At 42.7% G+C, this 70,769-nt stretch overlaps 2 protein-coding genes across 3 annotated transcripts; both read left to right on the top strand.

The window, feature by feature from the left end:
• The first annotated feature begins 11,440 nt into the window (after positions 1-11,440).
• UTP6 (UTP6 small subunit processome component) lies at positions 11,441-36,937 on the top strand. Its single transcript, XM_014862152.3, has 19 exons — positions 11,441-11,669; positions 12,922-13,006; positions 15,950-15,991; positions 16,226-16,318; positions 17,030-17,077; positions 17,670-17,733; positions 19,482-19,600; positions 22,474-22,551; positions 23,606-23,687; positions 24,173-24,254; positions 25,141-25,325; positions 25,894-25,973; positions 26,343-26,420; positions 29,260-29,439; positions 30,289-30,369; positions 30,569-30,678; positions 31,288-31,354; positions 34,388-34,460; positions 35,395-36,937. Exons 1-19 carry the CDS (start codon positions 11,578-11,580, stop codon positions 35,550-35,552), a joined length of 1,797 nt encoding a protein of 598 aa, XP_014717638.3. The 5' UTR covers positions 11,441-11,577; the 3' UTR covers positions 35,553-36,937.
• Positions 36,938-39,229: 2,292 nt separating this feature from the next.
• On the top strand, positions 39,230-45,027 carry COPRS (coordinator of PRMT5 and differentiation stimulator). 2 transcript variants are annotated; one of them, XM_014862149.3, is made up of 4 exons: positions 39,230-39,440; positions 41,667-41,733; positions 43,869-44,090; positions 44,616-45,027. In XM_014862149.3, exons 1-4 carry the CDS (start codon positions 39,342-39,344, stop codon positions 44,783-44,785), a joined length of 558 nt encoding a protein of 185 aa, XP_014717635.1. In that variant the 5' UTR covers positions 39,230-39,341; the 3' UTR covers positions 44,786-45,027. The 2 variants fall into 2 exon arrangements, with proteins under 2 accessions (XP_014717635.1, XP_070338851.1); XM_070482750.1 differs by having other exon boundaries at positions 39,248-39,440; positions 41,667-41,737; positions 43,873-44,090.
• The last annotated feature ends 25,742 nt before the right edge of the window (positions 45,028-70,769 follow it).

Here is a 70,769-nt window from a genome sequence, read left to right as displayed (position 1 = left end):
TAAAACAAAAAAACTCAACCCACTATAGACCTGAGAGACAAGGAAAGACATGCTGAGTTTTTCCTTGGCAGATCCCCCAGGCTGAATTAGTCATTTTCTAGGCATTTCTATAGTACTTTGTGCAAACCCTTTTATGGTACTTGTCATATTTAATAGTGTATATTTAAGTTTTTGCTTCTCTTACTACACTGTGAGTACCTCAAGAAAGGAAATGTAAATTCTTCATCCTTGTATCCTCAGCCTCAGCCAAGCCTTAAGACCTTGCCTATAGCAGATACCTGATCACTATTTGTTTGCTGAACACGTAAGAATGGTGGAATGTGAACTGAACTTTGATTGTTGAGGGCTTCAGTAGGCAGAAAAGTAATAAAGAGTTTCATTCAAGGGAGTGACGTGATCAGAACTGCACTTGGAAGATTACTCTGATTTAATTTTATTCTGTTAGAGGCTATGATTTTTTGTTTTAAAGCAGTAGTTTGCAGGAGCTAGCTCATACCAGCTTGCAAGAGCCAACTGTTGAATTTTCAGGAATTTTGCAAGCCATTTGTTAAACAGAGTCATTGTTAAAAATTAGATTTTATAAAGTTATAGTGCAACATACTATATTAAAAACTAAAGCAATACGTAAAACTCATCACTTCCAAATTGTTTTCCTACTTTTTGTTATTACCTATGCTCTGGAGATTATTTGTTTCTTGTATCAATGTGGTAGAAATATTAATATGATATACTACTGTGCATCTCTTCCCAACTCTGCGTTCAGTGATAGAATGGTGGCAGCTTGAAATCAGCCATGGTGGAAATATTTACACTACGGAAATAGGCAAACATTACCAATCAAGGCTTCTGCATCCCTCCCTTCGGAGAGTTAGTTATTAGACATTTACTAGCACATCATTGTTTAGAAGCCAAAACTGACAAAGAGGCAATGAAAAATTTGGAAATTAGAGTTGAGGAAATTTGCATACAGTAGGGGGAAAAAAAAAGACGTGAGAAGTGGAAGAGAAAAGATGAGAGGGTTAGGATTATTGGGAGATTGCAATATACAAATAACAGGAATTTGAGAAAGTAAGAACAGAGAAGATAGACGGGGATAGAGTAGGGCAGAGTACGTGTATTTGGAAGAGAGAGATCTAATGAGCAATACAGAAAAAAAAAAAAGTAATACAAGAGATTTTCCAGAACTGAAGGGCAAGAGTTCCTAAGTTGAAAGGGCCCTTGAGTGTCTAGCACAATGAATGCACATCAAGGCATATCATTGTGAATTTTTAAAACATTGAAAATAGAGGATAATCAAAGCTTCCAGATATAATAACAAAAACAGAGTAATACATGAAGGTATATGTACAAAAGTAAGAATTTCATTAGACTTCTGAGCAATAACATTGGAAGCTAGAAGACAATTCACAGTCCTATGGAAAAGTGAATTCCAACCTAGAATTATATACCCAGACAAATTATCACATCGATCAGGTGAAAGGGTCAAATAAAGATATTTTCAGCCATGCAAGATCTCAAGAAAAATTTACCTCCGTTACAAGCTTTCTCCAAAGCCACTGAAAGACGTGCTGTACTAAAATAAGGAAGAAAAACAAGACATGGAATGCAGGACACAGGAGGCTCACTGAAAGAAGTAAGGAAAATTCCCAGGATGGTGACGAAGGAAAATCCCAGAGCAACGAGCTGTGCAGTTGGCTTAGCGAGCAACAGTTAAGATTGGAATGGGGGGGGGGGGATATTTCTGAGAAAAAACAAAACAGATGTATTACCTGATGAGTTTGGAGACTTACAGTTTTGGCAGAACATTTGGGAAAAAATTAATGATAGGTAGGTACAAAGCTTAACACAGCATCAAGACAATGATTAACCCCAGAGAAAAGAAAAAAGTCTGACAAGAGAGGAAATATAATCATAGTATACTACACGGACCCACTGTGAAAAGCATTTTCAAATTCATAATAACATAAATTACAGATGGATTTAACCCACAGGTGTGATGACAGTTTGGGGAGGACGAGTGTGTGTGGAGGGAGAGGACAGAGTTGATGAAAGGGGGATAAGAGGGTACTGTATTTAGTAGGAAACGGACAGCTGCCCCCTCCATAAACAAAGCAAATTTCCCTCCGAAACCGCTCAGGTCTTGGATCTCCTCAGCCTAATAAAGGACCTTTTAGAAAGGAGGTCAGTAGGGAAAATTGGAGGGGACTGGTGCAGCGGTTTCCTTGCAGCAATGCTGCGGTCCTGTGGACCCCGGATCCCTTGGAGAAAGGGGCAGAGGGTGCTACCCTCGACCCCAAGCCTCGGGAGGGGCCTGCGGCGCGGGTCGGGCGAGCGGGGAAACTTGAAGCCCGGTGCCCGCCCCACGCCGGGGAAGGCCGGCCGCTCCCTGGCCCGCCTCCCGCCGGGATCGTGGCCGCCGAGGCCGCCCCGGGAGGGACCGGGCTGTCGAGCCGGGCTGGGGCTGCCGGCGCCGCGCGGCCGCGCGGGCGAGGGTCTTGCAGGTCGACGCCCCCTCCGCCGAGCTGCGGCCGCCCGGTCGAGGGCCCGCAGGAACCCTCCGCAAGGCCGCCGCGGCCACGGCGGCGAAGCGCCCGCGCCCGTCCCCTGCCGGCCCTGAGCCCCGGGCATCGGCTCCACCAGGACCGGCCCGGCGCGGCCCCCAGCTGCCTCCCCCGCCGCCCCGAGCCTGGCCCGCGACCCCCGACCCGGGCCCTTCACCCCAACGCTGACCCTCGCCCCTCGACTGCGACCCTGGCCTGCAACCTCGGCCCTCCCCTCAGATCCTGGCCCTCGCCCCCATCCTCGCTCTCAGCCCTGACCCGGCCGGGGCTCCGACCCGCAGCCCGCAAGGAGGCTGGGGTGGGGCCGGGAGCCGAGGGCGGGCCGGGCCAGGTGTGGTGGCCTCTCGGCCCCGCCAGCCAGTTCCCAACGCGGTCGTGCCCGAGGCTCCGAGGGCAGGGAGAGGGGATCGGCCGCCCGAGTTTCCAGCCTGGGCAGGGAGAGGGCATGAAGTATAAAGGGACAGAGAGGTGACAGCAGAGTGGCGTTTGATTAATCTGTGCAACACACCGGTCATACGTGTTAATTAGAAATATGGCGGTAAACCGGGAGACTGAGCTTAAAAATTCCACGCGGTTGCGTAGGAGAGTTATCATAGGAGAGAGGGGACTGGTGGGGCAGCAGAATCCTCTTTTACTTTGCAAGTTTTAGAGTACTATTTGGCTTTTAAAGCCACTTAATTAAAAAAAGAAAAGAAAAGAAAAAGGAGAACCCTTAGTGACCCTTAGTAACTGGGAAGCCGAGATTTCTCAGCAGGCTTCCCCACTTACTAGCTGTGTGATCTTGGGCAAGTCACTCCATCCTCTGAAACGCTGGTTTACTCATCTGTTAAAGGAAGCTTCACCCACCCACTGAGTTGCTGTAAGGTTTGGTGACAAGGTAAGCAAAAGTGCTTTGTCAGAGGCAGCGATGGGCACAAACTAGTTGTTCAATGAACCCCATGAATGAAGTTATTTTAGAATGAATAAAGCAGTTTCTAGCCAAAAGCGGCCTCTCTCCCACAATACCTGTGTGCTCAAGGGCCGGAGTGGATGTGATCCAATTTGAATGTGGGTTTTTGAGCAGTCCAAGGCTGTAAAGGAGAGAGCAATAATAGAGCTGCTTGTGTGAACAACTTGAGGTCTTTTTAAATGTTAATTTGTACCTGGACAGCTCCCAGGTTGTGGAGGCTTGGGGTGAGATGGGGAGAAAAGGGAGTGGGATTTGCGAAAGAGACAAAATATGCCCTATTTATCACGGGTATCTTAGTAGCAAGCAGATAAGTGAGGGAGTGAAAGTATTCACCTTACAATACGTGTTCCTCACGTGAAAAACGGATCCCAAGTCCCTTAAGGCAGAATTTTCTCTGGTATTTAAAAACAACAATGTATAAAATAAAAGCTGAGGTATTTCGAGCGATTGCTGTGAAGTGTGGATCACAAGGTAAGATAAAGCAGCTTTTCATTTTAATATCCCAGCTAACCCCGAAAAGATGATGGAGCTAGGATTTGAACCAGAGTTTGGTTCTGAAGCCTGTTCTTTCATTTTTCTTTTCTGTCTATTAAAGTGTTTTATCTAAATTATAAATTACAAAAATAATATACTTTGTTATATTACTCAACAATAGAGCAAGGTATAAAGTCCCCATTCTACTTCTCAAAGGTAACCAGTGTGTGAATGGTTTGATGGGCAATCCTCCAAGCATTTTTTCTTTTTGCTCATAACACACACATACACACATTTAAAATGGATTGTACAATAACTACTGTTCTGCAACTTGCCTTTTTTAGATTTAACAATGTATAATAGGCCTATTTCCATCTCATTACATACACACACTCCTCACTCTCTTTAATAGTTGCATAGTATGCCATTGTATGGATGTACTGTAATTTATTTAACTCACTTCCCTGGTAGACCATTTAGGATCTTTCCAATGTTTTGCTGTTACAAACATTGCTTCACTGACCCTCCTTATACGTGTATGTGTGTGCACTTTTGTTAGGATTTCTGTAAGATACATTTGTAGATGCCAGAATTGCTGGGCCTTAAGGCATGTATGTTTAAAATTTTGGAGGTACTGCCAAAACATACTCAGAATAAAGCTGGTGGTCTTATCTGTTATGCCCCACTTCCCCTTGAGCAAAATAGCTAGTGCATTTTGAAATAGCTGGCTCTCTGTGGCAGTGGCAGCTGTGTGGACCCATAGAGGAAGGTTACTAATAGAGAAGGGAAAGGAGAAAGATTGTGACTAAGTCTCGGAAGCAGAAAGCCCTTTTCCTTAGGTGCTTTGTGTTTACTGAGGCCACTGGCATTCACTGAAACGTAGCAGGGGAATTTTAGGTTTGCGCTCTCTTGTGGTTCATAAATCCTCACTATTTAAAAGAACATAGCATTTGAATTTCTAACAGTATATTACTTTTGTAATAAAATAAATAAATAAGATTGTTAAAAGTGACCAAGTAATAATCTATTGCTATAAATCCAGAGTTTCAAATTTGTTTAAAGCAAGGTACATTCACCCTACAAGTGGATTCTAGCTTGCCATAGGAGTGTGGCTTTAAGAGAAACCAAATGGCTCCAAAGAGGACATTCCTGCCTGTGCTTCCTAATAAATGTTCAGAGCTCCAAGGGTCAATTGCCTAAGGCTTTGAAGAACATCTCAAATGGATCATTTGGTAGAAAATATGAAAATGCAATACCCTCACTCTTTTACATGTGACAGCAAATGTATGAACCAAAAATGGTATTTTAGTTAGGGTTGCGGGTTGTGAAGAACAGGGACAATCTCTTAAGGCAGCTCAAACAATTGGGCGCTATTGTAAATTGACACAAGGAAGAAGGGGCACAGAGCTTCACGACAACTAGATTCAGAACAGTTCAAAATAGGACTTCAATTGCGGGAGTTTGTGAATGCCCACTCCAGGGTGCTCTTATAAATGTGATACAGTGACTCTCCTCTTCTCTTAGCTACTGTTCCCTGCCTCCCACCCCCACTTTACTCTGAATACCTTTTGTTTTGTTTTGTTTGTTTTTTTGTGGAACGTTAGCCCTTAGCTAACATCCACCACCAATCCTCCTCTTTTTTGCTGAGGAAGAGTGGCCCTGAGATAATATCTCTCTGTTCATCTTCCTCTACTTTATATGTGGGACGCCTGCCACAGCATGGCTTGATAAGTGGTGTGTAGGTCCGCACCCTGGATCTGGCCGGCGAACCCTGGGCTGCCAAAGCAAAGCACGGGACCGTAACCATTAGGCTCCTGGCCGGCCCCTCTGTATACCGTTTTTTAATTTCACCATTTCATAGTTTCTCCTTCCTTGCAGCTTTGCCTTGCCAAGCTCCTCAAACTCCTATCTCTAACTCATGGATTCTCTTTGGTTTTTACTCATATGTTCCCAACATGTAATTCTCTTTTTTTCTTCTTAATTCAGAGTCTAAGGAGGGCGAGTTAAGTTAGTTCATCTTTTCATACCAAGGTATATTATAGGTTTTTTGCCAGCCAATGAATTAGTTGTCCTTGAGTCAGGAGCTGACTTGTGGCCTGATCAGTAGTGGCAAGTTGCCCAGGGTCAGGTGGTAAGAAAAAAGTAGCTGTGGGTAGATCTCTTTCCTTTAGGAAGGGTTTTAGGCATATTAAACCCTGTCCATGGCTTTTATGCATAATGTAGAGTTGTTTCTTTTCAGTGAATGTTTACTGAGTGCCTTGTATCTTCCAATGCTAGGTTCTAGGGACTTCAAAGATAAATAATATACCAGTTCTCTCTCTCCTGGAAGTCACAGTGTTATGAAGGGTAGATCTATAGATTAAAGAAATAAATTACAATACAAACTAAGTAGTACAACTATACAAATATTCATACATTTATTCAACAATATGGAATGAGCACTGAACTATGTGCCCAGCTCTGGAGATTGAGCAGCAAACAAGTTCAGGTCTACGGAGCTTATGTTTCAGTGTGCATGTGAGGAGAGGAGAGACAAATAATAAACCCTACTGTAAAGTTAGATGGTGATCAGTGATACGGAGGAAAAAAGCAAAATGTAGAATAAGGATGGTTGAGGGTAAGGGCTGCAATTTTAAATATGAAAGGCCTCCCTGAGAGTGACATTTGAGAAAGATCTGAAGGAGGTGAGGGAATGAGCCATGAAACTGTCTGGGGAAGAGAATTCCAGGGAGAGAGAATAGCCAGTGCAAAGGCCCTACGTTGTCATATTGAGGGGATACCAAGGAGGCTAATGTATCTGGAGTGGAGGAGACAAGGGAGGAGTGGAAAGTAAGGTCAGACAGGTAGGGAAAGGCGGGGCACCAGATCGTATGGGGCTTTGTAGGTAAATGAAAGGATTTTAGTTTTTACTCTGAGTCAAGAAGCCATTGTAGGGTTTTGAGCAGAGAAATGATATGATCTGGCTTTTATTTTAACAAAATAGCTTTGACTGCTGTTAAGAAGAGATACCTATTAAGAAAAGACTCAAGAGGGCCAAGGTGAAAACAAGGAGACCAGTTGGAGGCTATAGCGATAATCCAGGTGAGAGCTAATGGTTTGCACTGGATGATAGCAATAGCAATGAAGGGGAGAGGTCATGCTCTGGCTCTATTTCGTAGAACAGAGAGGACTGCTGGCCAATTAGATGTGGAGTCTGGGACAACTCCCAGGCTTTTGGCTTGAGAAACTGGAAGTATGGAACTGCCATTAACCAAGATGAAGAAGATTATAGCAAGAGTAGATTTTGGGCGAGAACATCAGCAGCTTGGTTTTGAAATCCTGATTTTGAACTGCCTGGAAGAGCTCCGAGTGGATATGTTGAGTAGGCAGTTGGACATGCTGGCATGAGTCTGGGGTTCAGGGGACAGTTATGGCTTGGTGCCATACATTTGGAAGTCAGATAGATCAGTGCAGTCCAGAGTGGCAGCCACTGGCTATGTGTGGCCATTTAAATTTAAATTAATCAAATGAAATAAAAAAATTCAGTTTCTCAGTTGCTCTAACCACATTTCAAGTACTCAATAGCCACATGGGGCTTGTGGCTACCATACTGGACAGTGCAGATATAGACCGTTTCCAGCATCACAGAAAGTTCTATTGGACAGGACTGATGGGTGACTTTTGATGTTATGGGCCTGGATAAGATCATACAGAGAATTAGTGAAAGGAAAAAAAAGAGATTCAAAGACTGAGCCCTTTATATAAATGTATATAGGTATACGAATTGATGGTGATGGTGGGATGGTGGGGCATTAAGGGTGGGTTTCCTTTTTTTTTTTCCCTGAACTAAATTTGCTAAATGGATAAGGGAACAAAAGACCTTCCAAGTGCGGGGAGTAATATGGCAGTAATAGAAGTATAAAATAGCATGGTATGGTTGGGGAACTATAAGAAAGCTGGCATTTCTGGAGTAAGGCCATATTATTTTAGTATAGAAAACACACAACACAACTCCAAACCTCTTCTCTGCTTAAACAATTTGGGACTGAGCATGTGGTGCTGAGGCTAATCAGTCTAGGTCTAATTGGAGGGCAGAGCAAGAAGGGGAAAAAGAATTTTCCTCCTCACTTGTAAATTGTGAATGGGAATGGATGTAAGAATTAAATGGAGAGAAATGGATACTACCTCACAACAGACTACCTGTTTCTTGCAGTGAAAAAAATTAAACGTGATATTCATTTTAAATTTTTTGAAGCTTTTCTCAAAAAAGATCTGAAAGTTGCTTAAGCAGAGACTGGGTTTCTGTCTGAATTGGGGGCAATCTGAAAAAAAAGTTGACGTAGCTAATCAGCTATGGCTTTGATGAAATGTATTCATACACAAACAATTGCCAGGCCCCATCCTGGAAACCAATCATTTCAGAACATGTTTTTTCAAGATGTCAGTTTGTTTTAAGAGTAGGTTGTTATCCCCAAACTACCATATTCTTGGTTTTCTTTCTTTTAGTTTTGAATTTGCAAAAAGCAATAACTTAAGCCACAGGGGGAAAAAAACCACAAAAATGCTTTTCACCAATTAAAAAAAAACTCTTTCCATTTACATGTGTTTTGAACTAGAATAATCTAAGATTTTTTTTAAAGTTTCATTAGAATAAAAAAACTTTTAAAAGTAGAATCTATGAGAATCTCACGTTGTCATTCTATGCTCCTGCAGTTAAAGACCGTGTCATTATTTCCATTATACTTACCTCCTAATTTTCAGGGCTTATTAGCCCAGCTGTAAAAACTTGCTCCAGTTGAAATTTGGCAAGCTGACAAGGCTGCGTGCCAGAAGTAATTTACTATCCAATGTGGTTTGCAAAGTAAAAGAAGCTATATATAATAGAAAAAGAAATGAAAAGTTCTTGGTTCCAAATATTTTAATGCGTGTAGTGTGTGTCACCTCAAACTTTTCAGCTTTTGTTGTTAGCAATGTGAGATAACATGAAAGGTTTGAAAAGTACAGATGCTTTGCATTCGCATCAAACTGAGGGCTCCGATGTGCTTAGGCATCAAAGACCAGTCTGTGTCTATCACTTCTGCTCTGACTTTGAAGTCTACTGGAGCTCTCTGTGTGGGAGAAGCAGGCAGGGGACTTCGAACAAGGTAGGGGGATGACATTCCAGGTGTCTCACCTCTCATTATCACTGAAATTAGGTCCTTCGCTTTACCAAGTAATAATAATAATTTAAAAAGATGGATGTTTCTTTCTCTGCTGTTTTTAACCACTGAACTGTCTGTGAACTTAATCTTCAGATATGACAATGAAGACTCTAAGGAAAAGTTCAAGTTTTCTTTGAATTTTACATTTAAGTACTTTGAAGTGAAGAGTAGAAGTTTTAATGTGATTTGCAAACATCTGGCTACTGTTCAGCTCTCAGACTCCCCAAGAGAGCATCTCAGGACCCTGGAGCTTCTCTTTGCTCTTTCCCAAACTGGTTCATGAGCACCACAATGGGGCCAAGTGTTTCTCCAACATGGGTGAGCAAGGTACATCTTTCTGGGATTAATTTTACTTGACAATCTAGAAAAAAAAATCACAATAATTTATATTAAAGAAAATACTAATATATTGTGGGCTACAATGCAAAATTCGCATGAACTCTTTCGGAGAGGGAGAAGGCTTTGGTCATTGTTGTTTTTTTTGGTGAGGAAGACTGGCCCTGAGCCAACATCTGTGCCCATCTTCTTCTAATTTATAGGTGGGACGCCTGCCACAGCATGGCTTGATAAGCAGTGCATAGGTCCGCGTCTAGGATCTGAACCTGTGAACCCTGGGCCAGCGAAGCAGAGCCTGCAAACTTAACCACCACACCACTAGGCTGGCCCCTGATTTTTAAAAATACTTGTGATAGGAGTAGGTGAGTTAATATGTAAAGAACTTACAACAGCGCACATAGTAGCTGAGCACGTCCTACATAAGTGACAGCTATTATGAGATGCAGAAGAGACAAAAGAAGGCTTTGCCATTATCATTATAATAATTCTTAGAGCAAGAGAAACAGAGGAGCTAAATTTGAAAATAAGGGAGGAGAGTATTTATAGTTGGGTTGATTTAAAAATCATAGTTACCTATCAAATTTGCCTTGGAATGAAAGACTACAATCTCTCAGAGCTTGCTGACTCCCTTATACCTAAAGAAATTTAGCAAGTGTCTTTTCTTATTCTGTCATGCAGTTATTGAGTGCTTATTATATTCTAGGCGCTGTTCTAGGCTCCCAGGTATCCAGGGAACAAAACAAAACAAAAATCCCCTGCCCATATGGAGCTTACTAGTTAATGGCATCCCCACTCTTACTGCTAACACAGGCCGCAGAGGTTTTACTATTATGAAGAAATTTCATCTTTGTTTTACATCCATGATTTTCTTCCACTTCCCTCATGTCTTACAGCTGAGGGAATCAAAAAGTAACAAAGCCAACCTTTCTCAAGTCTGAGACCAGTGGGATAAAATGTGAAAGGAAAAGAAAGGCACAGAGGTGGAACGTGGTTAATTGCTAAGCCTATTCCCCTTTCGTAAATCACACAGAGGATCAGGGCGCTAATGCAGATGTTGAAATAAACAGGTCTAGCAAGAACTCCTGCTTTGGTTTTTATCATCTTCCAGAACTTAAAAGAACTGAGCGTGTAGTTATTATTTTAGATTTAGTAATTACGCCAACAATGTTGCTTCCAAGCTGGGTTGTCTGATGGTTCTCTTAGAAATGCTAAGTTGCTTGGGCAATGGTTTAAGGAGAGTCTCTATCTTACTGATTTATTTCTGTAACTCTTAAACTTTTCAATACCCAAATCCCTTTTTCTAAAAACAACATAGTTTCTTTTTTTAAAAAAATATGGTTCCTTTACCCACCCAGGGCCATGTGTTTTGAAAGATCTTGTCTACAAAGCCAGGATAATTATTTTTACATAATAAAAATGTTTCCCCATTTTAAAATTAATCAGCCAATTAGACATTCTAATTGGCACGTGAAAACCCAGTGTTATCACACTGGCTCACTCAATCCAGCCGAAAGCAAAGACATAGTGTTTTGGATAGCCTGGTCAGTTACAGCGCCCCTTAGGACTTTCATTACAGACTTTTTGAAATGTTTACTGTAATTATACAATATCCTCTATCCTTCCCCTTTGCTTTTTTTTTTTCCTGGTTCTTGGTGTTGGAAAGCGAGGACTTGCGATGGGAGCAGAACAAAAGCAGACAGTATCCTGCAGAAAAGGCATTTCACACCCCTTCCAGGTAACCCCTCTGGACCCGGAGGCGCTTTTTCCGATCCCCGCTCCTGTCTAGCCTCGCGCTCATTTACCCCCGCCCCTCCACGCCGGTCCCAGCGAGTCCTCCTGCGAGGGAGGGGTCCTCGCGGCAACCCCACAGCCAGCCACACGGAGGCGCCAGCGGCCGCGGGAGCCCCAGGGCGCTCTCCACCGGCGGGGGCGGCGGAAGCGGAAAAGGCGGGATCCCGTGCGCGCGTTACGTCAGCACGTGCGAGCCGCGGGGTAGGATCTCCGGACCAGAAGGGGTGCGCTTCTTGCGCGTGTGGGCCGGGGCTTGGCTCTCTCGGCGTTCTAGAGTTCGGACCTCATGGCGGAGATCATTCAGGAGCGCATAGAAGATCGACTCCCCGAGTTGGAACAGCTGGAGCGCATTGGGCTGTTCAGTCGTGCGGAGATTAAGTGAGAGCGCTGAGGAAGGGGACGAGCTGCGGCGGGCTGAGGGGAGGTGGGGGCGTGTGTGTGGCGGGGGCAGGGCTGTGGGCACTTGAGTTGTGTTTACTTTCCCTAACACGGCGGGAGCCCATTGCCAGATTTGGGTGATGCCCAGAACTAATTTCTCATTCATTGCAAGGTGATCCGTGCATTTACCCATCAAACAACAACTCTTCATGGAGCCGGGTCTTGGGGCTAGAAGGGGATAAAACCAGGATCCCTGCCCATCAGGAGCTGACTGCCGTGTGTGTGTGTGTGTGTGTGTGTGTGTGTGTGTGTGTGTGTGGTGGGGGAGACGGACAAGTGAACATTTTGATTACAGTGTAGTGTACTGCTAAGTCGATTGTAGTAGATTGTGCTGCTCTAGAGATGCGAGCAGAGTGCCGTGGGAGCCCAGGAGGAGTAGATAAGTGTTTCTAACAAGATCTAAAGATGGGGACCATTTAATTCAATTTCGTATTATACCCCAGGGTTTCGCCATCAACATCTGGCATATAGTTGGCGTTCACTAATTTGTTAAAATAATAGTGTTTAACGGCTTTCTGTGGCTATTTCTTCATTTTACAGTGACTGTGAATGTAGTAATGTGACTATAGGAGCTTTAAAGTAAACAATTGTTAATAGAACGCAACACAGCAGTGTGAACTCTTAATAAGCACCCAGGAAATGTTATTGTTGCCATTAACTAGAGACAATTATTAGTCTTGCACATCTTACATTAAATTCTCCTAATACACACATGTTGTGTGTTCACTCCTTAGCTCAGTTGAGACTCTCCTCCCGTAAGTCCTTTATAGTGATGATAAACCTTTCTAGGCAGAGACAATCTAGGTTTTTTTTTTTAATCTGCCTGGAAAGAAATTTGGTTATTATTAAAACCTAAGTGACCTGAGTGTGGAGGAAAGGAAGTCTTTACTAATAGTGCGTATAAATAATGTAAAGTAGTTCACATTTTTTACTTTGCTGATGGGAATGTCAGCGGTCCTGGTGATTGATGAAGGTGATTTTCAGGAAAGTTTTAAGATATATCCTGGTGCCCGTAAGATCTTGGGAGTAATCATGTAAGAGAATACTTGCTTACCAAGGATAATTATTTGGGAATTAAATGTTTTGGTAATTATGTTTTAAATATATTAAAAGTAAAGAAACTTCAAAAAACCCCAAAGTTATTTAACTTTTGCTCTTTTCAAGTGTTAGTTTTGAATAACTTTCTCCTCAGGGCTATCATTAAGAAGGCTTCGGATCTAGAGTACAGGATACAACGAAGAGCTCTTTTCAAGGAAGACTTTATCAATTATGTTCAAGTAAGTCAATAATTTCACTACTTTTTAATCTTAGAAATTTTAAATCAATTATTGAATGATCAGCTTGATGTCAATTTTCTACAAAATTCTAGAATCAGTGATTAGACAGGTAATTTTTTAACAGGAATAGAGGTGGTTTGGGAATAGCATTGCTCCATTAAGGCTTTAGTCCTTGGCAGGTGAAACTGTTTTTTTCTTCTATACGGGTTAATAGATCAGAGACTGCCAGAGACACAGTGTATCAGGATTTCAGCAAGAGATTTGAAAGACTCTCTTGTGGGGAAAAATAAAGGAGAGTCAGTTTGATGATAGTAAATATTTGGAAAGTTAATACTTAACTTGTCTATAAGTGTGTTCAACTTAGAGGTATGCTGCAAGATTCTTCAATCCTGTAAATGAATGGAAGATTTGAGTGAAGGTAAAATATATGTGCTAGACCAACTTTCAGATGGGGGAGAACGGGTAACATGTTGGATGACGGAATCAGGATTCAGAAAGAACCCAATAACAGGATGAAATATTTAAGACTAAAGGTTCTGGGCTTAGATTGAAACAAAACAAAAAAACCCACACAACTGAACAAATGATATATAAGACCTGGCTAAGAATCTTATATTTGGAAGAGGTCCTAAGGCTCATAGTAGATTGCTGACTCAAAATGAGCCAAGAGCGTATTATGTCAAGAAATATAATCTAATTAACTACATTAACAAAAGTAGAGTGTTGAGTAAGTTAGCTGAGCAGAGGACATTGCAGACAGTAGGCACTCAGAGATATTGGTTTGAGGAAAAGTGTTTTGTACTTATCAGACCACGTCTGGAGCATTGTGTTATGCTCAAGGCTACATTTTAAGAAAGACTTGGAAAGATTGGTTGGAAGGCAGCCAGGATGGAAACCTTGTTCCAGGAGGAATCATTGAAGGAAATAGAGAAGTTTAACCTTAAGGAGACTTAAGAAGTGGCAAATAATTTCGTTCTTCAGCTATTTGAGGAGCTATGTGTAGATTAGGTTGATTAGTTTTGGAGAGCATAACTGAAATAAGTAAGTAGGTTAAACACACACATACAAACACACAAACTGTTGCATATCCCTCCCCCCTTATAAACTTGGCTATGAGACATAAATGGCATTTTAAATCAGTGAGGTTCTGGTTATCTACATTGAAAAAATAAAATTAGAGCCCTGCCTTGCATAGGACGCAAAAATAAATTCCTGCTGAATAGAAAAGCTAAATGTGGGGGGAAAACTTAAATCTTCTACAAAAAATATGAAGGAATGACTTCAGCTGGGGAAAGATTTCTAAAAATAAATGAGACTGTGAAAGCAGAAACCATGAAGGGAAGATGGACTTGAGTAGATTAAAAATTTCTGTGCAAAAACACCATAAATAATGTAAAAAGACAAGTCACAAAATGGGAGAAAATATTTGCAACACATATAATTGGAATCTAGGATACATAAAGAACTACAAACCAGAAAGAAAATGACAAAAAACTGGAAAGAAAATGAAAACATCTGGAAAAATATGAACGTGCAAATCACAAAGGGGAAACGTCATTCATTGATAAACTTAGGGAAAGATGTTAGTCTCATTAGTAATCAGGTAAATATAGATTAAAACCAGGGTGCACTACTACTTTGCATTCATCATATTAGCCAACATTTTAAAGACTGACATCAGTGTATGATTGGTACAACCACTTTGAAGAACAATTTGGTATAAAGTTGAAAATTTGTGTACTCTGTGACCCAGCAATTTCATTCATTCGGTTATAGAGTAAATATTGGATACCTGCTGTGTACATGGCACTGATTTCGATCTAGTGGGGTACAATAATAAATTAAGCAGACAAAAATCATTGCCTTGAGGAGCTTATATATTAGTGGTGGAAGGGGGTACACACTCTGGAAACGTTCCTGAATATGTCTACAAGAAGATACGTACAAGAAGATTAATTACAGCTTTTTGTAATGGAAAAATTGGAAATAAATATGCATCAGCAGGAGAAAGGATAGGTAAATTGTTTATTCATACAATGAAATACTATACAGTAGTTAAAATGAATGGGCTTGAATTGCATGTGTCAACAGGGATATATCTAAAGACATAATGTTAAGTAAAAATGTGGAGCGATGGGTACAGTATGATACCATTTGTATACAGTTTAAAGGCATTCAAGACGGCATTATAATAAAATCTGGAGTCATGCTTGGGAGTGATAAGCGACAGCGTCAAGATGGTCATTTCTTCTGGGGAAGTTAGAGGGCTTCACCTTTATTTGAAATGTTTTATTGTTAAAAAAGATTTGAAGCAAGTAGAGTCAAGTGTAGGCTTTAATGTAGCTGTGTGGTAGCTGCATGGGTGTTCTGTGTGCTTGAAATAGTTCATCAGAGTTTAAAATGAAGCATGCAATTTTGTGAGGTCCTGAGTTTTCTGTCTCTAAGAGTCTTCAAGCTGGGGCTTAGAGAGGAATTGTATGGTAGTGATTTTTAGATAGTTTTAGAGGTTCTGAGTGGTCCTTTAGAGGGGAGGGTAGGGAGAGCGAGTTAGGCACCCTGTTTCAGCTTGTTCTACTCTAATTTATTTGCTTGTGCATCAGCTAAAATTTTTGAGTGGTTAATTTACTAAAAGTTCGAACACGCTTGTAGACTAGAAAGTTAGATATTGTAAATCTTATGGTCTTACGGTTTTAGTAACATGCTTCCTTTCTATCTAATATGTTTATATGCTTGCTAATGTATGTATTTGTGAGTTTTGCAGATGTGAGGTGAATTTTTAGTGAATGCTAGACATTAACTGTAAATTATGCTTCTTGATAGTGAATTATCTCCTGTTTTATATTCTTGATTTTTGTTTATGATTACAACTAAATGCATTTCCTGTATTTAAAAAGTTATAATTTTTCTCGTTTTCTCTTTTTTTGGTGTGTTTTTCTTACGTAGTATGAAATTAATCTTTTGGAGCTGATCCAGAGAAGAAGAGCTGTAAGTAGATCATTTTCTGGAAGTTGGAAAAATATAGAATGAAGTGGAGTGGTTCTATAGCTGGAACTTGGGTTTGGGAAGTAGTTGGCATTGATAAATGTGTGGCGATGTGCTCATAATGGATATTTGTGATTATTTGCGTTCTCTGTCAGTACTGTTGGGTGATCGGGTAGGAATGCTGCTTTGGATTAATGTGATTAAACTGAGGCTTAGTTTTCGTGTGTCCCTTTTTAGCGCATTGGGTATTCATTTAAGAAGGATGAGATTGAGAATTCTATTGTACACCGGGTCCAGGGTGTCTTCCGACGTGCTTCAGCAAAGTGGAAAGTAAGTGATCAGAGCGGCCTTAACTGTAAGGGATGGGAAGATGTGTATTATCATGTTGTGACTCTGATATTCACATGTATTGTTGTCTCCTCTTATCTTGTGTGTCTCAATACTTATTCTAATGTTGGTGTCATTACTTGAAACCACTTATCAAACCGTTGAGAAAACTGGTCTCATTACTTTGTGGTTATTCTGTAAGGATGGTGATGAAAACAGTGGATTTGATACATAATTAAGGGTCAGCAGATTGTCTGGGTTTTGTTTGGATCTGTCTTGAAGTATAGCATACCAAAGACTTGAAGGTGGAAGATAATGGTTAGAGTAGAGGCAGCGCCTCAGTAACTTGATTTTCTTCAAGTTTGGCTCTGGGACTGGGACATGTTGTATGGGAAGTACCTTGGATTCCTCGGAATGACACATTTTGGGTGGCTACCCCTGATGGAGACCATTTAATAAGCACTGCACTGAGCGTATTGGATAGACAACAGATTTTGTCTTGGAGTGTGGCAGGTGGGAGTAGGGGGCTGGATTGAATTATCATGGCTGAGAGACCTAACGTCTCCGTGAGGGAGAGCCTAATATGCTGAGGGGTGTGGTAACACATTGGAGTTTCGAAAATCTGCCTCTCTTTCTAACAAAATTAAGTATTGCAAAGATGTGTTATATATAGAGTTCGAATTCAGGCAGCTTACTACGTTGCTTTTCTTGCAGGATGATGTTCAACTTTGGCTATCCTATGTAGTCTTTTGTAAGAAGTGGGTGAGTATTGGGCAGCTGTGTCTTGCTCCCTCTCTCCATCTTTTGGTTAGTCTGCCTTTGAAGTCCCATACTTAATGACTGAACTCCATGTTTTCTCCAAAAATGTAGAGTTAGCAAAAGGGAAAAATGCAAGAAGACTGAACTTCAGTGTAACAGTATTGCATGTCTGAATGACTATACACATGGCGTCCAAGTTGGTTAAAAAAAAAAAAAGATCTTTGTGTGTGGGCTGGCCCCATGGCCTAATGGTTAAGTTCAGCATGCTCACATATGAAATAGAGGAAGATCGGTACGAATGTTAGCTCAGGGCTAATCTTCCTCAGCAAAAATAAAAAAGAAAGAAAGAAAAAGATCTTTATGTGTATTTGTTCAGTAAAGTTGAAATTTTTCTTTTAGATATTTAGAGTGTTTACATATAGTGGTTTAGGTAGAAGAAAACTCTGGGTCTGTCTGTGTTTGCTTATGTGTCCCAGCAGTAGCAGATCTTGCCCCGTTAGGTTTTATAAGGTGAGAGTACAGTGAGATCACTCAGAGATTAAAAACAGTGATTTTGCCGTGTAGTGAGTAGAATTTTTTGCTTTCTCTTTTACAGGCTGCCAAAGCTCAACTTAGCAAGGTATTCTCTGCCATGTTGGCTATTCATTCGAACAAGCCAGGTACGTTGAAATCCTTGTCAGTTCTTTTTCTACCTTTTCGGTAGACTCAGGCTGATTTGGAATTTATTTTGCTTGATAACCCTAAAAGAAATTATTTTGAGAACTTGAGCACAGGCCCTTGGCCTCAGCAGGTTTGGTTCCCAGGTCGCCTGCCTCTTAGTTCATCCCTGCCTGTGTGTACTGGTCAGGGTGTCAGGTATTGTGTCTGTGTGTACTGGTCAGGGTGTCAGGTATTGTGCCTGTGTGTACTGGTCAGGGTGTCAGGTATTGTGTCTGTGGGCAAGAAGGTCTATGTTTCTTTTTAGTTAACGGTAAAAGAAACTCTTTGGTTTTTTGAGGGACATTCTGTTCAGAGGCAGTCGTATTTAAGGGATTTCAAAAACTTCAAAGGGGAAAACATTAATACAGATTTTACAGGAGACTGACATAGAGTAGGTACTTCTGTTTTGTAAGGGAAGGATTTCTCTTGTGGCTACTGTGTAAGTGGTACATTATTTTATAAGGGAGGTGCTCCAGCGCCTAGTCTCAAGTATTAGGCTCAACCAGACAGACATTTTACACTACACAAGACCCAAATAGGCTACATTTGGTGCCAGTTTATTCAGAAGGGTACAGCAGAACAGCGTTCGGTGTGTTTCTTCAGTGGAGTACTCTTAGCAATTCAGTGGCTAGAGTCTAGTCCCCAAGGGGACCATTCAGGTGTGAGGGGACGAGACCACATGAGTGGGTAGAGGTGCCACTCTGGCTTAGAAGGCCCACGGAAGGGTGTAGCTTCCAGGGATCCTAGAAAGGGCTGTGCTCAATTTCAGGCATCACATGCTCCAGACAGCCCAAAGCAGTGGCTCCCTACCGCTCCCAGCCTTCCTAGTCCAGGTGTGGTTGCCACCCGTGGGTCACTGTTACCAAAGCACTCTTGACTGGTGACATAGCCGGTCTTTATTACGTTTCTAGGGAGATAGCTAGAATGTTAACTCAAGGATTATTTCTCATCTAGAAGGACAAAGTTGGTTTTTTTTAAAGCCTTTGTTCCCAAAAGGTATGATGATAAATTTGTTTTTAAAATTGTGAGCCGTTTAAAAAAGTTATGAAATATTTTATTTATTTATTTACTCATTTATTTATTTGTTTGTTTCGATGAGGAAGATTGGTCCTGAGCTAACATTTATTGCCAGTCTTCCACTTTTTGCTTGAGGAAGATTGTCCTGGAGCTAACATCTGTGCCGATCTTCCTCTGTTTTGTATGTGGGATGCCACCATGGCATGGCTTGATAAGTGGTGTGTAGGTCTGCGCCTGGGACCTGAACCTGCAAACCTGGGCTGCCGAAACGGAGCTTGTGAACTTAACTACTATGCAACCGGGTCAGCCCCTGAAATATTTTAAATATAGAGAAAAAGCAAAATAATTTTATTTCATTGATTCTCAGATGCACAATTTTTTCTATCATTTTAAGACTTATAAATTTGTATGAGACTTCCAATGATGTTGACCTTAGATCTAATGAAATAGAGTGACAGGCACATGAGTCCCCACAGATGTTAACATTTACCTATTTGCTTCAGGATACTCTAATTTTAGATAAAACAACAATACTTTACAATAGCTGTTAGAAATTCCCTCTCTCCATCCCCTTTCTCTTTTGGTAAGATTTTTTTAAAAAGTTCTTTGAGTATTAAAATTGGAGCCTTGGTCTTTTTTTGCCTGACTTGATTAATTTGTTGAAGTGAGGTCTGGTGTTTTTCATTCATAGCTTTGTGGATCATGGCCGCAAAGTGGGAAATGGAAGATCGCTTGTCCTCTGAAAGTGCAAGACAGCTATTTCTTCGAGCCCTGCGCTTTCATCCGGAGTGCCCAAAACTCTATCAGGAAGTGAGTGTGTGTGCACATAAGATGAGAGAGTGATGCCTCAGTGTGGTCCCTTGGAGACATGTATTCTTTAAGAAAGACTCCAGTTTACGGAGGTTAGGCAGAAGCAGGGGAGCTGCTGGGGAAGGGGAGCTGGGAGGGTATCTCTTGGCCAGTGGTAGGTGTTGACCGTGCGCCTCTTCCAGGTTGTTAGTGAGAGGTTGGAACTCCTACCTACCCTTTATGGTTGGGAGGGATAGAAAACTGGACCCTACCTTTTTTAGTTGTGGGAGCCATGGGTCAGCCATCTTTATACCTTTGTCCTTATGTTTTTTCTTGCATCTTTCTCACTCTCCTTTTCTTTTCTTTCTCTCTCTCTCTCTTCTTTTGGCTTCTCTCCCTCTCTTTTCCAATTTCTTTTTGTTCTCTTCGTCTCTTTAAATTACTGAGGACCCCTCTTGGTGGGGTGCACTAGAACAATGATGGCCAGACTTTTGATTAAAAAAGCAACAAAAGTGCGATATCGCGCATTATTGGAAACTGTACTCTTTTCTCCGGTGTTTGTCAGCATAAGGGAGAAACTGCTGTGTAGTCTTCAAGTGAAAATTAAGCCTTGTGTGATGAGGGGAAAACGATAATGGGTCTTTGTGCTAATAGATTTTATGGGTGTCCCAGCTGTGTTTTGATCTTCTAGTAATTTAATGATGCTTTGTATTGTAGTCTAGCATCCTTTCGCTTTTCATATTCTGTTAGACATTCCTTTGCTGCCTTTATTATTTTTATTGAGAAGCTCTTGTAAGAATCAGTCGTTCCTGCTCTTGGAGGGTTATTGTTTGGTATTATTATTTATGTTTTTGGAGGCTTTCGTAAATGCCTATACTTATATTTTCCAAAATGGAAATAGATTTATTGCTTATCCTTATCAAAAGTAATTAGAATTTGTTTGTTATAAATAGTTCAGAGAAAATAGTTTTATAAAAAAATAACAGAAAAAGAAATCATACCTTTATGCATACCATCCATACCTTTATGCATATTACAGATATTTAAAACAGATTTTATTTCTGAAAAGTGGGATTCTACTAGATATTCTTGTGTTCTGTATTTTACCTAATACATCGTGCATATAGTTCCATATGTATTGATCTATATCGGTGGTATGCAAACTTTTTGATCTTAGGACCTTTACAATCTTAAATTACTGAGGACCCCAAAGATCTTTTGTTTATATGGGTTACTTCCATCAGTTTTTGTTGTATTGAAAATTAAAACCAAGAAATCTAAAAATATTCATATAAAAATACTAAACATATTACCTGAATATAGATTACCTATTTTTAAATGCAAGTAACTCTTGTAAAACAAATTTAAAGAGAAGAATGGCATTATTTTACATTTTGCTAATCTCTTGAATATTTGACTTAATGGAAGATAGCTGGATTCTCATACCTGCTTTTGCATTCAGTCTGAGTGATAGCACCATCATATGGCATTGAAAGACTGTAAGCTCTTGACAGAGTAAGAGCAAAAGAGGCAAATAACATGTTAGTATTACTATGAAAATAATTTTGACCTTGCAGACCCCATGAAAGGATGTCAGGAACCCCCATATATCCCCAAGTCACATTTTGAGAACCTCTCATGTACATTATCTGTTTTAATAGTTGCATTTTTTAAAAAACCCTGAAGTTTATTTTTTATTTTACACTGCAGTCATGTGCCACTTAACAATGGGGATACGTTCTGAGAAATGTGTCGTTAGGCCATTTCGGCGTTGTGCAAACATCGTAGAGTATACTTAACACAAACCTAGATGGTATAGCCTACTACACACCTAGGCTATATGGCACTAATCTTATTATTAGTCTTATGTGGTCTGTCATTGACTGAGGTTGTTGTGTGGCACATGGCTGTATAAAAGTAATATGTATTGATAGGAAATCTTGGAGGACAAAATCAGAAAAGCAAAAGCCCGGAAGAGGAAAAAAGTTTGACCAGTTGAGGACAAATGCTATTAACAATATGGTGCATTTCTTTTTTTTCTGTGCACGTTTCTCACATAGTGGTTGATTGTGTTACATGTAAAATTTTGTAGCCAGCTTTAAAAACAAGGTAGAATAATGTTAGAATTGTAGTGCACCCTTACTAAATTATTGTAATGATTTTCTGGCTGCATCAGCAGGCTGATTCTTTTATAATCTATTTCAGTTCCCCTATTGTTGGGCACTTAGGTTGTTTCCAGTATTTGCTCTTACAGCTTTGTGTATGAAACTTTTAGGTGTGTATTTAGGATTATTTCCTTATGATAGGTTCCTTGAAGTGGAATTACTGGTTTAAAGGGTATAAACTTTTTTTTAACTTGTCATTTTAATATGTCTTGTAACATGGACTTGAAAGTATTAAAAATTCTGGACAAGTCCAACTTTACAGTACATGTTAATCGTGCATTAGTTTTCTTCATATAGCTTGACATTATGTATTTGCCATAGATTTTTATTTTTAAATAAGTGTAGATTGACAGGAAGTAACAAAGATAGTACAGTGAGATCCTGTGTACTATTTACTCAGTTACCCTCGATAGTTAGATTTTATAAAATTATAGTATATTAAGACCAGGAATTGGACATTGGTATAATGTGTGCATATGGTTCTGTGTCATTTTTTTCACTTGTGTACATTTGTGTAACCACCACTGCACTCAAAATACAGAACTGTTTCACGACTGCAAAGATCTCCCTGTTTGTTAATGGTGGCTAGTTTCATAACAAAATAAAATAGGATGCTCTCCTCAGATTTTTTCAGAACTGATATTTGTGGGTAAAAAATGGCATATTATGTATTTCTAATTTAAAAAATTATCTCCGAAGATTTTTTGGTTCATTGGTTCCCGTCTGTAGTACTTTAGGATGGAGCTGATGCATGCTGAGAAATTGAGGAAGGAAAAGCAAGAATTTGAAAAAGCCAAAATGGATGTGGTAAGATCCTAATATGTTGTCACTGGTTAACAATTTAGCGTGTTTTGTGCCTGCTTAGGAGTAAGAGAAAATCTTTGGAATGTGTATTTCTTTCCAATTTACTGTCATTTTGAAAGTTTAAGATGAGTCTAGAGTTCATTTAATTAAATGGGCTTAGTCATAAAAAAGGAATTTTGTGCTTTAAAAATAGACATTTGGATGAATTGAAGTGGTCCTCAAAATTATTACTGATGGAATGGCCAAATGCTATTCTTTAATACTTTATGATTTCATTAAATGACATATTAATGGGTTGAAGGAACTTGAGAAAGGTTGTGAAATGTGTGCTTCCTAGCTGCCTTTCTTTTCCTTTTTGTATAATTTTTTTATGTGACAATAATTTTAGAGAAAGAAGTTTTAGAATGTTGGAGCTGAAAAAGAAACTTTACTATTGTTGGTTATTGTGGTTTCCAACTCTGAACTTTTTGCATTTATTTAATTTTATTTACTTATTTTTCTTTTTTTGGTGAGGAAGATTCAATCTGAAGATTCACATCTGTTGCCACTCCTCTCTGTTTTTGCTTGAGGAAGATTAGCCCTGAGCTAACATCTGTGCCAGTCGTCCTCTGTTTTCTATGTGGGTCACTGCCGCAGCATGGCTGATGAGTGGTGGTCTGCACCCGGAATTCAAACCTGTGAACCCAGGCTGCTGAAGCAGAGTGCCATGGTCTTAACCACTATGCCATGGGCTGGCCCTCTGAATTTCTTTATCCAAATACAGTCTTACACAGAAGGGTAATGAAGACTTGTAAAACCTGACCTATTCTGGTCTAAATGGACAGTGAGGCCTTAAGCCGTGTGGTCTTGCTGCCACTCCAGGCGCCTGAGAGAACACAGTTGGAAGATCAATGGTCTTGTTCAAGCTGCACATTTTACAAGTGAGGGAACTGACCCAGAGAGAGACGTGATTTGCTAGAGATCATATGGCACGGGTAGTCTAGGACTGTTAATTTTCATCCTGGTGCTTTTTCTACTTACTGGCACTGCCTCTTATGTTCGATATAACACTCTTTAGGGGGCTCTTGATTATCCTGAAGAAATCCTTAAGGGCGAGTTGGCACGGATCATCTACAAAAATTCTCTTAGCATCATTAAAGGTAGGTATGTTTTGAAAATTTAATTAAAGTGGGAAGGCGAAACATTCTGTTTATAATGAGGAAGACCTTTTGCTGATTTTGAAAATTTCTGTAAGAAACTCTGCTAGAATATGTATAAAACTCTGATTGTAGGAATAATGTCCTGTTTCTTTCAGGAAAGGCATATTGCCCCTTAGGATATACTTGAACATTTCAATAAGTTTTTATTGGGTATTAATTATGTGGGGAGTTGAAAATAAATAGATGATTTAATACATTCCTTTATGCCCTTAAGTTTAGAATAAAAGTTAGAAGTAATTGTGAATACCCCAAAATATTAATAGCTTTGCTTGTGTGGTGGGATTATGAGGTTTTTTTTCTGTGTGACCTATTTCCCAATTTAAAAAAACAAAAGAGCTAACTCCAGTACATCAAGAAAGTGATACTCTTAAGAGTAAAGTGATGCTTTAGATTCTTACTCCCCTCCCTTGCTTTTTAAATTTTAGGTGCAGAATTTCATGTGTCACTGCTTTCAATTGCACAGCTATTCGACTTTGCCAAAGATCTTCAAAAAGAAATTTATGATGAGTAAGTAAAATAGTGGAAAGCTGAATATGTTTATTTCTGATCTTGTGGTAAGGATTTGAGGTTGTGGATATGTAGAAAGGGGGAAAGAAGATACCACACTAAATCCTTGGAAGGATGCTAAGTTTTAGGACCATTGTAGCATAGTAAATCATATCAAAAATATCTTTCTGGAGAAGTTGTTTGACTCACTTATTGGTTTCCCTTGGGAAATAGTTTGCCTTTATTCAGTAACAAATATATAATATGGCTTATGTAAAAATCTGTCTTTCTGCTTTCCTGGCATGTCTTTTGTCCCTAAAATGTGAGTAGTAGTCATGAATGTTTACAGTTGAGTGCTGCAGGTAATTTTATTTTTTCACGTCTGATTGTACGGTTTGAGAATTATTTGTAGCCTGCCTTGTGGGTGCTTCACTCAGACCCAGCACCCTTGCTTTCACAGGAGAGGAAGTGGAACTTGGATCAATCTGCTCTTTGGGTATCTTCAGGGTTTTGGTAGAGGGTTAGGTTGTGTGCTTTTTCTCAGCCTCTATTATAGAAAATCAAGATCCTGGATGTACCAAGGTTCTCCAGGTCTCCAGGGTATTTGTCTTGTCACACATAACCTGCTGATATGACTTTGAGAGCTAACTTGACAGTTAACATTTGTGAATGATGTCTGAACCCTTCTGAAGCCCAGTAAGTGTGTGACGCTTCTGATCCATTGACAGCATTTGTAGATGAGGGAAGGTACCTGGCGAGCCTGTTGGGAAGTGGCTCTTACGGTATGCAGTTGTTGAAGGGATGTCCTGGGTCCATCTTTAGAGCGCAGGGAACTGTCTCTCTGGTTGATGTTCTGAGTTAGTCTCGTGTCATAAGGCTGATGCCAGTAAACTGTATTTTTTTCCAGCCTTCAGGCTCTGCACACAGATGACCCCCTCACTTGGGATTATGTGGCACGGCGAGAATTAGAGATCGAGTCGCAGCCAGGAGAAGAGCAGCCTACGACAAAACAAGCCAAAGCAGTGGAGGTGTGCCGGAAGGAGGAGAGGTGCTGTGCTGTATATGAAGAGGCAGTAAAGACTCTCCCTACAGGTGATCTTCGCCAAGCCATGGTGTGGTGTAGAAGTAAGAGTGTTCATGAATGTGAAACGGAAGCTCCATTCCCACTGCCAGAATCGATTGCAGGAGTCTCTTTGTGACAGTTTACAGTGTGCCTGGCTTTCCAGTTTGTTCTTTCTTTGGTGGTGAAAGATGGAGCTTTTATGACCTTTCTTGACGGTAGTGGTATTTATGTTCACGTATTTGGGAGAAATGACACTTAGGAAATGATAATTCAGAAGATTGTTTAATTATTCCTTAATTATCTTTTGTTATAGATTTACTTTTTAACTTTGTAATATTGGAGAATAAAGGTAAAGAAAATATATAACATGCTTGATAAGGCTTTTAATTTTTATATTTATGTCATTGCTCAGTCCCCTTCCCCGCCCGCGCCAGTATTTGAGATATTTGATTGGCTGTAGTCAGGATAACTGTTTTTTTCATCAGACTACTTTTAAGTCTTCTTCAGAGGAGTTTTCCCATCAAAGGAAAGATGTGTCATGATTGTTAAACTGAGAGAATTGGTGATCTGATAGCGTAATCTTTCTGACCGTTTTAGAGGCCATGTGGAAGTGTTACATCAACTTTTGCTTGGAAAGGTTTGCTAAGAAGACCAACAGTCAGTTCCTCAGAGAGAAGGTAATGATTTATGTTCCATGGTTATAGAGCTGACCAGAAAGTGACTGTTGTCTGAAGGAAGAACTTACAGCTCTTTTGGGGTCTGGGACAGCTTCCAAGAACTTCGTTCTTACCCACTTTCTCCTGTGAGGACCTGTCGTTCTGAAGGTCCGAGTCTGCTTTGCCCTTATACTGGCCACCAGGTTGGGAGTTGCTGTCTGACTGGGCTGTGCTTGGTGCAGCTGCCCAGCTCTTTTAATCATAAGTGTAACCACCTCAGTCCCTTCTCTCAAGTCTCAGAAATGAGCAAAAGTGCCGTTGGTTCCTGTCGGAAGCAAAAGGCTCCTGCTGGGATCTTTGTAATGAATTGATAGATTTTTCTGATTTCAGAGGCTGGAAAGAACCATGATTGCATTCAGGAAGGCGCATGAACTCAAACTTCTACTGGAATTCCAGTATAAGCAGTGGGTAAGGATATGGAGAACACATTCATTCTCTGCCAACTACGTGTACTTAATTATGGTTGGTTTGTGCTGGTGTCATGTGTTTTAATATGTATATAGTTTTATGACAGCCCATTTGGAAGTTTGCTGTGGTAGTTGTAAAGAGTGTTTCTGTTTGGCTGTCAGTATTCGGTGTGTGCCAGAAATGAAATCTGTACCAGGAAAGGGTGGAAGTTTACATCGTGGAAAACACTCAGTACAAAGAGTCACAATTTTGGTTTGTTTGTCTACCCATCTGTCTTCTACTGAACATCCTGAATAGACCTGGCCCAGAATAACCATTTGTATAATCAAGACAAATTAGCTATGTTCCTGTGTTTTAGAAGCTGACATAGTAAGAGACATGTTAACCTGTCCCTGCCCTCTGGGGTGGGTAAGGATTCTTAGAGAGACCAGAATACTGTGTGTGGGAATACACACGTCTGGACTGGGTTTTGCCACTTAATAGCTAGGTGATGGGCAAACCACTTAACCTTTCTGAGTTTGTCTGCTTGATTTTAAAATAGTGAAAGTGGTCCTTATTTTGCCACCTCACAAAGTTGTTGAGAGCATTACATGAGATGATGAATGTGTTAATGTATTTACATACCTTTGTAGGGGAGAAAAGGACAGCAATTTTTATATTTATTGAGTGCCTTTATTTATCTAACTCTTAGCTTGTTTTTTTTTTTAATTTGCATGTCTGTATTTTTATTTTGTTTTATTTTCTGCTTGAGGAAGATTGCCCCTGAGCTAACATCTGTGCCAATCTTCTTCTGTGTTATATGGGATGCTGCCGCAGTGTGGCTTGATGAGCCATGTGTAGGTCCACGCCCATGATACATACCCGTGAACCCCAGGCTGCTGAAGCAGAGCATGTGAACTTAACCGCCATGCCAGCAGGTGGCCCCTACTCTTGCCTCTTTTGATTCATATCTTTATGCAGGTTTTACTAGCTGCAGTTAATGTCTTGCTGTTTTGTATTGTATTCTTTTTTTTTTTAAAGATTTTATTTTTCCTTTTTCTCCCCAAAGCCCCCGGGTATGTAGTTGTGTATTTTTAGTTGTGGGTCCTTCTAGTTGTGGCATGTGGGATGCTGCCTCAGCATGACTTGAGCGGTGCCGTGTCTGCGCCCAGGATCCGAACTGGCGAACCCCTGAGCCGCTGAAGCAGAGCTTGCGAACTTAACTGCTTGGCCACAGGGCCAGCCCCTGTATTCTACTATTTTTATATTAATTTTTTCTGTACTTTTAACATATATCTACGTAAACTATATAGTAGCCTACTGTGTTATACCATGACTGAGGTACCCCTCTCCCATTATGGCATCTGTCTGTGAAATATCTGAGGCCTGGATGAGTTCAACTTCTCCTGTTTGAGCTGTTGAATGCTGGCAAGACAGTCGCACCACATCAGTTCAGATGGGCTTTGCTTTGGGTACTGCCTTGGCAGTCCTGCTCTCTTTCCATTATTGTTTCTTTTGCCATTCACCACTCCGGCTCTTTCAAAGATCCTCTGCTCCTCACATTTCTGGTGCTGCCCTTCTAAGCCTACCACTTCATCACTCAGTTGGCGACCTTGCCTTAGTGAGAGTTCCTCAGCATACTGCCTCTAAACTTAAAAGGCTTAGCTGATTCTATACCCATCCTTTCTCCAGATTATTCTTCACAGAGTGGTCTTTTAGAGTTGATTATCAGATTATTCTATAGCTTCCCATTGTCCTTTGGATAAAGCTGCCCGTTCACCTTAATTTGGCCCCTGCCTGTGTTTCCAGGCTCTCCTGCCAGGGCTCTAGTTTACATCCCACCCTCCAGCCATTCTGAACGTGCATTTCCTTGTATATGTCCTTGGATTTCCCAGCTGTCTCTCATCTTCAGCCTCTTACATGTGCTGGTTGGGAGAGTCTTCTGTTTTCCTGGGGATCTCTGCTTTCACCTGACTAATGCTTGCTTTTCCTTCAGTTTTCATGGTAAATGGTGCTTCCTTTCTGGGAGCCCTTTCTCATCACTGCCGTAGACCCTTTTGGGTGCTCCTGCTTCGTAGTCCTGTAGCATGTGATTTTTTCACTGTTGTGGCACGTGTCCGACTGTCTCTGCTGCTAGACTGGAGGCTCTATGGGCGGTGGGGAACGTATCTGGTTTCCTCTTTATTGATAAGCATGTATGGTATGCAGTAAAAACGCTTGCTGAATGGATGGATTATATACTGCCTTTTGCTGGCTTTTTCACAATTTTATAAAACTGGATTAGTTTTAAACTTTATTTTTCCTGTTAAAATAGTGTGGATAGAAGCATTTTGAACAGATAAGATTTCTTCTGTTCATCTATTTGTGGGGTCATAGTTGTTAGGGTAAAATTCCCAAGTTTAAGATATGAACACTTTCATAACTCTTATTACATGGTGTTAAATTGCATTTGAGAAAAATTGTACTGGTTGACAGTGTGCCCAACTCTGTTTGAATAAACTTGTTTCCTTACCACTCCGCAAATATTGGTTTTATCTTTGCTGATTTTTATTTTCTATTTGGCGGGTGTGAGTTTTATTATAGTGAGCTATTTTGTTAAGCACTTTACTTTCAGTTTAAATTATTCAGGCCCTCTCCTTTTTACCTCTTCCCTGTTTTTTGATAGCCCTTGGGGATGGGAGCTGGGAATGGAGGAAGAATTCCAAATCCTTCATGTTGTGCCTGTTTGGCAGCCATGGTAAAAGGTTTAGCGAAAGGCTGTTGAATCTGTTGCCTCAAATGAGGTCTTTGCTTGTCTCCGTTCACAAAGATAATTGAGCTTTCAGTAGTTACTTTTCCAATGATCCTTTGTCTTATCTAGATTGAGTTGTTGCTGCACCATGACTTCATTAAGGAGGCTCTGGAGGTGGTAGTGGCCGGGACCGAATTGTTTCGAGACTCTGTGACAATGTGGCAGATGAAGCTGCAGGTGCTGATTGACTCCAAGAGCCCTGATGTGGCCGCGCTTTTTGAAGAAGCCTTTGTGCACCTGAAACCCCAGGTCTGTGAGTCGGGTCTTTTGTATTTCATTCTATTTGGGAAGACTGCACCCAAAGCTCATTTGGAGCGTACTTGTCTGATGAGAGCTGGCTCTGGAGTGCATTTTTTATTAAGTAGTGATGGTTCAAGGGTTAAGAGTAGAAGAATTTTCTTCCATTTATAGCCTATTTCTAATTCTTTATTTGAAAATTGACTACATTATTTAAAATTTTCTATTTGACTTAGGTACCTTACAAGGGAGAAATATTAATAGAATGTTATTCTCACTTCCTTCCAAAGCTGAACTTAAGCCCGAGTTTAAACACACATATATTTCTAAACCTTAATGTTTAAAAGACTAAACTTTAAACCTTTACAGTGAATCTTTCATATTACTAGGAAAAAAGTATTCCAGAAGGTGAAGTGAGAGCACAATCTTAACTACTTTCTTGCTCATTTGTGTGTGTGCCTCTGGGACGTGAGTGATCAGATGGTTCAGCCTGGATGAGTTAGTACTTGAGTTGTGGGTCCTGGACAGCAGAGACAATGACCTGGGTAGCTATAGGTCTTACTAGCCATGGACTGTTAGTTGCTTAATTAACTAATAGATAATTAATGATAATAACTATAGGCAGTATTCCCCAACAGAAGGGAACCAGAATTAGCAGAAGAATATCGCTGTGGGTGATGTGGTGAGAACGCTGTCTGTATCCTGGCATACCATTACTGCCGGGCACTGAGTAACGGACAGACTGGGAATGAATCCATATTTCAAATATTGATTATCTTAGGAGGAACCTGTCTTTATAGTGACTAGTTTTCAGAGCACAGTGGTAAGCTATCATTTTCTAACACTTTTTATTGTGAGCAGGTTTGTCTGCCATTGTGGATTTCTTGGGCAGAGTGGAGTGAAGGTGCCCAAAGCCAAGAAGACACTGAAGCAGTCTTTAAGGTCTGGCTCCACATTCTGAGTCCATGGGGTGTGGGGAAGGAGTGTGCAGGGTCACTAGCTGGCCAGCTTTAGGGTGATGTCTAAAGCACGTGCTCCTAGCGCACTATTAATTGAGTGGCCTGGGGTGTTCTGGGAAAATTTGTTCTGCTATTTAGAAATTTCCTCACGCAGCTTGTTTCTTTTTTCTTTTAAATTCTAGAAAGCTATCTTAGCTGTCGGAGGTTCCGACTCAGTCACTCTGAAGAATAAGTACCTGGATTGGGCTTATCGAAGTGCTGGCTACAAAAAGGCCAGAGCTGTGTTTAAAAGGTACTCACGCTACTGGTCTCTCCACCCTGTGCTCAGCCCCGCATGCCGAGATGGCGTGTATCACAGATAGTATCTGAGGAATAAATCCTGGAGCCCTTTTCAAAGTTTCTGTTTCTTTTTTTGAACAATAAAAGCAGTTCATCAGTAACAATCCTTCATAAATATCATTTATGAAAAATAGCTGTATGATATACTGCTCTGTGGGTGTGCCATAATTTATTTGGCCACAGTAATACTGCTTTGATGAACATTTCTGCACAAATATTATTTGTCTGTATTGGAAATTATTTCCTTAGAATATATTCTTAGAAATGGAATTAATATTCTCCTTGAGAAAGACCTTGAGATATAATAGAGAACTTAGAACTCTAAAAGTAAGAAAGAAGAGAACAGGAAGAAAACTAGGAAAGAGTTGGGTGGTTGTGAAGAGTCAGTCGTTGGAGGTTGAAAGCACTGAGTGACTGGGGGCAGGTCAGTGCCTGCATTGAACTGCAGCCAGGTCTTTGTTAAACCGTGTGTTGTGGGGGCACTGGCACAGATATTTATATTTACGGGCAGTAAGAGGCTTTCTGTCATTGTGGGAGATAACAGTCCCCCCCTTCCTTTTAGTTTACAGGAAAGCCGTCCATTTTCAGTTGATTTTTTCAGGAAAATAATCCAGTTTGAAAAGGAGCAAGTAAGTGTTCTGTCTATGCATTTCTTGTCTGGGAAAATGTATTAGTGGTTACTAATCTATGGCAACATCTTGTTGTTTAAAAAGCTCTGATCACAATGCAGTATAAATTTCTGGTCCCTTTATCCAACTCTTTTTTCATAGAGACAGTTTAGGAATGATTGATAGTCAAACAAAGAAGAGAAAGTCCATGTCTGAAAAACAGAAAGCTCAGATGTTAGCTCTTGGAAGCACCCTGCCAGGCTGGGTGAGCTGCTGCTTGTCTGCCTCCTCAGCATCCTCTTTGTCTCTTGTATTGGGTTGTGAGGTAGAGAGTAGGCACTTAGTAACTGTTTCTGGTGTCTTTCTTTTTTTTTTGAGGGAGATTAGCCCTGAGCTAACATCTGCCTCCAATCTTCCTGTTTTTGCTGAAGAAGATTGGCCCTGAGCTAACATCTGCCTCCAATCTTCCTGTTTTTGCTGAGGAAGATTGGCCCTGAGCTAACATCCATCCCCATTTTCCTCTATTTTATATGTGGGACGCCTGCCACATCATGGCTTGATAAGTGGTTTGTGGGTCTGCACCCAGAATCCAAACTGGTGGACCCTGGGCCGCCAAAGTGGAGTATGTGAACTTACCCACTGCACCACCGGGCTGGCCCCTGTTTCTGGTGTTTTTAACTGAACTTGTGAGTGAGGAAAAATACAGGAAGTCTCAGTTAAAAAAATAATGCACAAAAATCCAAATGTGTCTGTAATCTCATCACAGTAACACAACTAACCGTATTTATTTTTACTGTTTTCTTTAATTTGTTGTTTACATATATACACCGTTTTGTACTGTTTTATTTCTGACATATGTCTCACATGGAAGTTTTCTCTTTTTTCTTTCTTTTTTAATATATGTATATGTATTTTTTTTGCTGAGGAAGATTGGCCCTGAGCTGATATCTGTTGCCAGTCTTCCTCTTTTTTATATGTGGGTTGCTGCCACAGCACGGCTGATGAGTGGTGTAGGTTGGTGCTTGGGATCTGAACCCATAAACCTGGGCCACTGAAGCAGAGTGTGCTGAACTTAACCGCTGTGCCACGGGGCTGACCTCTCTCTTTTTGTCTTTTACTTAACATTATTTTGTAAATGCATGCCTGTGTTTTCACATGGTTATCATTTTTAATGGTTGTGGTTTTATTCTTAAACCCATAGTTTTCTTAACTATTCCATTACATGTAGGTTGTTTCCAGATTTTTAAAGATTTTATTTTTTTATTTTTCCTCCTTCTCCCCAAAGCCCCCCAGTATATGGTTGCATATTTTAATTCTGGGTCCTTCTAGTTGTGGCATGTGGGATGTCGCCTCAGCATGGACTGATGAGCAGTGCCATGTCTGCGCCCAGGATCCGAACCAACAAAACCCTGGGCTGCTGAAGCAGAGCATGTGAACTTAACCATTCGGCCATGGGGCCAGCCCCAGATTTTTGATACTGAAAACAAGGACTGCTGCAAGCGTTTTGTTTATGTGGCATTTTTTTTCTTTTGAATTGTTTTCTTGAGATAAATTTCTAGGACTGGAGATAGGAGTTTTTTTATGGTTGTTTATATATTGCCAGATAGTCCTCGAAAAGAATTGTACTTATTTATGGTGATAATCAGCAGATAGATCAGGATGCCTATTTCCTCACACCTCCTTCAAGCATTGTTTTGCTTTTTCTCCTTTATTTTGCTATTTTGATTGCTGTTTATTATTTTTATTTGAATTTTGAAAAATCATTAGATTGAAGTCTCATTTTCATAGTTTTGATCATTGTATGGATCAATTATCTGTTCTAATCCTACAGTATGAGAGATAGTATAGCATAATAATTAATAGCCAGGGCTTGGATTAATAACATAATAGTCATGTGCCTTGAGCAAGTCACTTAATTCTAAGGCTTGTGGTCCTCATCTGTAAAGGAGGTCATAATGCCTGTTTCAGGGGTGTGAGGGTTGTAAGGCCGGAGGACATAGTGGGTAGGAAGGACTGCACGGTGCCGCGCATGCACATCATGAGCCCCTAAGAAGGTGTGCTTCTGTTTTTCATGTGTGTGTAAGCTGTGAGGTTAAATTGACTTCCTATGTAATAATACAGTCTCAGGGAAGAGAAATTTGAATGAGGAAATAGTTATTTGACTGTACAGAAAGATTTTTAAACTGAAGATAATCTGCTTTGAAAATGAAACAAAAGAGAACACATTTAAACAGAAGGAGAGGTCAAGAATTAACATTTGATTGTAAAGTTAATATCGGCTACTCTGCTAGGTGCATAATGAATCAGCATTTTAATTTAACCTTCACAGTTTCTATAAGATATATCATTATCCTTGTTTCATGGGTGAGGAAACTTTTAAGGTCAGAGGGTTAAAAAACTTGTTGAAGGGGGCCCTTCCAGTTTGGTGAACACGTGCGGATGTGGGGAGGGTGGCGCACCTGCAGAGGGCGAGGAGGCCCCTGCCCCTTCCTCGTCCCTTGCCTGCGTCTCTTGCATCTGGCTGTTGCCGAATTGTGTCGTTTTATAATAAACCAGGAATCTAGTGAATAAAAAAACTTGCTAAAGGTCAAATAACTAGTACTTATATATACTTTGCCGTGATATAAAAAGTTCTGAGGTGGACATAGCTTACTATGTGCCAGAGCCCAGATACTCAAGAGGAAGAAGTTCCCAGCTATAGGGAGTGGAACCGTCCCCGTTTATTTATTTAAATCCTACTCCTCCCTCAGGGTTTTAAAATCTATTTTCCTGTGAAGCTGCCTGTGTTCCTCCAACTGAGAATTAATTAGGCTTTTTCCATGCTACCATAGCAAAGTGCTTTTATCACTGCTTGACGTTTACTTCACTCTGGTGAGCAGTGCATTTGACTTTTCCCTGGATGAGATGACGGCCAGACTGTGTTCATCTTAAATTCTGACCCTTCTTCCCTTCAGATACCTAGTAGATGGTAGCTATGTCATAGTGTGGTTGAAATGAATTTGTGACATGATAAATTGGGCCATTGAGGCAAGATTGTCTGATTATTTTTATTAGGAATCCTGCAAGATGGCGAACTTAAGAGAATATTATGAGAGGGCTTTGAGAGAGTTTGGATCTGTAGATTCTGGTAAGTAAACTTCAGTTATAGACACACGAGTCTGTTTGCATCTGTCATCTGAAACCTATCAGGATGGTTAGAAGAGCGTTTCTTAACTTTTTTGGAGTCCTGGCCCTCTTTGAGAATACAACTTGAATCCTTCCCCTGCCTCCTCCCTCGCTTTGTGCATAGATACTTGCAGACAATTTTGTTCATAATTTCAAATTTACAAGCTGAAGAGTCCATGGGTGTTCTATTAAGAACTCGGGATTAGAGAAAGATCTGTTTGGTTTGGTTCTCTTAAAACAGTGTGATATTTGTAAGAGAAAGGTTAACGTAGGTCGGAACAAAAAGGAGGAGTTGATAGTAAAGAGGTAGTGGGATGCTAATTGACATTCGTTGTCATTGGCTGTTGCCACATTGTCCTCATTGATAGAATTTGTAGAACGTACTTCTGGGTATAGGTATGTCATGTAAAATTTGTTTACTTACGAACTCAAAAGTGACATGTATAGTTGTTAAACTCACATTTAAAAAATACATTAGCTCTTACAAGGTTTCAACAGATCTCCTCCTGGTGAAATGAATGACACTAGCACTTTCACTAACACATGCAAGTTTTGTTAAGCGTGGTGACAGGGTTATAGTGAACTCAGTGAGGTCAGTTGCACCTTGAAAGAGACTCAGCAAAATCCTCCCTCTGAAATATTTAGTTTTTTTGAGTTTATGAAATACATAGACTGTCCTGATTAAAGTGAAGTTTTCTGTTCAAAAAAAAAAAAAAGTTTTGACATACCTTAGTATAAAGAAGCTAAGAGAGGTATTGTTTCACATAGGGTTCTGGGGAACTAATAGCAAGAAGTTAAGGTTCTTAGAAATCTTGCATGGGATCGATATTATATAATTAAGTTTACCTAGTAAGGCTTTGTCAGTTATCTAATTGCATGTTTGCTTCTCTTTAAAGATCTTTGGATGGATTACATCAAAGAAGAATTGAACCACCCCCTTGGTAAACCTGAGAACTGCGGACAGATCTACTGGCGAGCCATGAAAATGTTGCAGGGAGAGTCAGCAGAGGTGTTTGTAGCTAAACATGCCATGCATCAGGCCGGCCATTTGTGAAAAGAGGAGGAGCACAGCCGGCTTGTCAGATAGTATCGTGAGCCCTCCAGGCAGATTTGTAATAAGAGTTCATCTGCAGTTTGCTTAGAGCTGGCAGACAGGTGGCTGTCTGATTTTGAGACATGCTTTACTTTTGTTAATGCGTTAATCTTTAGTTCCAGAAAAGAAAAGAGAACTGCCGTTTAGTGGCCAGAGGCTGTTTGTTGAGGCTGGACCTTTTCCAAAATACATGGAAATCATGCAACTGAGTTTCCTTTATTACCTCTGGTAAAGCATGAGTATTTCTAATCTAGGCCTAATGGCCAGTTAAAATGGAGGAGAAAGTATAGTTAAGTGTGTTTATTTGCTCCTTCTTATAAAAATATACATGGTATACATTTGTTGTAGAAAATATGGAGGGAATAGAAGAACGTGGAGAAGAAAATAAAAGCATCCTGTAATCCCATCATCTGGAGTTAAATTTAGTAATTTGATTTCCTTTCTCAGAGTTGGATTTATACTGTTAGATCATTTACTCATTCATTCATTCATTCAGTGCCCATCACAAGCAGGAAGGAAGGGAAGCTTTTTGGGATGGAAGTAGAGGTTGGAGGAACAGCTGGATATCCTGAGAGAGCTGGTTGAAGCAGCAAAAGGATTCTGGGTATGGGGGGAAAAGTTATCTTTTAAGAAGATTAAGACGTTATAAAAATGTCTTCTGTCTCTGGGACTGATCTGTTTGCAGTGGGAAGGCCGGCAGCAAAAGAAGGGCAGGGGTAAGGAGTAGATTAGAGCAGCACAGAAGGGCTTCCAAGCAAGGATGGAAGATGGCTTGGGGCAGAGAAGGCATTCTGGGAGCAGGGGAGGCAACTGTTTGAATTTTATATCCTTTAACTTAACATTGTGATGTCACTGGGAGAAGCATTCAGTGAAGTGTTAATGTTTCACTTAATACTATGTTATTTTTCTATGTCATTAAATAGCCTTAGAAACATTGAATGAATTCATAACATTCCATTGTACAGATGAGCCAGGACTTATTTTTCTAATCCCTTGTGGTTGGCTCTTGTCATTTCTGATATTTTCTTACTATAAATGCTGTTGATGAAGATTTTTATAAATCTTTGTTCACATCTCTGGTTCTTTTTTGTTTTTTTTTCCTGCTTTTTGTCCCCCAAATCCCGCAGTACATACTTGTATATTTTAGTTGTGCCTCCTTCCAGTTGTGGCATGTGGGATGCTGCCTCAGCGTGGCCTGATGAGCGGTGCCATGTCCGTGCCTAGGATCCGAACTGGCGAAACCCTGGGCTGCCGAAGAGGAGGGCGTGAACTTAACCACTCGGCCACGGGGCCAGCCCTCTGGTTATTTTTATAAGAGATTGACATCTGACAGTAGAATTATTGGATTTAAGGATATAACTATTTTAAAGAATATGTATTGCCAATTTGCAATGTATGAAAATATTTTCAAGCAATGTATGAAAATGTTGACACCTTTACCTGCAGTGGGTATTATATTGATTTTTATCATTTTAATAGGTGAAAAGTGATATATTATTATTTTAGTGTGCATTTCTTTGATGTTAGTGAATTCTGTCTTTTCATGTTCTTGGACTATTTTTTGAACTTTGTGTGTGTGTGTGTGTGTGTGTGTGAGAGGAAGATTGGCTCTGAGCTAGCATCTGTGCCAATCTTCCTCTATTTTATGTGGGATGCTGCCACAGTGTGGCTTGATGAGTGGTGCTGTGTCGGCGCCCAGGATCTGAACCTGTGAACCCCGGGCCGCCTAAGTAGAGCACATGAACTTAACCCCTATGCCACCGGGTCTGCCCTTGAACTTTTTTTCTTACTAATTTATAAGAGTTTTTTATATATTAAGAATATTAATTTTTAGTTCGTCTCTCCTTTATTGCGGATATTTACCCCCAGCTTTTTTGTGTGTGTGGTGTTTTTTTTTTTTGATGTCCAGAGATTGTGTGTGTGTGTGTGTGTGTGTGTGTGTGTGAGTGTGTGATTTCTCTTGCTGAAAACGTTTCCTCTTGCTGAGGTTGACAACTCAGGTTTTCCCCAAGTGGTTAACTAAATTTTCCACAGCACCATTTGTGGCTCGTAATTAATTTCTCTCTGTTGATTTGTGATACTGCCTTTATTATATATTAAATTCCTTTGAATAGTAAAGTCTGTTTTAGGGCATTTTTATTTTAAATGTTTGGCTTCTAAATGTTGTTTGCTTGTTATTTGTTTTAAAATAAAAATTTCCTCTTTCCTCTCTCCATTAAGTCCTGGGAAGTTTAACATTCTAAATCCTTACATGGCATTTTTATTTTAGGAAAGAGATGCATATTACACATAAGAGATGAGAGCAAAGAGAGTGATGGTTGACTCCTTAAAGCAAGGCTGTGAGTGTGTGTCACCCTGGGGTCATCACAACCCTGTGTCTGGATCTCACCATTGCAAGTTAAGGAGATACATCTTGCTAGTTCACCTGAAGCTGCACTGTCAGATATCATAGCTTCTAGCTACGTGTGGCAATTTAAATGTATTGAAATTAAATAATTCAGTTTTTCATTTACACTGGCCACATTTCAAGTGCTCACTAGCTGCATATTTACCATATTGAACAGCACAGATAATAGAACTTTTATTTCCACCGTTGCAGAAGGTTATTGGACAGTGTTGACCTAGATCCAATTAGATTTGGGGAAACTGACTCATGGGCAAAATAGGGCACACATTAGTTGGTCACATTCCCCTTCTTGTAGGAAAGTCCACATAGAGGAAAAAAAGACTATCAACTGTTATGTTAAATTTTTTCAAATGCTTTATGTAGTTTATAAACAACACGTTCTTTGAGGGAGATGAAAGAATAGTCTCTAAATGTCACGAAAGATTGTCGTAAGGTGGCCTGGTGAGCAAGGAATCCCAGCTCCCAGCTTTCCTGCTCCCTAAACGTGAATGTGATTCTCCCACCGTGACCAGGTCTGTTAGGGTTTAGGCAGTGCGGCGCGACGCTGTGAAGGCTGTTGGGAGAGCTGGGTTTGTCCCTAGCTCGGGCCCTGCGTATCTTTTGCTCCTTTTGCAGGTTGTAGAGGGCCAGACTTTGAGCATTGAGCGAGAGCCAGGTCAGACTGTGCCGTCACAGCACAGGATGGTTAGGGTTACTGTGACTGAGTGCCGGACGGTGTCTGCACGTTCTAAGAGTTTGCTTTGCTCGTCTATCCTGGTTTCTAATGGATTCACTTTAAGAACTATCATTAGCTCAAGGTGGAGAAGGACCGGGCTGCTGAGTTGTCTCGTCCATTTGTGGGTGAGTTACATCCCAGCCTGAGTTCTAGAGAAAGCTGGGAAGTGAGAGAGTGAAATGTGGTTGGAGCTACAACTGCATTAAAAGTTTTGAGAGCTGAGCTTTATACACTGTCAGGTAGACTCCGGTAATTGTTTTAACAGGAATTCGAGGTTTTGAAGCTGAAGCATATCCGGTGTGGTTGGGCAGGGATAACACCTGACATTCTAAACCCAGCTGGTCGTCCAGCCCTGGCATCTGCGCCGGCAGGAGCTACAAAAATCACAAAAACCGGATTCTGGGACCTCTGGGGGGGCTTTCGCTGTGGGGCGCGCCCCGCCCCTCCTGCGCCTCCCTTCTCGCCCCGCCCCCGGCTTCCTCGTGACCCCAGCGCTCCGCCCCCGCCGGCCGGGAGCACCCCCGGCTGATTGGCCCCTCCGCGGCGTATCCTCGGGCTGGCAGCCAGGCCGGCGCGTCACGTGGCCGAGCAGCTAGCGTCCAGGGCGCCGGGCGGCGGGCCGCCGGGCATGGACCCTCAAGCAGCCAGGGCCCCGGTGCTGGGGGCCGCGGAGCCGCCTCGGGGGCCGCCGCTGCCGAGCGCGCAGGAGGCGCCCCGCAGCTCGGGGGTGAGCGCGGCCACCACCTGCGGCCCGGGGCGGGAAGTTGCGGGGCTCGCGGGGCCCGGCCGGGCGGGGGCACGGAGCCTGGGAAGCGCCTCTGGCTGCCCCGCGAACGTGGAGCGCCGTTTGGGCGCGCGCTCGAGCTGGAAACGGCCGGACCGAGGGGCCGCTGGGCTGCGGGGCGGGGCACCCGAGGGCGTGGGTGGGCGCACTGGGCGCCGAGGGCGGGCTGTGGGCTCCTCTGCGTACTTGCCAAATGAGAGGTGATGCGGCTGCCCGAGAGCCGGGGGCCCCTGCTGGCCTGGACAGGGGCCAGGTGAGGGCGGCGGGGAGAGGGACTCTGCCTGAAGGACCTGTGCCCATTGGTGGGGATGCTCTCCTCACCCTGAGCGCCAGATGATGTCTCATGCGCTCTCTCCTTTTCTGTTTACTGAGACCAAAAGGCCCGGTTTGACGCAGGTTTTCCAGAAACTTGTTTTCATTTGCGCGCCACACAGCTCCTGGGTTTTCAAAGACCGTTATTGCTGCTATCACCTGCCCTTGTTTACAGTCAATAATCTCTGCTAGATGGTGAGCTCCCCGAGGGAAGGAGCCCTCTGTTTAGTGCTGTTACCCCGGCGCCTAGCATAGTGCCTGGCACGACAGACACGCCTGTTAATTGGATGGAGAGATGGAATGCTTGCTTAGGCATCAAACATAGTACTTCACCAGAATAAGGTATGAAAAACGTAGTGATAGACTTAAAAGAAAATTGCTTTGGAGTGCGGATACGACGAGACTGACTTTGTCCTGCTTTGGCATAGCAGGAAGGGATGTGCGCGTCCTCTCCAAGGTGAGAGGGTGGCGGTGCCTGCAGACGTGTGGAGATGAGGAAGGCAGGGCAAAAATGCAAGGCAAATGGTTGGGAGATCGGGTCGTAAAGCCTGAGCGAGAACTGTGCTCAACAGGTGGATGGGGATGAGGGGAAGGGGGTGTGAGGGCTGTGGCTAGTTGTGCCCTCTGGTCGTGAGGGGTCGTTGAAGATTTTTGAGCAGAGAAGTGATTAACACTGAGTAGGCTGGGCAGGATGGGTGAATGGGGAGGCAGTTAGGGGGCTGTGGCAATGGTCCAGGTGAGAGGTCCCACCAGCTGGCCTGCAGTAGTGACCAAGGGTTGTCACTGACTACAGGAGGTGAGCTTGGCTCCTTAAATCCAGGTGTGACAAGATCATGAGCTAATGGGGCTGGCGCCAAGTGCTGTTTAGATGTAGGCGCAAAGGAAGTGGATTTAAATTCAACAAATGTCGCTTTTCTGCTTCGTGCTAGGTGTTTTCATAAATAATATTTCATTGTAAGCCCCCAGCAAGGTCAGAAAAATCATCTTAAATACCAGACGATGAAACCCAGGCAGGGTGGTTGAAGTGATGTGTCCAAGGTCACACTGAATGAGTGGCAGAGTTGGGCTTGCAGTCAGGTCTTCTCATGCAGGCTGTGAACATTTCTTGTTCCATGTAGAAGAGGTCTTGGAGGCGATAGGATTCCAGGAACTCTTGAGTGATGGGAGCAGAGAAGCGTATGGTTGGCTGTGGGGGAAGATTTCCCTTCAGCAAGGCAGAGGAACTGCAGCTCTGTTGCCCTCGTGTATCCGTCAGGAGACCAAGAATTTGATAGAGCTGTTAACTAGATAAAAAGTTAAGTAACTGAGAAGGTAAAAATTAACATGGAGGTAGCAACTGCAAGAGACAGCTTCCAGCCCTAGGGCTGAGGGAACAAAGAGACAAGATTGGAATGATTAAAATGTACAAGCTCAGAGGAGAGGCTTTGCAGAGCTGAAATTGTGACCTCTGAGGAGGGGGCGCTGCTCCTGCTAGTGCTGGAGCCTCTGAGCTCGGAGGAGGGGTCCTTGAGGACCTGGGACTCAGACCTCTGAAGAGAGGGCCCAGTGATGCAGCTGATTCTGCAAGTCTGGGCATCAGTGGCCGCTATAGGAAGGCGCTCCTGCCTCCAGGGGCGAAGAGCCAGGGGTGAAGAAGTGTCACTGGGGTGATGCCTACAGAATATGAAGGAACAAGGCCCTTCTCCCTCCAGCCTTGCGAGTCTAGTAGGGCAGAGCAGAAATGTGGGTTGCAGAGTCCCAGCCCTAGCCTCACAAAGGAGAGTCTGGAAGAGGGGGTTTGGGGCTGAGAGAGGAGAGCTCAGTGCTGGGGATCCCCCAGATATCCGAGTCCCGGGTAATTGTTTCTTCTTCCCGCAGGTGGGCCTTGCCCCAGGGGAGCACTCTGGTCAGGGGAGAGAGACTGAGAAGGCCACGGATCGACTAGGCAAGTAGATGGCGGTGTGGGGTCGGGGTGGGATAGGGTGGGGAGGGGAAGGTCAGGAGAGAGCCAGGAGGCTCCAGGAAGGACAGCCTCTCTGTCTTGTTTACCTTCTCTTTCTAGCCGGTTCTCCAGAGTTGCCTTTTCTGCTTAGTGTTTCAACAGTGCCCTTGTTTGGAAGCCCTGCTGGGGCTTCTTGAAGGGACGTCCTGGACTTGTGTCTAGACCCATCCCCTCTCCTGAGAACGACAGCTTAGGACAGCGGGCATGGAAAGAGTGTGGGCTTTGGAGCCGGGCAAAATGGTTCTCACTTTTGGCCCCGGGTCAGAGTTCTGGGGAGATTTGTGACCTTAGGTAAATCCCGTATCCTTTCCCCATCTTTCAAATGGAGCTAATGCCTACCTCAGAGGGTCGTTTTGAAGATTGCGTGACAGGATCTAGGACTGTAATAGTCATGAGCTACCCGTGCTATTTAAATTTAATTGTAATTAAATAAAGTGAAAGAGTCAGTGCCTTAGTCGTACTAGCCACATTTCAAGTGCTCAGTAGCCACACGTGGACAGCACGGATTATAAAACATTGCTATCATTACAGAAAGTTCTGTTGGGTGTAGTGGTCTAGATAAGGCACCAAGCTCGGAACTAGATACAGGCATAGCAACTAACACTTCCTGAGGACTCGCTGTGTGCCTGGCACAATTCTAAGTGTTCCTTTTTTGTTTCCCCCAACTCACAACAATCCTGTCTGCATTTTACAGATGAAGAAACTGAGGCACAGTAAACATTTTTTTAAATTGTGATAGAAGACACAACATAAAATTTACCATTTAGCAGTTTGAAAGTGTACAGTGCAGTGACGTTTAGCACAATCACAATGGTGTGCAGCCACCACCAGTATTTAGTTCCAGAACATTTCATCACCCTAAAAGGAAATGCAACCCATTTAGTCATGCCCCATTCCTCTTCCTTGAGCTACCACTAATCTGCTTTCTCTCTCTGTGAGTTTACCTGTTCTGGACAGGCAAATGTGAGTTGCTTGTAAATAGACTCACACACTGTGTGGCCTGTTATGTCTGACTTCCTTCACTCAGCATAATATTTTCAGGGATCATTCATGTAGCATGTGTCAGTGCTTCATTCTCTTTTTGTGGCTGAACAATTCCGTTATATGGATATACCACATGTAGTTTCCCCATTCATGGGTTGATAGGCGTTTGGATGGTTTCCACCCTTTGGTGATTGTGAATAGTGCTGCTATGAACATTCTTGAAATGTGGTGTTTGAATACCTGTTTTCACTTCTTTTGGGCATACGTTTAGGAGGGGAGTTGCTAGGTTGTGTGGTAATTCTCTGTTCAAGTTACTGAGGAATCGGTTGAGTAGATTTCAGCTCAGTTACACATTTGGTAATTGGCAGAACTGGGATTTGAACCCTGGCGGTTAGGCTTCAGAACTCATGCCTTGAATTATTACTTTTTTGCTTATAGCTGTCATTAGTATTACAATGTTAATAGCGTGGCTGGTTTTAGGCTGATTCTTTTCCCACCTCTGACCTGGCGTCAGCATAGCACTATGTACCTGGAGGTCCGTTAGCCTTCCCCAGACTTTTTTCCATTATTTTGAGGTCTTTTGGAATATATCTTCCTGAATCCAGAGGAAGAGACATGATGGCTGTTCGTTGTGACTGACCAGTTCTGTCCTCCTTCTGCCTGCTTTCCTCCTCCTTGCCCCTCGTCCTCACCTCTGCATACTCTCTGAGGATGAAGGGAGGAATAGAAGAGCAAACATTCAAATCAAGCTCATATTGTAAAAGCTGATCATTTGCCAGTGGCTCTTTGCCTCAATGACGTGTAAACTACCTGAAAATACAAACTGCCTGACTCGCAGTGTGGATTATGAGCCCTGGCAATGAATGGCCCTGCTTGAGGCAAAAATGTCTTATTAAAAATAAATGATCAACCTTACTTCTAAAAATGTAAACAGGGCAACATTATTTTGAGTGCTCAGGCGGCCAGAGATCTCTCTATCCTTGTTTTACTGCTGTCCTCTTAGTAAGGCTGCCCCAGATTTTCCAAGCCCACGAGCAGGTCCTATCTGGTCTGCCAGTGGTTTTAATACCTTCTTCCTTTTGTCCATTTCTTAGCCAGTGGAGCACAGAGCATCCCTAATGACAGTCCTACCCATGGCGAGGGCACCCACTCTGAAGAGGAAGGCTTCGCCATGGATGAGGAGGATTCTGATGGGGAAGTGAATACCTGGGAGCTCTCAGAAGGGCTGTCTGGCTGTCCGCCCAAGGAACAGGCTGCTGATCTTTTTAACGAGGACTGGGACCTGGAGTTGAAAGCAGATCAAGGGAATCCGTACGGTAGGTGCGGAGTTTCTGGGGTCCTAGGCCAGGGTTCTGAGACGCTCTTACCAGATTACCGTTAAAGGCAGACAATTTGGAAGAGGGACCCCCATCTGTGAGTTAGCCTAATGTCTGTTACAGGTCTGAAATTTCTGTGAGAGCTTCTCCTTCATATTGAAATAAAAAAAATTGCAAATTTTGCATTTGAGTCCATAATGTATCGGTTGGTTTTAACATTGAAACAATGTTCCTCTCTCCAAGTATCTTTGTGTGAATTGAGCAGCCGCAGACAGAAGCGCTCTGTTAGCCAGTTGCTTCCTCTGCGCTGCTAAGAACTCTTGGCTGAGAAGCACAACTATGGGTTGCCTTAGAATGAACAAGCTTGCAATTCTTCAGCAGAGGAAGACTGTGGTATGTGTGTGTGAGTGCTTGTGCACACGTGAGTGTTTTTAAACAAAGTGCAAGTGTCTGTCCCCTAGACAATTTTTGGCTATTTTCGGCCGCCTTCCTTCCTTTAATCTGTCTTTTTAAAACTGCCTGCAGATGCTGACGACATCCAGGGTTGCCTTTCTCAAGAGGTCAAACCCTGGGTGTGCTGTGCCGCGCAAGGAGACATGATCTACGACCCCAGCTGGCACCACCCTCCTCCTCTGATACCCCATTATTCCAAGATGGTCTTTGAAACGGGACAGTTTGATGATGCCGAGGACTGAGTGTGCCTGGTGGTGGGTGGCCGGCCCTTCAGATCGAGGTCTCCTTTCTTTGAGGCGGGATGTCGGATCTGAGGAAACATTCGCAGTGATCCCCGAGTCGGGCGCACACCCTGGTGCCCGCCGTCCCCCAGTTCTGTTGTCAGTGTTGTTTTTAGTGAGCTCCTCCTTGGAATGTGTGAGTGTTGGTGTCTGTGTCAGGAGGGGGAGTTGTGTTCTTTATAAATAAATGTTGGAAAAAACCAGTATGCTTTTGTCTACTATTTTTCCCCTTTTAATTAGATACTTCAGAACAAAGCCTTACGCCTTCGTTTAAAGCCCCTGACTTACATTTTAGGGATTGAAATACTTGGAGACTTGAAACTACTCTGCGAAAGAAAACAAGTTTTTGGTGTTCCTTCTGTCCATCTGGCACTACCGGCCAGGGATTGGAATCTAAGAGACGTTGGTGACTCTGTGGCTGATTTCTATTCCTATTGATGGAAAATTGAACATTTGCTGAGTTAACAAGGACTTTCTGTAGGCTGGAAAACTAAATGGCAAATTAGTTAAACCGGCAACTATATAATCCTAAATTGGCATGAAACGATTTTAAACTCTATTTTCCATTTAATCTTTTAATCCTTACAATTACTTATATGACGTCACTATTTTTTTTTTTTTAATTTCATTTTAGACATGAGAAAAATAAGACTGAAAGTATTTTGACTTCTCCAGAATCACACAGCCAGGAAATGGCAGAACTGGGACCTAAACCCATGCGTGACTCTGAAGTGTGTTCTCTTGGTTGCCCCTGGGTGTGTGAGAGCCCAGAGGTGGGAGCTGGGGCCGTGTCTTGGCAGGTCCTTGATGCACCAGGCTAAGGCGCTTTTACTTCTTTGGCAGACTGAGGGATTGCTTCTGACCTCCCTGTCTCCTTGTTGAGGCTGAATCAAGGAAGTTTCACATCTGACATCAGAGGCAACTGCATAGCAGTTAAATGAACACTTAACTATTTAAGCTATTTTTCAGAGGCCCCAAAGTGTGTGAAGAAGGCAGAACCTTATGAGAGAAGGCAGTGGCTTTGGCTGTGAGGGGCCTCATGGCCAAGGTTGTCTTAGGGAGAAAAAATACCCCTTCCACTGTCTTTGCTGACAGGGAAGTCATAGACCATGTCACCCCACGGCTCGCTCTGTCTTCCTCCCAGTGCCATAGCTGATCGGGCTAGTGTGAGGATGAGTACGTCTGGTGTGATGAGATGAGCTTGGGAAACTGAGCCAAGAAATGGGGGCTGGAGGAGCATAGCGGAATTGCCAAAGGGAAAGGTTGTGTGGGGGAGGGGTTATGTCGGCCCATGTGTAAGCTGCACTTAGAAGGCAGCTGGAACTGTGAGTAAAAGCAGAAGTTGTGAGGTGGGGAGAGTACACATGTCAGAGGGAGGGAAGAACATCAATCGTTTGGAGAGCACATGTGCATGAGTGTCTGAGCAAGACTGTTCACAGGCTGCGGCTGCTGTGATCTGTGGAGCGGTGAAATCTAGGATCCTTGCTGTGTAGAAGTTGTTCTTTGCCATTCCTCCTTCTGGTTACTTCCAGCAAAGCAGGTAGGAGGGAAATAGGGTCTACTGGAGCAAGGATGTAGAAAACAACATTCTCTTAAAGACATTAGAGTGGGTTTTGTGGCTGAAGATTGGGTATGTCAAGAGAATGGCGGGGGGTGGGGTAGTCAATTGTTCTGATTTAAATATCATTCCGCTGCCCCCCATAGGACGATTCAAGCATAGAGAAAGATATAGAAGGGTAACTCCCCAGGCTGAGAACGTTGGTTATCTCAAAGGGGAGGGGGGGTGAGTAAGGAAAAAAAGTAGTGAAATGGAGAAATCCTAGTGATATAAGTAAAGATATAGACTATAAAACTACTCTGATAATGTTATAAATATGAAAAAATTGCATACATATGCAAGTGATAAGGAGTAAGACAGACAAATGGAAACAATTTGATTAGATGATGACATGTAGCGATTTGCTGTTACATTGTTGTTATTTTAATATAGATTTTGTAAGTAGGTATTTGAAATAAAGACAAGATGTTCTAAAACAAAGTTGCCTCCCCTGCTGATCTTCCCTCCTCTGTGACAGACATCGCGCCACCTGCTCACTCTGCTGCCATCGCTGGTTTACAGGTGGGCCTCCCTCTTTAGGGTGAGAGGTCTTTGAGGGCAAGACCATGTCTTACTCCTCAGCATCCGCGTTTCATAGCATGGAGCCCAGCATGAAGATGTTCAGTAAATACCGGCGCCAATTCTCCTATCTTCAGTAATGGTGTTGCCTTTGCCTTGGCTGTGTTTAGGGTTGACTGATGACATCCCAGGCCGGTCGTGAAGGAAGAACAAGGTATTTGAAGAACCTTTAAAAAGTCTTTGTGTTCAATTGGATTAGGATTTACTTAGGATTCCTTTTCTGTTAACTTATTTTTTAAGACAGGGTATAGGGATAGAAAAGAGAGAAATGTCCAGAACCAGAGAGCTTTGCAACTGTGCTTTAATCTGAAAGCATTCAATCTATGACCAAGTAAATCTTGCTCTCGAAAAACTAGAGTGTGTCAATGTCAAGACAAATGGATTTGTAATGCCAATTATTTGGTAAACGACAAATCATGGTTATTTTAAAAAATAACTGAATAACGAGGACATATCACAGTGATTTCTAACCAGTGTCCTGTAATGAAGAATGGTAATTTTAGATACTCAACAAAATGAAGGAAAAAAACCCAAAGGAACTATATATCCGAGTCTCTGAATGTTGAGCTGAGAAGTGTCCATCTCAGAATAGGGAGAGAACATGGATGTTGCATAGTTTGGCCTGGTACTATGTGCAGGAATCCTCTCTGCCCACTTCTAGTCACGGGGAGCTCACTACCTCAGAAGGAGCCCATTCATTGCTGGCTGGTGCTGTTTGTCAGAAAATTTCCCCTTGTATTGAATTAAAATCTATCCATTTGCTCCTGGTCTGCTCTGTGGTCCTGACACTTTTTTTCAAATATAGGAAATTAGTGATCTTAGCTTCTCTCTGGCTTTTTGTTTTCCTGGCTAAACAGTCAACAGCCCGTTGCAAATATGTGTCTGAGATCAGGGAGGGAGAGAAAAAGGGGAGGGGGAAGAAAGGGGAGGAAAAGGGGATGTTTGGGGAATTTTTGAGGTTTCGGTAGGCGTTGCAGCACTGAGGTTGAGATGATTCAGTGAGGGCGGCTAGAGTGCGAGGGCGGCGAAGGACAGGACCTTGGGCAGCATTAGCGGTTAAAGGGTGGATGGAAGGATCAGATCCCGAGGGCAGCTGTGGCAGTGGAGGAGGAGGAAGACCAGGGGAGCATAGGTGCTGCTCAATCCAGATCTAAGAAGGAGGAGAGTTGTAAGGAAGAAGGAGTGTCCATCTTTTATAGAGAGAGGCTGAGTAAGATGAAAGCTGAAGAGGGCATTTTGGGATGGAGAAATCAGCAAGTGCTCAGATGACGTAGTGACTTGGGGCAGGGGCAGGTGCAGGGGTGGGACATGGGCATTGCAGGCTAAAACATTTTGGGGGATGCCGCCTGAACCTCTGGCACTGTTGCTTCTCTTGACTGGGGGGCAGTGGTGACTTCTGGCCAGCTTCTCTCAGGATGTGCGAGCCAGGTTGAGAAGAGGCAATGATGGGAGAGAAAAGGAGGGAATGCGGAGAGGGAGAGAAGTGGACAGAGGCTGCTGGAGAAGTCCAGGTACTAAGGGAGTGTTAAGAGGGACAAAAGAGAAACTTTTATCTTGACATTTCTTTCACTCAATATCATTTGCCATGAAAGAAACCACAACCAACCACAGCAAAAATCTTGGGTGATGAAAAGGGGAGTGAAAATGTGTTTATCATGTGGCTGGATGACCTTTGAGACAGGCGCTTGTTTCTCTCAAGCCCTCTCTCCCTGCAAGCAGGCAGTTGGCCCTCTGCTTACTGCCTTAGTGGAGGCATGTGATGGGGTCGAAAACAGCCAAGAAAGTTTTCTAGCTTTTGTTTAAAAAAAAGGGATTTAAAAAAATTGAAAAAAAAATTTTAAGTTTTGGTAAGGAGGCAAGCGGATTTAGGGCCAACAGACTATGTGTCTTGAAGAAATTTGGAGGGAAAAAATTTTCCCCAGGCCAGAAAAAAAAAAAAATATCCCCTGGGTTGTGAGAAGAAAGAGGAGGAGAAGAAAGAGAGACCTGAGGATGCTGAGAGCAGATGGAACATGAGCCCTGCTTCCTGGGGTGTCCCTGGGGAGTTAGGTCCTCAGAGAATGATGAGTGAGGACCATCTTGCAAAAGATGCCTGGGCCTGGAGCGTGCAGAGAACCTGACGGACCCAGAGGGGCGGTGGGACAGGGAGGACCTTTGAAGACGGATATTGGATGACCCGATACATTGCACGAGGAAGCGAGGAGATCCCCAGAAGGCCCGGATGGAAGCTCAGGATCAGAAATCAACATGGTCAAAGAGAATGACAGTTTGGCTTCTTGAACCCCCAAGATACGGGAGATGCAAAGTTAACCGAAGCCTGCCGGGGGGTTGGGGACAGATCATCAGGTGGGTGGAGAACGCTTATTTAAGCTATCATCATGGGTTGATTGATACCAGAGTGCTGATAATTTTTTCTTTGTTTTTATTTTCTATCTGGGTGAAAAACTTGCAATTTTTGTATGGTGGCAGAACAGACAGGACTGTGCCGATCACAATTTGTGTAGGTAATTTTGTCTATTTTTGATGGCCCCAGCGTGTTTCTGTCTACCTTTCTTCCCTTTGGGAAAATCTGGGGGGAATATACCCTTTCACCCCACCCTGAAATTAGTTTGGTGCTGTGTTTACAGTGGGGACAGACTGGTCATCCTGAGACCCCAGGAGGGTCTGGTGGGCGATGCTTCGCCAAGCTCTGCTCTCAGACGCCTGGGTGCTGGGTGGAGTGACTGGAGGGCTGCAGAGACCCTGCTCTTTATGTGCAGAGGCGACTGGCTGGACTCAGCACAGCTTCACGGCTCTGAGGAAATCTGAGACTGCCTGCCAGGGAGATGGAAACACAGCCATTGGCTGAGTAAATGTCTTGGCCCTGCACTGCTCTTGGTTTTCCGGAGTTTGCATTCTTGGGCCCAACTTTTCACGGGATGGTTGGAATATGGAGAAAGAGAAAAAAAAAAAAACCACAACCCTGGCTATAGCCCATCTGGATTCTGCCTCCCAGTTCTCCCAGAGCAGATTCCCACCCAGATAACCGAGAAAGCTGGATCTGGAGGACTCTCTGTGTGTGTGTGCGCACACGTGCATGCACATGTGTGTGGTGTGAGCGTGGCAGGCCGGGGAGAAGTTGGAGGGTGTGTAACAGGAAGGCAAGCGGCAGGGCTGGCTCTCGCTTTGTTGACTTAGCGAGCCTGGCTGCAAAGCCAAGGCCTTTGGAAAGTATGGCCTCCCTGCTTCCCGCAGTTTCTACCGAGCTGGTTCTGGGTCTGAGCTATGTCCTGCAGGTGTTTATGGGTAGGAGGACAGTTCAGTTGGGTTCCAGGGCACCAAGATGGGGAGAATTCCACCAGGATCAGTACTTGCTAATGGCTTAGGGGGTAAACCACAGCCAAAGTTTCTGCAGAAGATATTTTTCTCAACCTTCAGGGTTCCCTGGTCCTCCCCTTTGAGTCAGAGAAATTTCCCCGGGAGGCACGCTTCCTTCCACTTTCCGACCATGGCAAGGTGCAGTGGTTTTTCTTTTCTTTTTCCTTCTTCTTTTTTCTGGTGAAGTGATTTGGATTTCAAAAGCAATTTCCTCCGACAGTTCTCATTAGCTCTTGAACAAATTTGGCAGATAGAGGTTAGGGCCATGTGTTTGGCAACACAAGGCAGGCGCCCGAGTTCCTCCTGGCTGCAGCCTGTGGCCTTACTCCACTCCTCCAGCAGGTGGCAGTAAAGACCCGTTGGCTCGCTGTCTCCAGCGTGACCCCGGGGAAAGTGAGGGGCCCTGGAGGAGAGGCTGAGCTGCCTCCGGGTTACCTCCCTGTTAGTGGGCTTCCTCTCGATTTTATAGATGAGTTTTCTCCGAAAAGGTTACTGTGAAATCTAGGGTACGCGTCATCATCGTTACCCCCCAACACCTACCCCAGAGTCTGTTGTATAGTAAGTGCTTAGTACGGGCTTGCGGACTTCAACCAAAGTGTGTGCATACGCAGAGAAAGTCAAATGCATTGTGCTGCATCCCTCTGCCTGATGATATGGTCGGTGGTTTTTCTTATGAAGTAAGGCTTATAATTCTCATTTTACGGAAAGAGAAACTGAGGCTCAGGGAGGTGAAATAACTGGCCAAAAGGTCACAAAGATAGGATGTGACCCAAGTCATCTGACTCCAAGCTTCTGGGCTTGTGTGCTTACTCTACTGAGATGGGAAACATCTAGATTGAGTCTAAGATGAATTTTGTTTCAGAAATAGCAGGGGAATCCATCCAGTGTAGGTTTGATCTCTATTCATCAATTTGTTTCTGAACATCTGCTACATACTGCGTTCTCAGGATGGAGAGGTAGAGGACCTGGTTCCCATTGGCAGGGAGGTCGGAGTCTAGGGGGAAGGTCCTGGCACACAAACAGACCATTACAGCACCACAGGAGGGGGACATGAGCCCAGGGTCCCACGGGGACCCAGAAGAAGAGGTGGGAGGTCCAGGAGCCCCCTCAAAGAAGACAGCCTTGAAGCTGAGTCCTGGAGGACTTGGCCAGGCAAGTGGTGGTGGGGATCATCCAGGCAGAGGGAGCTGTGTGTGCAAAGGCCCCGCATGTGAGAGGACTTGCCCAGTGGGGGAACTGATGAGGGACGTGGTGAGGGGCGCAGTCAGGGGAGCAATGCGCCTTGAAAGGGGCTGTGCCAAGGGGCTTGGAAGTTTGGTAGCAGGAATGTGACATGGGCAGATTTTCATTTTCAGAAGATCCTTCTAGTTCCTGCTGGAGAATGGTGGGAGGAGGCTGAGACTGACAGCAAGGAGGCCAGTCTGGGGGCCTGTAATCCAGCAAGAGAGGCTGGTGACCTACACCAGGGTAACAGCCGTGGAGATGGAGGGAGGCGGGGGACGGACTGGAACTGTTTACAGAAGGTAGAGCTGACAGCGCTGGGCACAGATTGTCTGTGAGGAAAGAGTCTGCGGTGACCCTGAGTCCTGGCTTGGCAACCGGGTGGATGGAATGGTCTCTGAACAGCGCGTGATCCTTAGACTTCATCAGCACTTTCACATCTACCATTTCAGAAGGAAGGCGCTCCGTGTTCCAGACATTCCGCCTTGTTCTCGGAGTCTGGAGGGCTCCCCTGCACCTTGGACATGTGAAGGCCGTGCCTCTAGGGTACCTTTCTCTTTCCTGCGCTCTTCTCTGTCTCAGAGAGCAGATGCTCAGGAGAGGGGAGCTTTGCTGCATAGGGTGTCTGGGGGGGGACATTCTGCTTGTCTCCCCAACATCCATTCCCCTCCTCTTGGTGACCATACTTTTTCATGCAGCCCGTGGACTTTGGGGAAAGCTAACCCCATGCCTGGACGTAGGGGCGGGATGTGGAGTTCAGGCCTAAGCTAACCTGTATAATTGAATTTCTTGGCTTGTGTCTTAGTCTTCTAGGCCAGATGATTACCTCACAAATTACCGTGAACTTGGTTGCTTAAGACAACAGAAATTGATTTTCTCACAGTTCTGGAGTCCAGAAATTCAAAGTCAAGTTACCAGCAGGACTGTGCTCCCTCCAGAGGCCCCAGGGGAGGTTCCGTGCCTTGACTCTTTCAGCTTCTGCTGGCTGCCAGCACTCCTTGGGTTGCAGCTGCTCACTCTGACCCCTGCCTCATCTTCACGTGGCTTTCCTCTCCATGTCTGTCTTCTCCTCTTCTTCCTTTTCCTTTTTTTTTTTGGAGATTTTATTTTTCCTTTTTCTCCCCAAAGCCCCCGGTACATAGTTGCACATTTTAGTTGTGGGTCCTTCTAGTTGCGGCATGTGGGACGCTGCCTCATGTTAGCCTCATAAGCGGTGCCGTGTCCGCGCCAAGGATCCGAACCGGTGAAATCCTGGGCCTCTGAAGCGGAGTGTGTGAACTTAACCACTTGGCCACGGGGCCAGCCCCTGTCTTCTCCTCTTCTGCCTCTTATAAGGATACATGTCATTGGATTTAGGGCCCACCTGGATAATCAAGGGTGATTCCCCTCTCAAGATCCTTAACTTAATTGCATCCACAAAGACCCTTTTTCCAAATAAGGTCACATTCACAGCTTCCAGGGGTTAGGAGGGAGACGCCTTTTTTTGGGGTTGCCATTCAACCCACTACAGCCCCTGTGGATGGCATGATGGAAATCGCGAGCATGATGACATCAGGGAGCTCGTGTCAACCAACCCAGAAGCCTGCCTGTTTTAGGACTTCCAGTTCTGTAATCCAATAAATCCTCCATATTGCTTTAAGCGAATTTGACACGGTTTTTTCCGTGTCGCTTGCTACTGAACGCGCCCTGATATGTGTGTGCATCTGGAGTCCTGCACGCGGGCAGTTGGGTGTGGTGGAGAGCTCGTGGCAATCAGAATCCTCCTCTGCTGGGCCCTAGTGCTGATACTCTGTGTGACCTTGAGCAAGCCGCAGCCTTGCTGACCATTGGTTTGCATATATAAATGGGGCCCTTGTCCCTGCATAAGGCTCTTCAAAATGGAAGCCACTGTGGTTTGTGTTGTTATGGCCGCTGCATTCCAAGAAAGACGTAATAGAAGTGGAAGAGGGCCAACAGAGTGATGAAGGGCTTTTACCACGAGGGCATGCTCCACCGTTAGAATCCTTCGGCCCGGAAAGACGGAGGCTGAGGAGGGGCCGTAATTGAAGTCCTTTATATATATGATAAGGCACATCGACAAGGCAGAACAGACTTGTTCATCAAATCCCAGGTGCCTTAGAAGCCCAGCAGAAGTTGTTTCAGGGCAAACAATAGAAAGTGCTCCCTTACACGGTGGAGAGGTGAACTTGAGGCACTTGGCCAGCTTGGCGTCAGGCACCTGGAGTTGGGGAGCTCTGGGTTCCTCTCCTGGCCCCAGCTGTGTGATTGCGAGCAATCCTCTTTTCTCCCCAAGTCTCAGATTGCTTGTTGATAAATGAGGGACAATAAACCTGGTAATAAACAAGGAGTGAACTTCCGCAGACTAACCACTGCTCTGCCCACTCACCAGCACTGACACCCATGTGATCACTTCCTGCTTGCTTCCACAGGTGGACTAACTGCAGATCCCCTGCTCCTGCACTCGATCTCATCTGCTCTCCCTTGCTCAAGGACCACTTAAGCAATCCTCTCCTACCTTTCCTGCGTCATCATCTATTTCTCCCTGGCCGCAAGATCATTCTCATGTGCAGAAAAACCACTGTCATTTCTCCATCTGAAAACAACCCTCCCTTGACCTCCCTTCGTCCTCTGGCTCCTGCCCACTTTCTCAGCTCCACCTTGCAGCAAAACTCCTTGCAAGAATTGTCTATACTTATTTCTTCTAGCTCAACTAATCCTTACAAAATGAGCACATTCATATCTCTACCATCTAGGTTTACAAAAAAAGAACAAGGAATATGACCAGCACCCCAGAAGCCTTGTCCTCCTCCCAGTCACCCACCCCTCTCTCTCTCCACCCCAAAGTAACCACTGTCCTGACTTACAACACCATAGGTTTGTTTTTTCCTTTTTATTTTATTGTGGTGAAATACATACAACATAAAATTTACCATTTTAAAGCATACAATTCAGTGCATTTAGTATACTCACAATGTTGTGCAACCATTGCCATTAATTAGTTCCAGAATATTTTCATCACTTCAAAAGGAAACCCCATACCTGATCGCCGTCCCTCCCCATTCCCCATCCTCCTCAGCCCCTGGCACCCACGAATATGCCTTTTGTCTCTATGGAGTTGCCTATTTTGGACATTTCGTATGAATGGAATCATGCAATATATGGCCTTTTGTGACTGGCCTCTCTCACTTAGCATAATGTCTTCAAGCTGCATCCATGTTGTAGCATGTATCAGAACTTTGTTCTTTTTTATGGCTTTATAATATTTCATGGTGTGGCTATACCACACTTCTTCACCCATTCCTCAGCTGATGGACACTGGGTTGTTTCCATCTTTGGCTGCTATGAACATTTGTGTACGAGTTTTTGTTTGAACACCACTTTTATCTATTTTTAAACTTTAAATTAGCCATGTGATTTATTCATTTTCTGTCCGACTTTATACTCAAGATTATATTCTATAATGTGAGATTCATCCACATTATTGCATAGCAGTAGCTTGCTTATTTGCCTTACTGGACAATATGTCATTATGTGACTGTGTCACCATTTATCTCATCTATTTTTGATGGGTTATGTCCAGTTATGGGTTATTGTGAGGAATGCTGCCATGGATGTTTTCATTCATGTCCTTTGGTGAATACACCTACATGCAGATTGCTGTTAGACATGTATGTAGGAATGGAATCGCAGGGTCATAAATTATGCACGTTTAGCTTTAGGAGATAATGCCAAAGGGTTTTCCAAGATTATTCCAATTTCACTCCCCAGGAGTGGAGCACCCTGGTTACTCCACATCCTCACCAACCCTTGACATTTCCCCATGAATGTTCAAGAGATGTCTCAAACTCAGCAAGTCCCAAACTTAGCATCTTATGTTCTCCTGTAGTAAACCTGTTCGCTAGTCAGTGGATGGCACCTTTGTCCTTCCAATTGCTCAGGAACTTATTTGGCTCTTCCTCCCAACACACCCAAAATATGACCTCATCCCTTATCCTGCTCCCATCCTTGCTGGAGCCACTACTGTTTTTCACCTAGATTGCTGGAATGCCTTCCTATTTGGTCTTCCAGCCTCCATTCTGCACAGTCTTAGCACAGCAGCCAGGGTGATTTTTTTTTTTTAATTGTGGTAAAATAGAGGCTGGCCCAGTGGCATAGTGATTAAGTTTGTGTGCTATGTTTTGGCGGCCTGGGGTTCAGGGGTTCAGATCCCAGGCACAGACCTACACACCGCTAATCAAGCCATGCTGTGGAAATGTCCGCATATAAAGTAGAGGAAGACAGATGTTAGCTCAGTGACAATCTTCCTCAAGCAAAAAGAGGAAGATTGGCAACAGATGTGCACTCAGGGCCAATCTTCCTCACGCACACACGCACAAATTGTGGCAAAATATATGTAACATCAAATTTACCATTTTAATGTGTACAGTTCAGTGGCATTAAGTACATTCACACTCTTGTACAACCATCACCACAGGGTGATCTTTCAATACGTAAGTCAGATCATCTTACTGCTCTGCTCCAACTCCTCCAGTGGCTCTGGGTTTCAGAGGAAGTGTTCAGGGTTTCACAATAGCACACCGGGCCTTGTCCAGTCTGGTCTCCTGTTACTTCTGTGACTTCATCTCCTTCTACTTCAGGTTGGCTGCTTCCACTCCAGCCCCTTCGGCCTTCTTGTGCTCCTGGAACAAGCTAGGCAAGACCCTGCCTTAGGGCCTCTGAGTTGGCTCTTGCCTCTGCTTGCCTGGAATGCTCTGCCCCCAGATAATCTTCTGGCTAATTCTCTTGCCCCCTTAAAGCTTTGCTCAATTGGCTTGAGGACTTTTGCCCACTATCTGTGAATTTAAATATAAGAGCTGGCTTGTGGTTAAAGATTTCTTAGGGTAGAAGGTTTTTCTTTCCACCCACTTCCAATGTTTAATGTGAGCGATTTTCCTTCCTCCTCCACCTTGTCCGGGCCAGGGTCTGTCTCCTCTGTCATGCTGTCTATGAGGCCTTAGAAACTGAGTCAAGATCACTTGGCTCTGGGTATTTCCTCAGGGAGAAAGCCAGCTTCCACATCCTCTCCGGGTTCCTCTTTTCCTTTCCTTTTTGGCCTATGACTTCTTAACCCTTTCGACCAGCTCACCTGATGCCTTTAAAGGACTGAAAACATCTTCTCCCGCATTTTTAACGTTTCAGCAGGAAGTAGTTCAGAGTGTCTAGTCTGGTCTATTGCCAGAAACAGAAGTCCATGCAGTAGCAGCTTTAGGAAGGCAGCACGTTATGGGAGATAAGACCGGAGTTTGGGAATCCTTGGTCCCAGTCCCAGCCCTGCCTTCAACCAGCTGCGATGTGGACACGTCGCACAGACCCTCTGCGCCTCAGTTTCTTACCTGGTAAAAATAAGGGCTTAGGGGTGGGCGGCCTCAAAGACGGTGATTCCACATGACTGAAGACTGTCTCTAATGGAGCTCATGACCATGAGGGGTGAAGGCTCCCATTTCAAACGGCCTCTCTGTATTCTCCCAGTGATCTGCCAGGCCCTGAGTCTGGTTCAGAAGAAGGGATGGCAAACGTAGAATGTCAATGGTAACAAATATGAGGTAAAGAGCAATTTTAGTCAATTCCTCAACGATCTGGGAGGCGGCAGGGAAGAGGCTGACATTACACATGGGATAAGGGTCTCTGTTTCTGGGTAGGTGGGTGGGACAAGAGCATGGCCATGGTAAGTCTGTGGGTGAGGATCTGCCGTTGTGCTGGTAACTTGGGGCCCCCTGAAAAGAAGGCCCTGAAGATAGAGGCTTCGGACCTGGCCAACATCCCCCTCCCTCCTCCTCCCCTCCTTGCCTCCTTCTTTCAGTCCCTAAGTCCCTTTTAGCTTTTGTTTTATATATGTGTGTGTATATATATATATATAAAATTTTATATTTTGTAATTTTATGTGTAATTATATGTATTTTCTTTTTACTGTATTTTTTATATATAATTTTAACTAAAAGACTTTCTTTTTAGATTTCCAGAAAAATTGAGAAGATAGTACAGAGAGTTCTCATATACCCCACACCTAGCTCCCCCATTAACATCTTACATTGTACGATACATTTGTTATAATTAATGAAGCAATATTGATACACGATGATTAACTAAAGTCTATAGTTTATTTAGATTTCCTTAGGTTTTACCTAATGTCTCTGTCTTTTCCAGGATCCCGTCAGGATACCACATTTATATTTAACTGTCATTTTTAGGATCCTCTTGGCTGCTGTGGCAGTTTCTGAGAATTTTCTTGTCTTTTTTTGGTTTGACTTTTTAAGATTGTGGTAAAACATAAAATTTACCATGTTAACCTTTTTTAAGTGCACATTCCAGTGGCATCACTGTCATTTTGTTGTATAATCATCACCACTGTCATCTTCAGAATTTTTTCATCCTCCTAAACGGAAGCTCTGTACCCATTAAATGACAAGTCCCCGTTTCCCCTCCCCCAGCCCCTGGTAACCTCCATCCCACTTTCTCTGTGAGTTTGACTATTCTAGGCACCTCATATAGGTGGACTCATACCGTACTTGTCCTTTAGTGACTTTTCTTGTTTTTGTTGACCTTGACAGTTTGGAGGAGTACTGTAGGAATTCTGTAGGGTGGGCTGCTATTGGAATCTGTCTCACGTTTTTCTCCTGATAAGACTGGGTAGTTGATGTTTATTTGTTATTCTATGCCAAACAAGATGCTTGGCGCGGAGGACTCAGAGAGAAAAGTATATGCTATTTTACAGATGACACTGAATCTCAGAGAATTTTAATTTCTCGCCCAGGGTCATACAGTCAGTCCGTGGCAAAGATGGGATTGGAACGCATCCTTTGGACTTCAGACCTGCAGTTTCTCCTCCACACTCCCTTTCTCTGGGCCAACCAGAGCCTGTGCCCCTACCTTCTTCTTGGGGCGTTCACCATCAGTGGGGCTTGCTCAGAGCTGGGCAGGTGGCCAGGTGCTGGGCAAGCTCCACTTAACAAGCAGCAGCTCCCCACTCCGATTTTTCTCAAAATTTTTTTAATTGAAATATTTTATATATATACACGTATATACACGAGTGTCTATAATGCATGGAGTCAGTTTAAAGAATTATAATAAAAATGAATACCCACATACCCAGCACCTAACTTCACAATGCTTTCAATACTTTTAAACCCCCCGTGTGCCTCCTTCAAATCCCACCCTTTCCCCTCGCCCTTTGCAGAAATCACCATCCTGAATTTCGTGTTTGTCATTCCCTTGCTTGTATAGTTTTACCACAGAGGCATACGTCCCTAATCAACATGTTGTTTAGTCTGGAGTGTTTTCTGGACTTCTGTTAAATGAAATCACGCAATATGTGTTAGATTGTGACTTGCTCTATTTGTTCAACATTTTGTTTAGGGGATTCACTCATGAAGGTGTAGCTTATCCATTTTTACGGCCATATAGTATTCCATTGTACGAATAGAGTATATATTTTTAAATCCATTTTCACATCCATGGGTATTGGGGCTATTTGCAGTTTTTGTTTTTACGAACAGTGCTGCTATGGACATTGTGGGGCCCACGTGGTGGGAGAGTTTCTCTGAGACGTTACGACAGTAGAATTACCAGGTCACAGAGGATGTGCTGACTGGCTAACGCCAAACCGTTTTCCAGGGACTGGGGTCCAGCAGGGTATGAGGGTTCCCAACACTCCATACCCCCAGAGCTCTCTTTGGTGCTGGTCTGTCCTCCCCTCGGCTTTGTCCGCGTCTCAGAGGCCCCTTGGCTATGCTCGGGCCTCTCTTGGCCTCTTGCCTGAGTACCTCTGGTTTGGTCACCCCAGGCTGACCTGGACTTCCTGCTTCCCTGAGAGTTTGAGCCCTTGCTCATATTGTTGGCTCAGCCTCTGGCTCCAGGCACAGAGCTCCAGCCTTATCCTGGATTCTGGGTCTCAGCAGGGCCGTATGGCTCCTGGGGGTCAAGGAGGTTAGACATCACTTTCTCTTGCCAAGCCAGGTGGCAATGGAATTTTCCACCACAGAGGAGTAGGCAGTGTCATCTCCCCATAGCCCCCAGAACCAGGAATCCTTACAGAGAGCTTTAATGGCTTTTCTTGAAAATTTCGGCAGGTCAGACCAGCGCTGTCAGCGCTGGAAGGGGGACGTGACATTTGTGCTGGCCCTAGGCCAGGTCACACGGACATCTCTGTGTACAGCGCCAGCTCATCCAGCCTGGGGCCTCAGGTGTGGAGTGTGCACAGAGCTGGCCCCGTGCAGCCAAGGCAGCCCTGGGAGCCCACCTCCCATTGCATTCACCTCCCTACCAGATGCTTCTTTTTTGACAGTTGCTGCACCACGGATGGTGCCCCGTATCCGAGGCTCAGGGTGTCTGGGTTTTGCTTGTTGTGGGAAGGCACGACAGTGCCATGGTTACCAATGCAGGCCGACCTGGATTAGAATCCTGGTTCTACCTCTTATCAGCTGTGGTCACTTGTGCTGGTAACTTAACCTCCCTTAGCCGCTGTTTCTCCCTTGTCAAATGAGGACACCATCTACATCTCCAGGGTTATGAAGTGAGAGAATGTGCATTAAACATTAGTGCTCTCCCTGGCACAACCTGGGCCCCGAGAACTGTCTTGGGTAGTTACTGTGACATGGTGGAAAGAACTGAGTTTGAAGCTAGAAGGACCTAGGTTTGAATCCTGCTGCTGTCACCTCTAAGTTGTGTCCTTTAGCCTCTCTGAGCCTCACTGTTCCCCATCAGCAAAATGGTAATAAGAATTTCTACTTCACTGGATTCATTGAACTAAAATACATAAATAGCTTGGCAGACAGTGGTTGCTTAATAAATCTCAGTGACTGTCACTATTATATGAGATGAAAGCGCTTTATTTTCAATAAAGGGAAATAGAGACGCAGCGACATAGACAGTAATCATTTCTGTGGAACAGCCCAGAATTCAAATTTTTAAGAATTTATAAATATATTATTTAAAAAAAGAATGCATTATACATCTTGGAAAAGAGAAAAGGAGAAAAAACACAAAAACTCCCCCAGGATCTCACCACTTGAACACAAACACTGCAAGCATATTGGTGTCCTTCTTTCCAGAGTTGTTTCACATGCATTTTATTAAGAGGTTGTAATGTAGGACATACATATTTTCTGTATTCTTTTTCCTTTACCTAATGCTGTGTTGTAAACATTCTCCCATGTTGCTGCATGCTATTTGTAATTGTAATTTTTATGGTTGCATACCACTCTTAACTAAGACGTTTATGCATAAAACTTCCTCAGTCTTTCAGGTTTTTTCCTTAGGATTCCAGAAGTCAAATTACTGGGTCATAAGGGGTAAACACTTTTTGCAGCTTCAGATTCATGTAGCCAAATTACTTTCCAAAAAGGTGGTATCAATTTGCAGTGCAGTGATGTCTGATAAAGCTCATCCAACCGCATATTCGTTGGTACTGGGTATTATAAATTCAGTTTGCTTTTAGCTGATTTATGAACTATATCTCGTTTTCATCGGCAGCAGTTGCCAAGCCGGAAAAAGTAAAAAGGAGTTAAGAAACCACAACAAGCTTCATTAATGCAGAATCATGGAGTTGAAAAGACCTTGAGTGGTGTATTAACTTCTTGTCTCCTTTGAGTCCAAATACCTTCTGTATTTGGACTATACAGATGGATGGATACTATATTTTGACATAATGTTTAAAAGTTTATTTTTTCTATTAAAAGAGTAAAATGCGATTATTAAAGACATTTTGAAAACTACAGAAAAACTTGAAAGATAAATCATTCCTAGTCCTAAGGTTAACATTTTAGCACATTTTCTCATTTTCTTCCAGTTTTTTCTCTCTAAACACTTTTCCCCCTGTTACATAACTGTGAATATACTATATGACAAATTTTTAACTTATCTTCTTTCACTTAACATTATAATATAGGTATTTATCTATATAACTGTAAACATATATAGACATCGTTTTTATAGCCCATGTGTTATTTTTGGTTTTTTTTTTTAAAGGAAATACATAGTCATGATTTTAAAAATTCAAGTAGTGCAGGGTATACGATGTAGTGTCTTTGCCTTGATCTCAGTCATCCTCCCCAGGGGAACCATTGTCATCACTTTCTTGTGTATCCTGAGCAATTCTATGCCTATTCAAATGTAAATGGACTTTTCTACACAAATAATAGAATACCAGACATGCTGTTTTGCATCTTGCTTTCTTGTCTTTTTCACTTACTATATCTTGGAAGTCATCCCACAAAAGCACGCATGGTTTTGACACGGTCTTTTTAACAGCTGTGGTATATATTACGCAGATGAGCCATACTGGACTGTCCAGTCTCCTACGGACAACTATTCCTTCCTCTTGTTCTATAGACAGTTTTTTAAGCAATAGGCTTCCCCTTCGTGCACGTGTCAGTAAATTCCTAACAAATGAATAAATTCCTAACGGTGAAATTTTGCTAGGTCAGCAGATGCATTTTAAAATTTACACTTTCAATTTTGATAGACACCATCACACTGCCCTCTGTAGGAGTTGTACTAATTTAATCTTGACCCAATAACATATAAAACTGCCTGTTTTTCCCCACCATCGCCAACAGGAGTGTTAACAATGTCTTTGACCTTTGACAAACTGAAAGGTAAAAATAGTATTTCAATTTTGTTTAACATAAATTTTTCTTATAAGAAAGGCTAAATAATCTTTCAAAGCCACTTATATTTTGTTTTCTGTGAGCTGACTAGACATAATTTTTAATCGCTGAAAAATATCCCATGGAGAGGATTTACCATAATGTGTCTAATCACTCCTTTATATTGTTTCTAAATTTTCACTTTTATAAATAATACCGTGGTGAATAACTTCTTTTGCATAAGGCGTCTTCGGGATTTTATATTCTTTCCTTAGAATGGTTTCTTGGAAATGCAATTTATGGGTCAACGTGTATTGGTGTTTTAAAGACATGATGGCCAAATTGCTCTTGGAAAAGTTGATACTGGTTTACAACCCACCAGCAATGTACACTATGCCCAGTTCACTCTCCCATTGCCAGCACTGGCTTACCATATTTAAAGGATCTCCCAGGACGCAGCTTCTGCAGATTTATTTTGTGCTGTAATCCAGTGTTCGCCTAAGCTTTAAAGCCAGGGACTTTCCCCTTTGTATCACAAACCAAATCCTTCCTGTCAAATTGGGGCCCAGCTTTGTTCTGGAAGAACTTAGAGTTCTGCATCAGAGATATCAATGTCTATTTTTTTTTCCTTTGTAAAACCCCATGGCCAAGTTTGTATGAATCATTGTAGCAGAAAAACATTGTTGCTGTTCCAAGAAGCGCTCAAATGCTTCCCTACTGGATTACCAACGGGAATGGATTACAGTACCTATGGCCCTGGAGGTTCGGGGCAGCACAGGACGTGGGGCTCCGTCTAGGGAGGTGCCCTCTGAGTCACGCTCGCTAGGATGTGGAAAGTCAGTGAGGGTGGTCCTGCGGAAGGCATCCTGTGCGCTGGGCTGCATCAGAGCAGGTGTCTCCTGGAAGAGTAGACGTTTGTTTTTATCTGCTCAACATCTCTTTCCTCTTCTGGTAAAAGGGGCTTCTCTCACTCTGGCAAACGAGTGCATCGTGACCTAGCCCTGGCCTACGAGAATTTCCTTTCCTCTTGGCCAGAGTGACTGACTCATGAGCAGACACTTGACCCGAGAAGGACCAGTCATAGTCCTTCTTGAAATTTGACATACGGATCCTGGCAGGAAAAAACTGTTTTCCCGTGAAGTTGGGTAAACTGGGATAATTTAGGCTTAAGGCTGCTGGTGGTCCTCATTCCCTCCATGTGGAAAATGATGGCTGCAATAGCGGCCCGGGAATATGGAGCTAAGAACAGACACACAGGCATGAGGAAGGAGAGGTGGAAAGAGATTCCTTCCACGGCAGCCGTAGGAGTGCACGTGTGAACTGCATTTCTTTCTGCACTTACAATAGAAAAACTCTAGTTCGCCCGGAGACGTCAGGTATTAATTTTAGACTTGCATCTAAGAGGTGAGCACAGAGAGTTCTAGAGAGAGGGAGCTGAGGGTTGATTGGCTCTAGAGGGAAATATTAGTTGTCAAACGTCTCAGTGGTTTGAGATGATAGGATGGAGTAGGGTAAGAATTTGTGCCTGGGAATATGAGAAGCAAGTTAGGAAGTGCGGAGCCAGAGAAGCTAAGGGAGTCTATGGCATTCGTCTGGGCACAAGATGATCTTGGGCCACGTTTGCGGTGGGAATGGGGAATGGTGAGGAAGCAAACAACGGTTTCAAGGAGAATTGCAAAGGAAGAATCCACAGGATGTGGTGACTGATTGGCTAACTGTATCAGTCTGCTCGGGCTGCCATAACAAAATACCACAGAATTTTATCTTCTCACAGTTCTGGAGGCTGGAAGTCCCAGGTCAAGGTACCAGCAGTGTTGGTTCCCGGTGCGGCCTCTCTCTTCAGCTTGCAGGCAGCGCCTTCTCGCTGTGTGCTCGCTGGCCTTTTCTCTGTACATGCGTGGAGAGAGCAAGCTCAGCTGATAGACACCAGCCCTATGAGAACAGGGCCCTGCCCTTATGACCTCGTTTAACCTTAATTACCTTCTTAAAGGTCTTGTCTCCAAATACAGTTACATTGGGGGTTAGAGCTTCAACATGAATTTTAGGGGGACACAATTCAGTCCATAACACGAAACAAGTAGAAATATGTCTTTGGGATTGGATGATTCATTTGTTTGGGTGTATTCTTTCTTATGCTTTAAAAAGATATTTGTAGTCATAGGTACCTGCTTGGTTAGCCAACCAGCTGCAAGCCTTATCCCTCCTTCCTTTGCCAAGATCACTGTAACTGTTGCTTTCTTCCTGCCAACACCTGCCTTAAGGCCGGACCATCGTGTGCCAGGGGCTTCCTCACTGGTCCCTTGGTCACTTGCCACTATTTGTGCCCAGTCCATCCACCCAACACAGAGGAGACAAATGGATCTTCATGTCATTCCTCTATCTTAACATTAACTGGAGGATAAAGTCCAGACTCTTCAGCTAGGCATCGGAAGTCTTGCATGATCCCGTATTAACCTAACTTGGATATCACTCACCTACTCTGTTTCTATATGAGCCTTTTCTAGAGTCTGACATGCCCGTCACTGTCCTTGCAACGTGCCCTGTTGGCCCCAGCTTGTTAATTTTACATCCTCTAGATGTCCTTCGTGATTGTCTAGTTTTACCCAGGTTGGGTTGTCAAAACATACCTATGAGCATATTTGACTTTCCTGTTAGACCATGATGTCCCTGTAGGTAAGGATTATGACTGACTCACTTCTGTAACTTAGGTGCTGGCACACAGCCCAACGTGTAGACCCAGACACACCCAAGTTTATTCAGATTCAAATCCTGGCTCTGTCACGTACAAACTATATGACCCTGGACAAGTTGCTTAACATCAAGCCTCAGTTTCCTCATCTGTAAAATTGGGAAAATAATAGCACCTAATTCATGTGGCTATTGTGTATAACGTGTGCCATGTATGGTTACATGCAAAAGTCACCTCACACGGACCCGGGACATGAGTGCTTAATAAATCTTGCTGGTTTTGGTGATGATGATGATTAGCACTCTGGAAATGTTTGTTGAATGAATTTCAGACTTTGCTCATACACAGACAGAAAGGAGCAAAGGCTTTTCTTTCTCATTCTCATGATCCCTAACTTCCTTTCTAGAACATTCTGCCACGCCTGCCCATCTTCCAGCCCTGACTCAACACAGCCAGAGGAGAAGCCTTGAATGCTTGGGTTTCCCTCTTGGCCACTTGAGTAGTTTTGCCCTTAGAATCAGTACCTTCTTCCCAGGAGCCAGCTTCATGGGGTTTGATTGACATTTCCAAATAGGCCACCCTGACTCACGTGGGTTGGTGTCCTCTGAGAGAGCCAGCAGGAGCCAGAAACGGGTTCCCTGTCCACAGACAGGGCCACCATCATAGGCCTGCCCCTAATGTCGGAGGAGCCCAAGACAAGAATATAAAAGGAGACCCACATACTATCTATGCAAATATTTAAAAGCTATGAATTAAGCTAATAAAGTGTTAAATAAAATGTGTTCCACCATCCTTCCTTGATGACTATACCCTTAGAGTCACAAGATTACAAAAAAAGTGTATACTTATGTATTTTGTGTTACTGAAGTTGGCAAAACAGTAAATACGACCGAATTTAATCATAATTGTGTCTGTCTGGATGCTCTGTAGATGGAGCAGCAATGCTTGAAAGACTATAATAAAAACATCAAAAATTAAAATTGTCATTATATATGTTAGAGTTAATTTTGAACATTTTAGAAGAAAAGTATATTAAAATTAAAAGAAATCCATGAATCTCCTCATTCGTTTAGACCTTCTTTAATGTTTTTCAAAAGAGTTTTATAATTTTATAATAAAGCACTTACATAGCTTTTGCTAGATTTATTCATTTCAGTTTATATTTTTGACATGATTATCTTTCTAAAAATTACTTTTTTACTTGTTGCTGATTGTAGAAATTCACTGATCTTTGTAGATTGATTTTTTTTATTCAGCAACCTTGCTAAACTGTCTTATTAAAACTAATAATTTCTCTATACATTTTTGTGTTTTCCGTGTAGCCAACAATATAGATGAAAAATGAATGTTTTATTTCTTTTTTCCAATCCTTATACATTTATTTCTCTTCTCTTCCTCCAATACAGCATTGAATGAAAATATAAGCAGGCATGCTTTTTTGGTCTCAAAGGGAGAACGGTCAATGTTTCAATATTAAATGGGATTTTTGTTGTCGATTTCTTGTAGATACACTTTAGATGTTTAAGGAAATTCTACTTCTAGCTTTCTAAGGATCTATTTGTATGTATATTTTTATCATGTATGGATATCAAAATTTATCAAAAATTTTTTACTTTACTGAGATGATCATGTGACTTTTCTCCTTTAATCTGTGTGAGTTATATGAACTGGTTTTCTAACATTAAAACAATCTTGTATTCTTGCAATAAGGTCAACTTGGTCATGATACTTTTATATGTTTCTGGAATTAGTCTTCTAATTATTTAAAAAGAGTTTTGCATCTATGTTCATTAGTGAAATTGTCTCATAATTTTTCTTTTGTGCACTGTCCTTGTCAGTTTTGGTATTAATTTTATACTAGACTCGTAAAATGAATTGGAGAGTGTGTCTTCCTTTAATGTGAAAGAGTTTGTGGCATATTGGAGTTATTTGTTCTTTGAATGGTTGATAGAAGTTACTAGTGAAACTGGACCTGGTATTTTCTTTGTGTTGAGATTTTCAACTACTGATTCAATTTCTTTTTTATTATTATTATTTTTTATTTATTTATTTTTTTTGAGGAAGATTAGCCCTGAGCTAACATCTGTGGCCAATCCTCCTCTTTTTGCTGAGGAATACTGGCCCTGAGCTAACATCCGTGCCCATCTTCCTCTACTTTATATGTGGGACGCCTACCACAGCATGCTGGCCAAGCAGTGCCATGTCCGCACCCGGGATCCGAAGTGGCGAACTTGGGGCCGCCGAAGCGGAACGTGGGCACTTAACTGCTGTGCCACCAGGCTGACCCTGATTCAATTACTTTAATGGTTATAGGATTATTAAGCTTTTTAATTTCTTCTTGGGTTGACTTATTTTTCTAGGAATTTGTCCAGGTATTTCTAAGTTTTCAGATTTATTAGCACCAAATTGTTTACAATCTCCATCTTTTCAATTGATGCGGCATCTGCAGTTATACACCATTGTTCATTCCTGACATTATGCCTTCTGTTATTTTTTCTTGATCAATCTTGCTTTGTTAGTTAGTATTATTAGGTTTGTTACTACTATTAACTTTTAAAAGAACCAAATTTTGGTTTTGTTGATCCTTTTATGTATGTTTATTTTCTATTTAATTATTCTGGCTCTTATTTTTATTATTTTCTTCCTTACAAATTTCTTTGGGTTTGTTCTATTATTAGTTTTTCTATTTTTTTTACTTATTATATAATAAAAGCATATGAAAGTATACATTTGCCACCAGCACAGTAATGCTTTAGATAAACTCTATAAGTTTTAACATATAGCACTGTTGTCAAATTCTAAATATTTTTAAATTTCCACTCATTTATTATTTAACCCATGACTTTTAAACATGTTTTTTCCCCCATAATTGGTTTCAAATTTAATTGTACTGGGATCAGAAAAAGTGGTCTTTAGGATACCAATCTTTTGAAATTTGTTGAGACCTAAAGGTAATTAAATTTCTTAAATGTTCCATGTATTTCTGAAAAAAATGTCTATCCTAAAATTGTTGGGTCCAGGGGTATATCTAACTTTAAAAAGTTAAACATCTTATATATAAGAAAACTTCCAAACTTCTCCAGAGAGGTTGTACCATTTTACATTTTCACCAGCATCATGTGTGAGTCCCAGTTCCTCCAAATCCTTGCCAACACTTGGGACACTCAGTCTTTGTAATTTTAACCATTCTAATGGTGTATAGTGGTAGCTGATTGTGTGGGGTTTTTTTGCTGAGGAAGATTGGCCCTGAGCTAACATTCATTGCCAATCTTCCTCTATTTTGTATGTGGGTCATTGCCACAGCATGGCTGCTGACAAGTAGTGTAGGTCCCTGCCCAGGAACCAAACCCAGGCCACCAAAATGGAGTGTGCTGAACTTAACCAGTGGGCCATGGGCCGGCCCCTAATTGTGGTTTGGACTTGAACTTGCCTAATGACCAATGATGTTGAGCAACTTTTCATGTGCTTTTTTGCCATGTATATATCTTCTTTGGTATGGTGTCTTCAAATCTTTTGCCCATTTTCTAACTCCATTGTTTTCTTATTATTGAGTTATAAGAGCTCTTTATATATTCTGGGTATAAATTCTAGATATATATTCTATATACAATATATTCTTATTATATATATATTCTTTATATATTCTAGACACAAGAACTTCGTAGAATTTTGTCAAATATATTTTTTTGCAAATATTTTGTCCCAGTCTTGCCTCCACTGTAGCCATGTGACTAGTTCTCATCAATGACATGTGAGGGGAAGTGGTGTGTACTGTTCATGGGTCAACTTTTAAGAAGTAATGAAGCTTCTCCACTTTTTTGTTATCTTTCCATTGGCTGTAAAGGGGCCCCAGGGGATGGCAGAGCCACAAGATCGAAGGAGCTGGGGTCCCTGAGTCACCACATGGAGAAAAGCTGCCTGTCCACTGGGAACACTGAAATCAACTGTAGTGAGAAATAACTTTCCATTGTGTTAAGTCACTGACCTTCTGGAGGTCACATGTTACAGCAACTAGCGTTCTCCTAACTAATATAACATACCTGCCTTCTCTGATAGGGTTAGAGGCTAAAAATGAGTTTCTCATCTGAATGATCTAAGTAACTTCAACAAATTTTTGTGCGAAGTTGCCGTCTGAAACTATTTCCAGAATCTGTCCTTCTAACCAGGTCAAGTTATTTGTTAGGGAATGACTGATAATATGGTTTGGGAAAATACTTATGGAAACCTTTTATTAAGGCTTTCAAGTGTTTCTTCATAACATTAAGATAATTTTGATGAGTTCTTCACCTGAGTTCACAACCGGGTCCACAGTGGAAAGGTTTTCGGTATTTGTTCTTTGGTTGGATCAGCGAAGTTGCTTCTGGGGCCTTCGGAGGGCTGTGTCTGATATGGCCTCCATTTAGTGAGCCAAGCACTTTGCATGGCCTCTCTCTCAGGCCTCAGACACCATCAGGAGGTAGGGAACGTGATTCCCGTTTTAAAGCTAATGAAATTAAGGCTCTGGGAAAGGAAGTCACTTGCTTAAGGTTGTGCGAAGAGTCAACCCTGGGTGGGTCCAGCCCCAGACTTGCACTCTGCTGTCCTGGTGGGTGTCAGACTGAATAGGAGGTCATAGTCCCACGTCATTTTTCCCAGAGCACTTGGTCCGGGGCTCTCTGCAGAGGGACTCAGCCTTCAGCTAGATTGTTCTCATGTCCATGGCCTGTGGCTGCCTCAACAACCAGTTCCTTTTTCCTTTCAGACTTCAACCTGAAACAGAGCTGTGGGTATGTGACAGAATCTCGGCATGGGGAGGACCTGTGTGTGCGTGTGTGTGTGCATGCATGCGCCAATGCCCTGGTGCCATTGTAGAGGACACTTAGACAGACATTAGTCCTCTGTCTTCCTACTCCCCTTCCCCTCCGCCACCATCTGGTGGCCTTACCTTCACATCCACCAGAAGCATGGATGCTTCCTACCCTGGGACGGCAGAGCGTCCCCAGAGAAATCATCTTGCACCTGTGTATTGCCAAAGAAGTTTCTGGAAGCCATTCTTGGGACTTTTCTTCAGAGCCCGTAGCGTCCAAGCACTATGGTTGCAATGAGGTTTTTAAAAAGTTCTGGGAAGAAAAAAAAGAAATGGAGTTATGAGTTTTTTCTTCATTTTCAAAATTTTCTGTAATGTGGTTTTCTTATTTTTATAATTAAAAGTGATGAAAAATGCAATGAATTACACAAGCTGGATGTTGCTTCTCTCTGTGAGAAATACTTGCCAGTAGCTCAGCTTTGCTCCCTGCAAAGTAGTCATACTGCATTGCCAAGGAAGCTTTTAAAAATTAATTTTTTTTTATTGTGGTAAAATATACAAAACATAAAATTTACGATTTTAACATTTAAGTGTCAGTTCAGTGGCATTAAGTACATTTGAATTGTTGTGCAATTATCACCACTCTCCATCTCCAAAACTTTTTCATTATCCCAAACTGAAGCTGCATACCCAGTAAATACTAACTCTCCATTCTCTCCTCCCCCAGCCCTTGGTATCCTTTGTTCTACTTTCTATTTCCGTGATTTCACTACTCTAGGTACCTCACGTAAGTGAAATCATACAATACTTTTTTGTGTGTATCTGACTTCACTTAGCATAATGTCTCCAAGTTTCTTCCATGTTGGAGCATGTGTTAGAATTTCCTTCCTTTTTAAGGCTGAATAATATTCCATAATATGTCTATACCACATTTTGTGTATTCATTCATCTGTCGATGGACATTTGGATTGTTTCTGCCTTTTGGCTGTTGCAACTACTGCTGCTGTGAACAGGGGTGTACAAACATCTGTGTGAGTCCCGGCTTTCAATTCTTTTGGGTATAAACCTAGAAGTGGAATTGCTGCCAAGGAGGT

Source organism: Equus asinus, chromosome 13 (assembly GCF_041296235.1).
Source record: "Equus asinus isolate D_3611 breed Donkey chromosome 13, EquAss-T2T_v2, whole genome shotgun sequence".
NCBI classification, from domain to species: Eukaryota; Metazoa; Chordata; class Mammalia; order Perissodactyla; family Equidae; genus Equus; species Equus asinus.
This window is presented reverse-complemented; position numbering and strand designations above follow the sequence as displayed.

What these genes read in the sequence shown, in the direction of transcription:
- UTP6 (XM_014862152.3), top strand. Translation starts at nt 11,578, where the DNA reads ATGGCGGAGATCATTCAGGAGCGCATAGAAGATCGACTCCCCGAGTTG. An exon ending in GTGCTTCAGCAAAGTGGAAA is followed by an intron (nt 16,319 to 17,029) that starts GTAAGTGATCAG and finishes CTTTTCTTGCAG; the next exon opens with GATGATGTTCAACTTTGGCT. An exon ending in TCCAGTTTGAAAAGGAGCAA is followed by an intron (nt 31,355 to 34,387) that starts GTAAGTGTTCTG and finishes TATTTTTATTAG; the next exon opens with GAATCCTGCAAGATGGCGAA.
- COPRS (XM_014862149.3), top strand. Translation starts at nt 39,342, where the DNA reads ATGGACCCTCAAGCAGCCAGGGCCCCGGTGCTGGGGGCCGCGGAGCCG. An exon ending in GAAGGCCACGGATCGACTAG is followed by an intron (nt 41,734 to 43,868) that starts GCAAGTAGATGG and finishes TCCATTTCTTAG; the next exon opens with CCAGTGGAGCACAGAGCATC. An exon ending in AGATCAAGGGAATCCGTACG is followed by an intron (nt 44,091 to 44,615) that starts GTAGGTGCGGAG and finishes AACTGCCTGCAG; the next exon opens with ATGCTGACGACATCCAGGGT.